The sequence below is a fragment of the Puntigrus tetrazona genome, chromosome 24, assembly GCF_018831695.1.
Source record: "Puntigrus tetrazona isolate hp1 chromosome 24, ASM1883169v1, whole genome shotgun sequence".
In the NCBI taxonomy this organism is placed as follows: Eukaryota; Metazoa; Chordata; class Actinopteri; order Cypriniformes; family Cyprinidae; genus Puntigrus; species Puntigrus tetrazona.
Genome location: NC_056722.1, coordinates 19,676,487 through 19,748,575, shown reverse-complemented (window position 1 = coordinate 19,748,575; position 72,089 = coordinate 19,676,487). Strand labels below are relative to the sequence as shown.

At 37.5% G+C, this 72,089-nt stretch overlaps 4 protein-coding genes and 1 long non-coding RNA gene across 12 annotated transcripts; 3 read left to right on the top strand and 2 right to left on the bottom strand.

The window, feature by feature from the left end:
- Nucleotides 1-2,914: 2,914 nt before the first annotated feature.
- On the bottom strand, nt 2,915-10,493 carry LOC122330258. 4 transcript variants are annotated; one of them, XR_006247992.1, is made up of 5 exons: nt 9,013-9,462; nt 8,638-8,673; nt 8,209-8,250; nt 5,164-5,347; nt 2,915-3,785 (listed from the first exon to the last, which is right to left on the bottom strand). It is a non-coding gene; the product is annotated as an uncharacterized LOC122330258 (long non-coding RNA). The 4 variants fall into 4 exon arrangements; XR_006247993.1 differs by lacking the exon at nt 2,915-3,785 and adding an exon at nt 6,719-6,826 and having other exon boundaries at nt 4,126-5,347; nt 9,013-10,493; XR_006247994.1 differs by lacking the exon at nt 2,915-3,785 and adding an exon at nt 6,741-6,826 and having other exon boundaries at nt 4,126-5,347; nt 9,013-9,592.
- Nucleotides 10,494-13,989: 3,496 nt separating this feature from the next.
- On the top strand, nt 13,990-27,081 carry ptchd1 (patched domain containing 1). Of its 3 annotated transcripts, none has more exons than XM_043227141.1 (4): nt 13,990-14,536; nt 15,302-15,776; nt 18,147-18,810; nt 22,562-27,081. In XM_043227141.1, exons 2-4 carry the CDS (start codon nt 15,429-15,431, stop codon nt 24,211-24,213), a joined length of 2,664 nt encoding a protein of 887 aa, XP_043083076.1. In that variant the 5' UTR covers nt 13,990-14,536; nt 15,302-15,428; the 3' UTR covers nt 24,214-27,081. The 3 variants fall into 3 exon arrangements, with proteins under 3 accessions (XP_043083076.1, XP_043083075.1, XP_043083073.1); XM_043227140.1 differs by having other exon boundaries at nt 15,299-15,776; XM_043227138.1 differs by lacking the exon at nt 13,990-14,536 and having other exon boundaries at nt 14,788-15,776.
- Nucleotides 27,082-30,360: 3,279 nt separating this feature from the next.
- Nucleotides 30,361-54,614, top strand: adgrg2a (adhesion G protein-coupled receptor G2a). The gene is given in 36 exon segments (XM_043226933.1): nt 30,361-30,540; nt 33,578-33,678; nt 37,055-37,642; nt 39,160-39,216; nt 40,293-40,337; nt 40,494-40,553; nt 40,772-41,233; nt 41,442-41,489; nt 41,604-41,671; nt 41,866-41,958; nt 42,055-42,092; nt 42,185-42,315; nt 42,517-42,634; nt 42,752-42,810; nt 42,910-42,954; nt 43,049-43,116; nt 43,245-43,288; nt 43,588-43,633; nt 43,723-43,757; nt 43,829-43,956; nt 44,061-44,175; nt 44,651-48,540; nt 48,543-49,010; nt 49,601-49,820; nt 49,908-50,064; nt 50,161-50,322; nt 50,599-50,721; nt 50,812-50,857; nt 50,936-51,042; nt 51,220-51,344; nt 51,833-52,104; nt 52,187-52,286; nt 52,819-53,102; nt 53,204-53,305; nt 53,404-53,535; nt 53,620-54,614. Coding segments are annotated over 35 exon segments (8,640 nt in total). The 5' UTR covers nt 30,361-30,540; nt 33,578; the 3' UTR covers nt 53,724-54,614.
- A 61-nt stretch (nt 54,615-54,675) lies between these two features.
- On the bottom strand, nt 54,676-63,319 carry LOC122330111 (gamma-aminobutyric acid receptor subunit rho-3). The gene is made up of 9 exons (XM_043226931.1): nt 62,368-63,319; nt 60,392-60,504; nt 59,000-59,067; nt 58,580-58,803; nt 58,420-58,502; nt 57,353-57,490; nt 57,079-57,231; nt 56,136-56,329; nt 54,676-55,045 (listed from the first exon to the last, which is right to left on the bottom strand). The coding sequence occupies exons 1-9, from the start codon at nt 62,505-62,507 to the stop codon at nt 54,746-54,748; spliced, it is 1,413 nt and encodes a 470-aa protein (XP_043082866.1). The 5' UTR covers nt 62,508-63,319; the 3' UTR covers nt 54,676-54,745.
- A 741-nt stretch (nt 63,320-64,060) lies between these two features.
- hhla2b.1 (HERV-H LTR-associating 2b, tandem duplicate 1) lies at nt 64,061-69,161 on the top strand. 3 transcript variants are annotated; one of them, XR_006247961.1, is made up of 8 exons: nt 64,061-64,175; nt 64,784-64,885; nt 65,483-65,791; nt 66,709-66,987; nt 67,190-67,510; nt 68,498-68,619; nt 68,723-68,782; nt 68,862-68,943. XR_006247961.1 is itself a non-coding variant. In XM_043226712.1 (8 exons), exons 2-8 carry the CDS (start codon nt 64,813-64,815, stop codon nt 68,933-68,935), a joined length of 1,224 nt encoding a protein of 407 aa, XP_043082647.1. In that variant the 5' UTR covers nt 64,061-64,175; nt 64,784-64,812; the 3' UTR covers nt 68,936-69,161. The 3 variants fall into 3 exon arrangements, 2 of the variants coding, with proteins under 2 accessions (XP_043082647.1, XP_043082648.1); XM_043226712.1 differs by having other exon boundaries at nt 68,512-68,619; nt 68,862-69,161; XM_043226713.1 differs by having other exon boundaries at nt 64,110-64,175; nt 64,787-64,885; nt 68,512-68,619; nt 68,862-69,161.
- The last annotated feature ends 2,928 nt before the right edge of the window (nt 69,162-72,089 follow it).

Genomic DNA, 72,089 nt, shown 5'->3' with positions numbered 1-72,089 from the left:
TATCTGATGAGAAATATTTCAGATTTCAAACGTTTAATTGCAAATGTGGCCACAAAAGAACTAAACATATCTCAGCTGGGATTTGCCTTTCTTTTGGAGGCTCCATCACGTATAGTGCGAGTATTAATATCAGGATCATCATAGTCTCAGTGGTTCACTGCAGCCGGTGGAAATATGTGAGAGTTGTGTTGGTGGTTGCTGTGGTGATTGTTGCTGTGGTGACCATGTCCGGTCCCCCACGAAGAGTTCGTGTTAGAAGGCCTTCCCATTAGCTGCTATAATGAGGCATTTTTCTCCTTTCAGTGGCCAAACACCCACCCTTCATAACACAACTGCTACACACACTACAAACACGGTGCTCACAGACACATTTGTTAAAGCATGAAACTGTTGATCATGTTGACAAGACTGATCAGTCACTGTGTTCCCAAAAAGTACAAAACACACACGCACAACAGTGAGCATTAAACTGGAACACCTCGTTCGATAGTTTGTTGTCGTTTCTAACTTTTAATGACTGGAAAGCATGACGGATTCTTTGCGGTTTGTTCGTGCGAATGAGTTTGACAGTTAAAGTGTCAGTGGTTCAGACTAATGCATTTAGATAATGCTTGACAATCTCTGATTTAGTCTCACAGAAGAACACTACATGCTGCAAAGATTGCTCATACATTGAGGTCTTAGATGATTCTCAGATCAAATCGCTTTAGAGAATCAAATGAGATTCCACATAACATACACAAAACAAATGCAAAAGACAGGACAAAATGAGAAATCGGTTCAACACTGCAGCTGGAATTGCTTGCCAGTTCAGCAATCAGCAGTATAAGGGTTTGTCTATGTACGTTTAAGAGACGTTGGACTGAAAGCCTACTCAATAGCAGAAGGAATCAAAAGGCTAGCCTCACCTTTGCTGAAGAGCCTGTTGTGTGAAGAGAGCAAAACCTGTTCAAAGTTCACTTTGTTTAATTTATTGGGTCTGATGGGAAACATTTAGTTTGGCTTCAAAATGAGGAAAGACTGAAGCCTATGAATATATGCAAGTCAGATGAAGGTGTAATGGTTTAGGGATATTTTCTGCAGCAGGAGCTGGACCTCTTTTTCACAGCTACATGGCAGAGTGAATGCAAATGTTTATCAGAACCTTCAGCAACATGCGGTCCACACAGTGAAACGAGTAAAGCAGTTACTTAAAGTTAAAAACTCTCCAGGCCAGGGTCCTGACCTAAACCTGACTGAAAATCTCTGGAAAATCCTTGGCGACAGAGTTAAGGCTAAGAAATCCACTACAGTCACTGAACTGTGGAAGAGAATGGAAGAAGAGTGGACCAAGATCACACCAGAGCAGTGAGAGAGACCACTGTTATCTTCTGCACTGAAGCACTGAATTCATTCAAAGCAAGGACCTGTACACTTATTAATTTCTGGCAGCTTTAACCCTCCAACATTGTAGTTGTATTTTGGGGGTTTTTGAATGATGAAGATGAACAATATTTGTTTAAAAAAAAAAAGATTAAAAAAAAAGAAAAGTTGTAATATTTGCTATTTTGAGCGATGAATATTTGTAAAATGTCAAGTAAAAAAAAAGAAAAAAGTAACAAAGTTTCTATAGATTGTGTTCTACTTTCAACTGTACGTATGTGCACACGCATATATTCTTGGTGTGTGTCTGTGCATATATATATTAAATAGCAAAAATTCAAGATACTTATATATTTAGAAAATGTATATGTAACTTATATGAAAGTAACAAATTCATTAGTCATAGTTTATTTTGTTTTATATATAGTTTCTCTCTCTGCTCAGTCAAATCTCAGTTGACTCATCGATGTCCAGAAGCAACACTTCTCTTTAAAACATTAAAGAGACATACTGACAGATGCCTTGAAAAAAAACAGTAATAAATCTTTACAGCAACTGTCCTTTTCAATCATAGGTGTTTAAGTTAAAATTTTAAACCTTCTCCGCTATCTTTAAGAAGCAGACTAAAATTGATCAAACTCGACGCCCATAACCAAGTTAAATTTTTGTTGTTGTTGTTGTATTTTTCTGTGCTACAGAGCATCGTCACCAGCAGAAAGCCTTGAGAAATTGATTATTGTGTGCTTTGAAGGCAGAGCTGAGTTATGAGGCAAGTAGAAGCTTCTATGGAAGCGTGTGAGTCACGCTCTTCCATAGAATCAAACACCTACACACAGACCCACAAAGACAGCCACTGGTGTGACGACGCACAGGAATTTCAAATGAAAAGCCTGGTGACCTCAGCCTTGGCAGTGTGTGCGGATGGTGTGAAATAACGTGGCAGGCGGTGGGCGACGGGGCCGAGCGTGTGCCCACTCACTTGAAAGAAGAGGCACAACAGAAGACCATTTCTTTTTCTTTCTTTCAGATGTAGCAGCATTGCGCTGTGCCAGACTCTCCAAACCCCAGTTATTTTCGTGCTGAGAAATACTGATGACTTATATTATCTGGATTATGTCAGTTTTATTGATTTATACACTTAACTGAGACATAAAAGCACATACTGCGTCTTACAAAATACTAATGCAACAGTATACTGATGCAATAAAGTAAACAATGTGAAGGAGAGCTGTTTAGATAATTGATTTAATAAATTAACTCACACAAAAAAAATACCATTTTGAATCTACTAATAAAAAAGTTTCTGTTTAACATTCTTTCGTAATTGAATGCAGAAATGACGAATTTTAGCATAAAATAGCATAGCTAATGGAAGTTGACTCTTACACAAATATTAAGATTAAAAGTTGCAATTTCTTTTTTATTTTATTTTATAATGTAGTATCTTATATTTTCATTGTATATAATATGCCGTATAGAACCTGTATTCCGGAAATGTTTTAAATGTGAATAAAATTAAAACTAAAAGACTTTCAACTCACATGAACCAATATTTTATTTACAAAGGAACAGAGAACATTGCACGTTTAAACCGAGAAATGTTGCACTTTTATCCACTAAATGAGCTCATTGCGCATCTGATGCCTGCTATAGGTCTCAAAAAAAGGTGGCGCAGCCAACAAAGGGCTGAAAAAGCAAGAAGTACTGAAAAGATTCAGCTGGGAGAACATCTAGCAACTAATTAAGTTGATTGACATCAGGTCTGTAACATCATTAGCTAACAAAAGTATGTCTTAGAGAGGCAGAGTCTCTCAGAAGTAAAGATGGACAGAGGCAATCTTCAATCGGTGAAAGCGTGTATAAAAAAGTAGTGGAATACTTTTGTCAATGTCAAATTGCAAAGCCTTTGCGAATAGCACTGCAAATCTCATCTACAGTGCATAACAAAATCAAAACATTCAGAGAAGCTCTGTGATTAAGGGACAAGGCCCGAAGAACTTTGTTGAATGCCCATGACCTACGGGCCCTCAGATGCCATTACGTCACTCATCGGCATGATTCTGTTATTGACATTACTAAATGGGCCCAGGAATGCTTCCAGAAACCACTGTTCATAACCACAATCCGTTGTGCGGTGCAAATCACGGACGCTGTGCCAGCATCTCTGATGATATGGGGGTGCTTGAGTGCACACGGTATGGGCAACTTGCTTGTTTTGGAAAGTAGTGTGAATGCTATATAAATGTATATAAAGGTTTTAGAGCAACTCATGCTCCCCTCCAGATGACAGCTATTTCAGAGAAGGCCTTGTTTACTTCAGCAGGACAATACAAATCCACATACTGCAACTATTACAAAAACATGGCTTTATTGTAGAAGAGTCCCTGTGCAGCATTGAACTGCCTGGAGTCCATATCTTTCACCTACAGAGATGTCAAAAGATGAAAAATATGTCAAAGACCACAAATTCTTCTACCACTGGAAACATCAAACACCAAAATCCAGAAACTGCGCAGATACCTTCAAACTGTTCTGAAAAGAATGCTACCACATGGTACACATGCCACCAAACCCGACGTTAGGAGGCATCGGATTTAAAATGAGCTCATTTTGTGCATAAAATTGTAAAATTTCTCAATTTACAAATTCTCAAATTTCATGGCATCTATGTTGTATTGTGAATAAACTATTGGCTCATGTAATTTGAAATTCTTTTGGCTTTCTTTTTATTCATATTTAAAATACGTCCCAACATTTCTGGAATTCTGGTTTTATCTTGCAGCTTATTTCTCGTAATCGTGCCTATATTTTACAGTATTACTATTCCTTGCAACTGCATTTTTTTTATTGCAACTTTATTTCACAAACTGTGACTTTATAAAACAGTGATCTCAAAATGTTTTAATAATGCAATCCCTCACAATGCAACTTTGTCACGTTGCTTTTTTTGCAATCGCTACTCTATTTCTTGTGGATTTCTAATAATTGAATTTTTATATCGTGCAGTTGTGACTTCATCTCTCAAATGCGAGTATTTATTATTTTATCTTTTACACAATTACTTTTCTTTGCAGTAGTGAAACGCACCAACTGATACAGAGATAATGATGCACCAATTACGAGTGCTCTGAAAAGCTTTTAAAGCAATTCTCACAAACCTGACACCCAAACCTTTCCAAGAGATGAACAAAAACATACAAAGTAGGACAGAGAAATTGTAATGTACAAGCACAGTATAGAGTGTCAGCGTGTATGTGTGTGTGTGTGTGTGTTAAGACTGGATGTGCTGAGTCATTGTGTAAGAATAGATCTTCCTCTCTCTCTCTGCGCTTCAGTTGTAGTTTTTCTCCATTAAAAAATTGACAGTTTGAAGTAATGGTGACTAATGCAGGAGCGACTACACATTATGTACAGAAGTATGATTCCAAGAGTTTATTCATTTTGTGCATGTGTGAAGGACGTAACTAAATAATTTACATATTTAACTTAAATCCAGTTAAAACAGTAAATGCTGGAATTAATCATTACTGACGCACAAACAGATTCTGGTTTAGGACGAGCACATTCATCGGTTAAGTATGAAAAGTTTCTAAATTTAGTCACCAGAAATACCACTGACTTAAATTTCTGTGGTTTTAGAAAACCTTAAACAGTGCATTAATCCTCTTACGGTGCTTTAATGTGTTTTCGGTTGTTACAAACTGCCGAAAAAGTAAGTCTATTCTGGTGTTGCACAGACTACTGAACATAAGGTTTCAAGCAACATAAGATTGAGTATTATGACATTTTTGAGTGAAATACCTCTTTGTATGTGCTTCTTGCTGGATCATGTAACAGTTATGTCTCCTCTCAGAAAAAGCCCTAGAGCTCTTCCATGCAGTCATCCATCTTTTCATCCATCCATCGTCTCGCTTTTCCTCTTTAATGCTCATGTTCATCGACTCACTCAGACAGTCCCTTTGGGTATGCGCTCCTCCAAACAAACCTGAATTAATCATAGGACAATAAGACAGTGAATTATTAGTCTGACTTAAAGGTTCTGGAAAGAAAGTGAATTACAGTGATGAATGACTTGTTTCGATTCATCTTATTGTAGCTCAACCTGAATGGCTGCACACACAGTGTCCGTCCCTGTGCAATAAACTAAGTGGTACATAATCTGCAATATCCCCACACAATCATGCACCGCTTGTTATCTTGCTTATTAACTAATTAGTCATTAATTGCTTTCTCTTAATGAACCCTGATTTCTGGCCCCTCCTGGGACAGTGGATTACCTTTTTATGCTCTGGGCTCATTCTTTTAGAAATGTGGCATGTTAAACAGAGGATATCAACGGTCTCGATGAGCTGGAGAGTTACTCGTTTCACTTGCGTAACATTTATAATGCCGCCACCAAATTAGCTTAAGGCAATTTGCACACAATGCTGAGTGGAAAGACGTCTTGCTAAGAAAGTAAATTGCTCAGAGTGGGATTTTTTTTTTTTTTTTTCATGGCAGTGTAAATTAAAGACAAGAAAATTTCCTAGAATGGTAAATTTGCCATGCGATTTTTCTTCGCGAACGAAAAATATCAAAACATTTCAAAGTTACATTGTGTATTGCACTTGCAACCCATATGCAAATTCTGTGATTTTTTTTTATATGCAATGAAATCCAAATATTGATAAGTGCAAATAATTGTGATTAATTTGCCTATAATAAAAATTAAATTAAAATCATTAAATAACATTGACAGACCTAAAACTGGTACCAAACTAGGAATAGTTAAAGGAATAGTTCACCCAAAAATAAAAATTTGAAAAAGATGTTTTCATTTACTCCCCCCCCTCAAGTAGTTCTAAACCTGTATGAACACAAAGGAGGATATTTGGAAAAAAAGTTTGTAACCAGGCTATTTTGGGTCAAAAAATATCCTCCTTTGTGTTCGGCAGAACAAAAGAATTCATACAGATTAATGAACTACTCCATGTATATGACTTTTACCACTTTTTTACAATTTACAGTCTAGTACTGTAATTACTAAATACAGTATTCTACTGTTATATCTATTTTTTACAGTAGAAAACTTATGTACAGTCATTTTTCCTACAGGCAATCCTTTAATTAGTGCTTTTCATTCTGTACTCTTAAACAGAATAATGTAAGAATATTAAATTAAAAATATTTTACTTTCATCTCTAATGGTGGTCACAACGGGAAGTAGAATACAACATTCTCTGAGTTTTACTATGTTTTATTTTTTATTTTTAGCAAACACAAGAAAATTTGGTCAGTGTGAACATATGAGCCGAAAAAAATCCTATTCATTAATTGTACATTAAAAGAGTGCAAGTTTTCGCAGAAGAATAGAAACCTGTGGGTTAACAGTGCTGTACTTTTTGTGTCCAGTCCAGTATTCTTTGAAGTTACTTTCTCTTTCTTGGCCTTTGAGCCACGTTCAGGGTTTATATTAAGAAAGTGTCTAAAAGGCAAAAACAAAAACTAATTTTGAAAAATCATATTTTACTGTTTTCATTTAAACTGCAATATGGGGGTGATCGCATAGATGATCAATTAGGACTAAATAACATGTGCATGGTGTGATGATGAATAATACAAAAAAATGTGTTATTTGAAAGCCAACCAAATATGCCATATTTCACAACATTTTACCATTATTTACTCATCATTATGCATTTATTTTTGGAAGTGGGGTTGCTAGATTTTTCTCTACATCTTTATTTTCTGCTTATCAGATAATTAACGATATTGTTTCTTTGTCACCCCCGTATCAGGTCAGATCACAGTTTCAATAGAAATGCAGTATCAATACACGCTGCGCACCACACAAAGAGTATCCTGTATCCAGTCCAAACCTTCGTTGCTTTCATACATTTATTTCACTGTAACACTTAAGCACACTTAATGTGCTTACACGACTACATTATATGAAACGCCATATATGCATTATGTATTTTTTAGCCCTACAATCAATTGTATAAATTATTTGTGAAGTTCTTTATAAATACTTTCAATGCAGGGTTAGTGAGACAATTCACTCTAACATAAACTATATTGTAAGTAATGGTTGACTACTCTGTCTACTTCAGCGCAAACCTTAATATTTATGCATATAATGATATTGTAGGAATTGTGTGCTTCTAATTTTATAGCAATAGTTTGGACAGGACCCTTTTCTATTCTAACATGACAATGTCTCTGTGGATAAGGCAAGGTTAAAAAAGAAATGACTGATTGAGCCAGTGTGGAAGAACTTGACTGGTCTGCAGAGAGCAATGAGTCAAAAACTCATCACCAAACACCAATGACTTGTACATATGGCTGCAGTTATTTTAGACGCTTCCTAAGCTGTTGCAGCAGAGATGATAATACACTAATTATGTTTCCATCTTTGTTGCCACAGTTTTCGAAGTGCCTTTTTCTATTCTAAAGAAAGGGGTGTCCCAATTCTTTTGTCCATATAGTGTATATGCAGGTCATTGGTGTTTGGTGATGAGTTTTTGGCTCAGGGTTTGTATTTAAAGTCATTATGACTTTTTGTTCTTTGCAGACAAGTCAAATTCCTCCACACTGTTGCTATAAAACTAGAGCCATACAATTCCCTAGAATATCATTATATCCATAAATATCAAGGTTTGCACTCATGGAAATTACTGAAGTAATCAGATCTGTTCATCAAAAGGGGGTGACCCAATCCTTTGGGCAATACAGTGTATATGAATGGAAAATATGATAATGTCTGAACAAACTGAAGGCTGCAAGCTGCCTCTTCTTGATACTGGAGGTTGAAATTGTAAAATGAGGCAAACATTGCTGCAAGAATAGAGACAAAGTTGGGCTGACCTTCTGTGCTCAACATCCACCGCTGGCTGCTTAGAGATTGACCTGGAAAAAAAAGTGAATGAATTAAAAGACTGAAAAATACAGAATTAAAAAACTGTGGGCTCCATGTGGTATTATTTAGTGGCCCATACATAGTTCTGCACAACTGTTAAAAAGAATTCTGATGTACTGTAATATATTTACATTTATAACGAGCAATTTCCTTATTAATGGAATAGTGCATATGCAATAGGCATACACTTTAAATATATGATTTAAATATATTTTCTGGAGCAATCAGGAACACCACATTTGAAAACAGTATTAGGAACATGACTGTGGATTTTCCATGTGCTGACAAAATGGTAACGCTGATTCAAAAGAACCATCACAGAACTGACAGCATAGCATTTTTTGTTAACAACTGGACAACTAATGGCAAGCACTTACGTTAACACTGGATCTTCCTTCATCAGATTAATTATGCTGAAACGAAAAAAACTAAAATCAAGAGCACGTCGGTGTTTGTGTAACGTTGCCTTCTGTACGTGCCACTGAAAGAGACTTCTCGTGAATCACTTTGTATTATGTGTTATTTATTTATTAAGCGTGAACCAACGTTTTAAGCAAAGTTTTAATTTATAAATTCGGTCATCACCTATTTTATAGCATTAAAAGATGTAGATAGTTTGGTTAAGTGGTTTTACAGGAATTGCTTGATGAATGTGTGAGAACAGATTTTTCCCCCCCTCAGGATTTCACATTAGCAAAAGATCCCAAAATTTAGGATAATCCCTGTATATGCGATTATAAACATTGACTTACCGTAAGAATACTCAAACGAATAATCATCCATCTTCTCGAACTCCGAAGAAAACTAGATTATTCAGACGGCCAACGAGTTTGCGCTCTTTTCAGCGTCCTCCATTTTCTGCTGCGTCATAGACAGCTACAGTTTAAAAAATAACGAAGCGCAGAAAATCTTGGCGATGAATAAAAGCACGGCTCACACAGAGGCCAGCTTTCTGTTGGTCAGTGCAACAGGTGCAACAGGTCAGTGCAACCAAGCGCTGCGAAAGAGATCGGCCTTACTCTCGCTTGCGTTAGATAGGCCTAGGTTACTTAAGATAACGATCCTGACATATTTCTATAACACGATTAATTTTTAGTTAAGTTAAATCCGCGGACAAATTAAGTTTTCTGACACCAACACTAGCGTCTGTTCACATTACATCACACGACATAAATTGACCGCGAAAGACAATCAATCCCACAATGCAATGCATTTACAGCATGATTCTGTATTACAAATAAAGCGGTTTGAAAACAGAAATCTGCTGTATATTTACAGACAATCTGCAAAATATACAGAATTTTTATTAAATAAAAATAAAATGCTTTATAAAAATACAGTATAATACTGTTAGAAAATGCCTTTAAATTTACAGTAAAGTTTTACAGCGCATCTATTTTTTTTAATATCTAAGCCTATCCTTATATAGACCTTAATTAAAAAAGAGAAGGACAGAAAAGATAAAGACACTATTTGGCTCACTGGTCCAGTGTTCCCAGTGCTACTTGCACAGATGTCTCAATCTCCCTCTAAATTACCGTTTTGCCTCCACTGAGCTCAATCTAACTGCCTGGCCAATGAAAGCATTGCCATTATTATAAACATCTTTTGCAGTGCTTTATCAAACTGTGCCTCTGCCGATGTTTTTACTTTAAACTGCAGAGCCAGAAAAACAAAACAAATATTAGAAATATCTATCATCTGCCTACTGTGTGTTATTAAGGGAGCTGAACAGTGAGGGACAGGAAAGAAAAATTTAGCATGAACAGAAAGAGAAGTGCTGAATGTACTATTACTGCGAGTGGGTACAGAGTGCTCTTATTATTCAGTTCAACATATGTGTTTTTAAGGCAGGGGCATACAAATTCATAAATATTTGTGTGTGAAAATGCTAGTTCTTGTAGCATGTAAAGTGCACAATATGTCTGTGTTACACTTAACTCCAATCATAACCCTACACTATATATATATACTGGAAAAATATATACCGAGTATATGGAGATGACCGGTTTACATGAACATGTCCGTATGTGTTTATGTGTTTATTCCTGAATTGACTCATTTGTAAATATGTTTAGCGTTTCCCGTGAGCATGTGGTGAGGATTACCATGTAATTCTTGTGCCCAGTTTGAGTCAGCAGGATGCAGGATTCATAATGTCAGAAAGGTATAATTTACTATTCACTGTGTACATCCTTTCCTGTCCTGTTGCTTTGCCGATTTTTTTTCTTCTGATGTTGGCTTCAGCTATCTTGACTTTGTCACCTTCAGACATATAGAGTGGTTTTATAGTCTACTGCCATCAAATATGAAGTGCCTACATTTGTGTTTGTTCTCTCGGGGATGAAATCGTCATAAGGACAGACAGATGGAGAGATGTAGGAGAGGAGGGATAGTTTATGAATTTCAGTCTTCCCCCTGCTTAAAAGGGAGCTGATGTGAATCAGCGAGTAGATGTATAACAGTACCACTGACAGATTTATTTGTCCTTGTCATTTAATTGGGAAGTTTTCAGTGACTAGTAAGGCAGCCAATCAAAGTGAAATGAACTAAGATAGCTTACTGCAGCTCCTGTTCTCACTAAGGTCTAGCAATGCTTGGTTTATGGGGGCAGAGATCATCACAATCAGAGCAAGAGCTAATACAATGAAAGCTGAAGTGAAAAAAGCTTGTGGGAGGCCTTTAATATTGTTTAAAAAAGACCACCGTATGTATGCAGTACTTTTCAATATGTTTTCACTATTGCTTCGTCTGTTATTACAAATTTGTTTGATATGTGCTGATTATTTATACGTTTCAATCTAAATCATTGCAGCATCCATCTGCGTTGGACAGGCTGTTAAACACACACAACTGCTAGCCATTCATACCATTGGGAGTCTAAAATACACCATGCCTATTCAAACAGAGAGTTCCGGTGAAGGGGGGTCAAAACAAGACAGGAAATAGCCCATTACTTGTAAATTATGATTTTTTTTTTTAATGTAACATCTTGATAACGTTATAGAGAACAGTACAAAAAAAACAAAGGCAGTTCATGTCCCCTTTAAAGATAAAAGATCTTTTGCTCAAAAATACAAATCCTATCATCAGGTGTTCCACACCTCTTATTTTCCTTCAGCTAAGCACCAATATTCCTCAAAATATATTGTATTCTGCAGAGGAAAGAAAACATGCAGGTTTGGAACAACATGAGAATATGAAATTCATTTTTAATATACTATCCTTTTAAAACTTTTCAGAGAATATTTCTCAATGTTTATTTATCTGTTATTTATGTGTGTGTGAGTGTGTGTGTCTGTTTTGTTTTATTCTGTTTTAAGCATAATTTTTTTTTTTGAGGTTTAGGCCTATATGCCTGAAACAAGAAACCTTCCCGTTACGGTATAAAAATGACCTTAAAACAGACTTAAAAACATTATCTAATATTATCTATCATCATTTTGAATCTAAAATATAAAACAATCCTAAGCATTTTTATAATTCTATTAGAAAACATGATGAAATTTAAAATGATTTGGAAAAAGTTTGAGGTAAAATAAGGATAGGGAAGGAAAATGACATCATTGACATTCAGCTCACATTTTCTCTCCTCCCTGCCTTTCTCTGCATCTTTCTCCTTCTCCCTCTCCCTGCCATCACTCTTACTCTCTTTCTCTCTTACTCTATCTCTTTTTCTCCTCTCCTCTCAATCCAGGTCTCCTCCTCTTTCCTCTCATATCAACTTTTCCCCAGACTCCACTGCACAGCAAGCAAACTGAGCCTTATTCAGTTCAGATTTTCTCTGAACGCAGTACAGCTCAAGTGAGATTCGAGCTCTGATCTTTGACTCTTTCCAGAAACTATTGTAAATGTACTGCAGGAGACCAAACAACCAGAGGCATACTCCCACCTCTCTGTGAAAGCTGAACCTTCTCTACCTTTTTACGGTAACAAACTTCAGTTCTTCTCCTGTCTCCCAAAATAACCTCAGCCTAGACTTTCCACTTTCTGTGTCGCATTTTCACATTTCTATATTTTCATTTATGAAATAGGCAGAATCATTTATCGGAAAGTAACTTTTGCATTCAGGTTACATATTTTGCATGCGCATTCCCTGAGAATCAAGCCTATTATTTGCTCCATGTATTGCCAGCACACTAAAACGCAGGAGCAATAATACAACATGAGTCCAAACATTTACTCAGGCAGGTATTACAGACACTAAACACAACCAGCACTTTCAGCTGTGAAGTCACAATGGTGCCCTAAAGCTGTAACCATGGAAACCAGTCTTTGTCGGTTTGCTGAAACGATATGGCAAAGCATGGGCTACAGGAGGCATCGGCAATGGTTACCATGGCAATAACCATATAAAACAGTGATGATCATTACAAGTCCTGCTTTTGTCTACAGATAAGGCCAAAGGTTACAGAGGCAGGTGGAAGAAACATAACATCCGTCTGAACAAGCTCACTGTGGATTTCGATAAACCATATGTAAAATATAGTTGTGCTAATTTGGATACGTGACATCAAATAACACTCAGAGAAAAGCAGAAGGCACTGGAGCAGTCCAGGTAGGGGAGCCGTGCTCAATCATGGGCTCAATTCTTGATTAGACATGCATGGGTAGATCCAGAGCTATGCCCCTGCACTCCAGCAGACTGTTACAGTGTTATTAAATGATCTGTCGGCCAGAGACCGTCTGTCTGAGGAATTCAAAGAGACCTGGGACAGTGTAACACTGGCCGTGATTAAGGATACTGAAGGATACAAACTGTGAGAACTGTGCAATTTCAGGCAGACGATGGGGAACTGTGCCAATAATACCAAAGGCACATCAAAAGGACACACAAAAATCAGTGTAAACTTTAAAACGGATATTGGCTTAAAGGAATAGCTCACCTAAAACTGAAAATTTTGCATTACACCCCTTACATACCAATGGGTCCTCTGCAGAGTCCAAACATATAACGAAGACATCACAATAATTCCTAAGTAATCTCCATGACTCCAGCCCATCTCGTTAAACGAAAAAACGTAGTAAATTAGTTTGTAGTAAATTAATCCTTAAGATGCTTTTAACTTCAAAGCTATGCACTGCAAAGGATCCATTGTTAAGCTAATGATGTAAGGCTAAATCAATCAAACTCTGCTCTGAAAAACAGTCATCTGCCTGATCAAATCTCATCTCAGATGGCCTGAGGATGAGTACATTTTGAGCAAATTTTCAGTTTGGTTGAATTGTTCTTTTAATGGTCCCCAAATTCATCTTCAAAAGTGATCCGGATGCTCCTCCAGAAAGACCAAAAGTGGTACCTCGTTGATCTCTGTCCGTGGTGCTGAATCAAGCCCGTGACTGGCTTTTGGTTCTGAGCACTTTTCCCTCAGAGGCAAATATCAGTTTGTAGGACTGATCTGTAGGACTTTCATTTTGTTTCCATGCCTAATTCTTCGTATTCATTTTGTTTTAACGGTGGTAATTTGTCTAACATAAAGTGCTCGTGCTCCGTGTGTATAATACACAATAATTGTACATGCAAATTAGCATAGTGATTGCAGACAGTTTCTATAACACGTCGGTTTTTAACATGCTGATACATTCCGTCACACAATCGTTGTCTCTTTGTGTTATTATCTCTTGCATGGTCTAACGTTAACAGACCAATCAGAAAAGCTTTCCTTTCGCCTTTCCACAACCCCATTCCCGTGATTAGGTGTAATGGGGGTGGGGGCACTACCGGCATTTACCGGCCGGCTCTTCGGGAAACTGGAACTTATGAATCAGCTCCGTAACTGAGCAATTAAGTGCCGCATCGCGTTCGTTTGTGAATATTTTGTTGTGGAGCTGCCTTGCGCAGTAAACGAACGCCTTAACTCGGTGCGGAAATGCACACAAGTGGCCGAGCTGGAGCTGCACGGAGCCCCCACGCATTCTGCACCGCGGGTCGGTGGTGGAGATTCGTGTTTTCAGATTGGTAACAACGGATAGCGGTCGTGCTGGGCGCGGTGCGGGACTAACATGGATCAATGACACGCACCTCATAGATAATGGAATATACAAAACTGTATTTGCGCATTTGAAACTGTTTGTAAGTGCACGACCAGGTCACTGTTAGAAATACACCGATGCGTGCTGGATTCATCCTTTCTAAGACGCCGTGGGGATATTCAGAGAGAAAAGTGGTTCGTTTCTATTACGAGAAACGAGCATATAATTCCTGGCACTCGGATCAACGACGCATTTATGGAAATTGGGTCTCTCAGATGGCATGAAACTGCAAAGACGTGACTGGTAATAATTCAGAATCATCTTCCTTTCCCTGACGAAAAAAACACACACAGTTTAAACCAGACAGTTTGCCACTTTACAGCTCGTCGTGCCGGTTTAGCGGTTTCTCTCTATAAATATACCTGTCACTCCCTTAAAAAGTGACCACAATTGCCCGGGGTGCGAATTATGGGGTGGGGAGGAGGGTGTCGATGCTGACTCCAAAATTAAGGCTTGAACCCCAAAGGAAGTCAAAACAAATGATTCGAGGGTTCTTAAAAGTATGTATTTTTACACAAGCGTATATTTCGAACGAAGTTTCAGTTAAAGTTAGATTACAAATTAGTCAGGATTGTGCTAAAATACACGCTCGTGGATGGAAATAGCGTTATTCCGAGAAGATAACCATAGCAACGCTTCGCTACTCGTGCGCTTTCGCTTCTCGGTGCGCGACGGTACGTCGATAGATCCTAATAGTTTCATTATTTATGACTTCATCATAGATTCGCATACCACAAAGCCTTTCAGCCTACTGTTTAAAACGTTAGCTAACTCTACAAGAGACACCAATACTGTTTGGTTTACGCGAATCGAAGCTCAACCGGCTGCGCCCCAACATCACTGACAACGCTCAAAGAAAAGTCGTCCCTTTTAAAGTCTCTGAATAATGTGATTTGCCACATGCAAACAACCGCCCAACGCCGCAGCGCTTCGAATGCATTTTCATCCTGTCTTGTTTCTTCAAAGTAAAGTAAATGCGGTACTAACAACATGTCTCTGACCCAGAAGGACCTGATGAGATTCAACGCAACGCTTCATCATTTCAGTGATCCAGCTGCGTGGGTTGAACACTGATGCTCCGGATCTCTGATGCTGATGCTGGTTCATCGCCCTTGCGCTGTTGCTGCATTCTAGGATGTTGCGACAAGTGTTGCACGAAGGGCTCAGGACGTCATTCCACAAACTGGGCCACTTTGTCGCCAATCACCCGGTGTTTTTCGCCTCCGCGCCCGTGCTGATCTCCATCCTGCTGGGCGCAAGCTTCAGCAGATACCGCATAGAGGAAAACGTGGAGTACCTGTTAGCCCCCAAACACAGCCTGGCGAAGATCGAGGGGAACTTGGTGGATAGTTTGTTCCCCGTAAACCGATCCAAACACACCCTCTACTCGGATTTGCAAACACCCGGGAGATATGGCCGGGTCATCGTGACTTCGCGCAGGGGAAGCGTGCTAGATCCTCACCACGTTAACTCGGTCCTAAAGGTGAGCGACCTTTTGCTTGAGTTTTTCAAACGTTTACAATGTTGCAAAAGTGTTGTCAGGACTCCATGAAAGAATATTTTGTAGCTACTCCAGCTTTTTAGTCTTTCGTGTTTTAGAGGTAAAATAATAATTTAGTATATGCGTTTATTCGGCTAAACAAACGTGTTTACGCAATGTCAGTATCTAATTCAGTTTTTATACTCAAGCCGTTCCTTGATTTTTCTTTCCGTTCATCAAAGTCAGGTCCAGGTTTAGCGTTTGTTTATTTTACAGATTTACGTGTGCCACATTATAAGCTTTTTAGATCATTTTCTTTGTTTGAAGTTGCTCCTATAGCTATAGAGGAAAAAGAAAATAAATCCAATACATTTAATGCGTGTATGCTATGAAAAATATTTATTTTTGTCAAAATTCTAGATCAATCAATATTTATGTAATGCATGTTAATTGAATGTTTTATCAGACAGTAGCCTGTAAGTGTGAAATTGATAGATAATTCTGTATGTTAACTAAATATCGTCTTGACGGTAGCCTCTTAAGTGAGATAATGATAGATAATTTTGCAATCCATAATCATGTATTTATTTATCTTGTTTATTTTTATTTTATTTATTTTGTCCCGGTACTCAGGTATCACTGGGATCTCTTACAACTGAACAAATGATATTAACTGGATTTCAGGGAAAGTTCTCTTCCCAACGTCTCTCCCCGGATTCTATATATGTGTGCATATATATATTAATATTAGAAAATTTTCACCCAGCGTGCTGGTCAGTGTTAGCTCGTGGCCTACTTTATCTTGCTGTAACACAGCTTCCCAATCCAACTCCAAAATTCACTCCCCCAGACACCACCAACATGAAATATAATACCGGCAACTTCTGCTTATACTGTACTTGCAAGAAATCTTAACTTCAGGCAAAAACTAAATCACTTCACCTCTTTTGGTGGAATGCAAATGAAATGGCTTCACATTTCATATTGACATTTTGCAAGCATAGACACTTTATTATTAAATGCAAAGTGCTCACTTCATGTGCGTTTAGACTCATCCTTTCTAACTGGAAACATTCATTTCAATTTTCCTAAGCTAACTGAACTAAGCCTGAGCTGTGAGCAGCAACCACATCTTAAGAACTTTTTAATATTCACAATGCATTGTATAATCCAGAAATAGAACAACAGGTCTTGGTATAACCTTGTTCACTGTACCGCAGACCACCTTTGGGAATGAGGTTAGCGCTCCTCTGCCGAGCCACGATTTGATAGAGCCGAATGCAGTGTGACAATTGCATATTCTGAGATCTGATCTGTTTCTGAAAGAAGAAAAAAAAAATCACGGTTCAAGGGACTTGAGGTGATTATATTCCGTGTAGCATAAATAGTTTTTTCTATGTCAATTGTTTCCAATGCATAAAGAGCAGAGAGCCCGTTTGGAGCGCCCGTCGAGGTCAGAGACTGTGGGCATGCAGATGTCATGCTTTAGTCTCCAACTGAGGGTTAATTATCAAGCTTGAGCAATTAGAGGTCTGATTGGTGTGTGTCTGACATTTCTTTGCTGCTCGAGGAGGCCGGAGGAGCATTGGAGGAGGCAGCCTCCCCCGGTGATCTGAGTCTGACACAGTCTAATCAGTCTGACATTAACAACGCAGAGAAACTGACCTCAGAGGACAATCAATCCTCCTCTCACATGGATTGCCTTGGAAGAAAGTCGAAAAGTTTTTCTTTGATGTTGTGTTTGTGTTTTTAAACAGGAAGTAAAACTGTTGGCAAACTATTCCTGCAGCGGCACGCTTTCTTTGTTGCCTGGCAACAAGATAGTTGCAGCTTAATGCAATGAAATGTTGACAATCATATTTTGAAGTTCTACTTCTACTTGAGTTTGAATTCATGAACGCTTGAATTTATTGGTTGCAAGAACATATAATACGCTACCATTCAAAAGTTTGAGGTCAGTGCATTTAACCCGTTCTTCTTTTAAAAGAGGAAATTCATGCTTTTATATAAAGTTTTATTAAATAGAACAAGACAAAGGGCAAAGATGTTTGAAAATGTTCTATTTTAGTTAAATGCTGTTCTTTTGAATGTTCTACTCCTGAAAAATTCCTGAAAAAAGTTTCAAGGTTTCCACAAAAATAATAAGCAGCATAACAGTTTTCAACACTGATAAAAACAAGCTTTCATGAGCACAAAATCAGCATATCAGAGTGGTTATTTAGCTTTGCCTCAAAAGTTCTCAAAATGAAAAAGTAGTTCTATTTTTAGTAATATGGTAGTGTATATCCTTTCACTGACTAAATCAAAATTTGAATTTACCTGTACATAATTAGTAAAATCTTTATTTTTTTGTTTCTGTTTTTCCACCCCAAGCTACACAACACAATCTCTCAGATCCAGGTTCCTATGCTGGGATTCAACTACACCTTTGCCCACCTCTGCCTGTTGGATGACAGCAAGAGCTGCATCGTGGATGACATCCTGCGGGTCCTGGAGGAGATGAGATCAGCGCGGGCATCCAACCGTTCAGTACCCCCTCTGCATTACCCTATCACCAAACTCAAGGATGGGCGGGAGGCCTACATTGGACACCAACTGGGTGGAGTCCTGGCAAGCGGAGGGAGAGACGGGGTGCGTTCTGCTCGAGCCCTTCAACTGACATACTACCTGCAAGCGGCCAGCCCGCTGAACGAAGTGGTGGCGGCCACCTGGGAGCTGCTGTTCTGCAAGGAGTTGGAGAACTTTGGAAAGGCTCATCCAGAGCTTAGCCTATACCCCTTCACTTCCTCTTCTCTTCAGAGGGACTTTCAAAGGACCAGTCGGGTATCAGAACGGCCGCTGCTCTTTAGCCTGGCTGTGTGCCTCTCGCTGGCCATGCTGTGCTGCTCAATGCGAGACTGTGTGCGTACAAAGCCTTGGCTGGGTCTTCTGGCTCTGGTGACCGTCAGCCTCGCTACACTCACCTCTGCAGGCATTTTTAACCTCACAGGAGGGAAATACAATTCAACATACCTGGGCATCCCGTTTGTCATGTTAGGTGAGATTTATTCATCTTTTCTGTCCTCCTATGATGTGCAATACTGTTCAAATGTTTGTTTGTTTGTTTTTTAATTAAACAAAAAAAAAAGATTTTGTGAACTATTCACATTTTTTTGCGTTTTTTCCAGCGATGCAGAAAAGCACATTTTTAGGAGCTAGCTGGAGTCTTCTGATCCTCAGTTTATATGGATTTGTACAAATGACCTAGACCAGTGTCAGTTTTGACAGCAAATTTTAATTTAGTTTTAGTCATATTTAGTAATTATTTTTAGTTTTAGTCTAAATATCATCTGATTTTAGTCGACTAAATCTACTGTAAGTTTAGTCAGTTAAAATCGAATGGGTTTAGTTACAGTGTAATGCATTTATTAAGCATTTTCATAAAATTTCTAAATTTATTATGTTGATTTAACTGTGACACACAACATGCCAACATGCTAAGAGTTTCAGTCAAGAGCAGTCAGTGATTTTACTTTTGTTTTTTGATTAATGTCAGTTATATTACAATAGCATCTAATTAAGGCTCTTTACGGATGCATTGTACTGATACATGTTCACTTTTACGTTAACTTAATATGAAATAGACTCTGTTTATCTGAATGGTTGACAAAACAGACAGTTTGACATCATTTTGTGCGTAATTCTCCTTTCACTCCCTGTAACTCGCACGCTGTGTGAGACGCGCTCTCTGAGTGTGCACATGCTTCAGTGTCTGCGCTCAGAAACCGGACTAAATTGAGTTCTCTCTTGCATCGTCAAATTTATCCATATGCATGCTCTTCTCTTACTCCCACGTACTGAAATTTGTTTTTAAGGTTATGTCGTGCAGCAGTTGTATGTTAGCTTATGTCCTGCAGGATATATCAAAAGTTTATGATATGTTGGAATGTAAGTTACGCATCTAACCTCCGAACCACGCAGCAGACTGTTTCTAAATTAATCTTATCCCAAATCGTCCCTCCCTAACATTTTCATCTTGTTTTTATTCGTTGACGAAAATGTCAATTTTGTCATTTAAAATTAGTTTTTTATTTATAAACAATACATACAAATTGGTTGACCGAAACATTTCTTTTTATTTTCAATGCAAAAAACAATTGTGGGGTTCGATATTTTTGTGGAAACAGTTTTTTAGGATTCTTTAATGAACAGAACGTCTAAAAGAGCAGCATTTATCTAAAACAATTTTTTTTTATTTGTCACTTTTGATCAATTCAATGCATCTTTGATGGAAAAACTGAATCCAAACTTTTGAATAGTATATGTATTATGCCAGTGATTCGTACTATTTTCTCTCTAATCACTAGCCTCTATTGCTGTTTGCATATTCGTTCTGTTCTTTTGATCTTCCATTAACATACTGTGACTGCTTGTATTTTAAAGGACTGTCAGGTTAAACGAGTACGCCTTTTTGACTGGCCGGAAAGCTCTGCACTGCACTTTTGTCAAGGTGTATCATTAAAAATGAAACACTCCACATCAAAGGAATTCCTGATAGAGCTCAACAGACAGCCTTTAGAGGATTTCCACCCCCTTCTTTTGTCTTCTGTCCGTGAGCCATTCTGGGTGAATCAACTGTGCTTGTGAAACAGATTCACACGAGCAGATTTCTTGCGACTAATTACCAACACGCACACATGCATCCTGACAGATCACATCCATCTCGCTCGCTCTCGTTGGCCATCTCTTACACACAGCAATTAGTGCCACGAGTGGGAGGAGGCTTCTGTTGAGAAAATAACAGGCTGGGGCGAAAGACAGAGAAATGAGAAAAAAAAAATGGAAAAGAAAAACGAGGGCTTGGGTAAAAAAGACAAGAAGGCTTGGACATGATGCTTTTACATTGACCCCTGTCCCACCCACTCCACAAAATTACTATAGCATTTCTATCTCAAGAAGACTGACATCTGTGTCCTTCTTACAATGCTTCTACAGTTCAATCCCAACCTTGGCAATTGTGCCACTCAGCGTCAGCAATCTCAGAATTCTCCCTACTGGTTTTCAATCGCAGCCCAAGTGACAGCATCTCCTTGCAGAGCTCTCCTACAGAGAACTTTCTTAGTGTAAAAAACAGAACTTGCCAGAGTCACCCAGTGTCACGGCATATCAATGTCATTCATTCGGGTTGAATGGGGTTCAGAGAAAAACAGCGATATAAGTACAACACAACAGATGTCTGACAAAACAATAGGCCTTATCTCTGTAGGCCACCGGCCTTTTATTTAAAACAAATTCCATTACAAGGACATTAGCTGTCAGCTGGGATCATCTGACAGTCCTCTGATGATAATGGAAAGATGGAAGGGAGAGATTTCATAGGCCATAATTGCTTAGATTAATGTCATGTTTATGAAGAGAAAAAGACTGCACTGCATCTTGGGAGATGTTCAGCCGATAAAGGACTTGCATGCTAATCAGTCTATGTGTGTTACATTAGTATTCTATTCTTTATTTGGTTGAGATGAATGAAAATAAAATACTCGATTTAATTAGTAAAATAGAAAACATTTATCGTTGAGGCAGAGAACGAAGACAAAAGTGTGAGAAAACAACATGAGAATAAAATTACAGTCTCCCTCTCACTTTGTTTGTCTTGCTCGCAGAGCTTGATTGTTTAGTTTAGCAACAATCTCCTATTACTACCCATTAGTTTAATTTGAGACCCTAAGCTTTGCTGAAAATCAGAACGCTTGAGTCCAATCGTGAAGCCCACAACCTCAGGCCAGTGCTGTCTGGTGACTCTGCTAGCTATTGTGCCGGGCACACATCCCAGGTCTGTGTGAGAGGCAGTACTGGCGATAGCAGACCGAGGGAACCTCCGTCATGAATGATGAGTCACTGATGCCGTGGCAACCCTGTAGGTGAGAGCCATCTGCTCACTCTGCCTGCATGAGCGGGCGAAGTATAAAGCTTGAGATGAAAAAAGACCAAGAGAATGTGAAAGCATGAGTTAAACGTGTAAATGTATGTTATAGGGTAAGAGTGTTAGCTTCATCATGATGATTTGGACCCCAGATCCCTTTATGTCAACTTCTAAAAGTAGGCTGACCCAGTTTGCCTAATGTCTTGGGCTTCTGTGCTTCTATAAAGTCCCAAGGCTACAGGGGCTGTCAGCCTTCCTCACATCCGTAAGGCTTTCTTCTTTCATCAGATCAATTTAACATGACATGTGGCTATCGTATGCGAGTGTGACTGAGATTTATTTAGCTACAAATTCATCAGCTGTGAAGATGGTGGAAAAGAGAGTGGGCTATAGTTAGATCTTGCTCTGTAAATAGAGCTGGTGATGGCCAGGAGGCTTCTTTGGCTTTGCTTTCAAGACTGAATCCTTTCTTTATTTTGATTGATTTTCCAGTAAATTGCACTGGTGAAGAGCTATAAATTAGGAATGGTGTTTTCTATAGGTTACAGTATGTATAGACTAAATTAAATTGGATTAGGATTAGATTTCATTGATGGATTTATAAATGTTGCAATGCATGCTAAACACTTATTTTTGACTTAGCTTTGTCAGAAAAAAGCAGTGCCAGAGCCATAGAAAGAGAGCATCTGTTTTTCCCTCACATTCATTGTTGCGATGCAGCTGCAGAGTGACTGTCTCGTCTCTGTTTTGTTCAATTATTTACGTCTCCTCTTTTCCCAGCAGCCATTTATGTCACTAGAAAGAGCCGCCTGCCAAAATCATTCCAAGCATTCCAATTCACATTTATAAATCACTGAAAGATATTTTCTCTGTTCATCTCTTCCAGGTCATGGCTTGTTTGGCACATTTGAGATGCTGTCGTCTTGGCGTCGGACCCGTGAGGACCAGCATGTGAAGGAGAGGGTTGCTGCTGTGTTCTCTGACTGTATGCTGCCCTTCACAGCAAGCACGGCATTGCACGTGGTCACCTTCGGCATCGGGGCCAGTCCATTCACAAACATTGAGGCCGTGCGTCTATTTTGTCGAAACGCCTGTATCTCAGTCCTCTTCAACTACCTCTACATCCTCACCTTCTACGGCTCCAACCTGGTGTTTGCCGGCTACCTGGAAAACAACTACCGTCACAGTCTTTTCTGCAGGCGTGTTCCAAAACCTGAATTGCTGCAGCAGAAACCGGCATGGTACCGTTTTCTCATGTACACTCATTACAACGAGGAGGCAACAGAAGCAGGACCACTGCGTGCTTACGAGAGTCACCTACTGGTAGCCTTTATGAAGCGGTACTACTGTGACTGGATCACCAACACCTATGTCAAACCATTTGTGGTTCTGTTCTACTTGGTTTATGTTTCCTTTGCCCTTATGGGCTACCTTCAGGTCAGTGAAGGGTCAGATCTTAGTAATGTGGTTGCCACTGAAACAAGCACTATAGCATACACCCGTGCACAGCAGCGGTATTTCAGCAGCTACAGCCCCGTGATTGGCTTCTACATCTATGAGTCCATTGAGTACTGGAACATGAGCGTGCAAGAGGACCTACTGGAATACACCAAAGGCTTTGAACGCATCTCCTGGTTCGAGAGTTACCTCAACTACCTTCACGGGCTGAACATCACCACTAGTCTGTCACGCAGCAACTTCACCGAGCGCTTGCGGTCTGGCTTTTTGCGCCTACCCAGATACGTGCATTTCTCAGACGATATCATCTTTGCCAAACGTGCAGATGGGGAATTTGATGTGGTAGCCTCGCGTATGTTTCTAGTGGCCAAGACAACAGAAAACAAAAGAGAGGAGATGTCTATCCTTCTGGACACACTAAGGAAGTTGTCGCTGACCTCCAGGGTGAAGTTCATCATCTTCAATCCATCCTTTGTGTATATGGACCGTTATGCTTCATCTGTTGGAGCACCCCTGAAAAACTCTTGCATCGCTGCTCTCTTTCTGCTTTTCTTTTCCACCTTCTTGGCAGCTGACCCACTGGTAAATGCCTGGTTGACTGTGACAGTAGCCTCTGTTGAGTTCGGGCTGGTGGGTTTCATGACCCTGTGGCGGGTAGAGTTGGACTGCGTGTCAGTGCTGTGTCTGATCTATGGCGTGAACTATGCTGTAGACTCCAGCGCTCCGCTGGTGTCTGCATTCGCCCTGGGCCGGGAATCCACCCGTACACGCTGGGTGAAACTGGCTCTAGAGCGACATGGAGTTCCTGCCCTTCAGAGCTACTTGTGTTATGGGGCTGCTCTGCTCCCTCTCGCGGCCGTGCCCTCAAATCTCACACGCACGCTCTTCAGGTGCCTGTTTCTCACCGCCATCATCACCGCCTTCCACTGTTTGGCCATTCTCCCCGTCCTGCTTACCTTCTTGCCTCCCTCCAAGAAAAAACGGAGGGAGAGAAAGAATGCTGCTGAAAACCGTGAGGAAATTGAGTGTGTGGAGATGGTGGACAGCACACGTGTGGTTGATCAGATTACCACTGTCTGACCACATGCCCAAAAGAGAGGTAGTCTGGAGGATGTAAAAGAGAGAAAACAACAAAACACCCCCAAGGGGTGGCAGAAGGAGACCTGAGATATGAGGGTTAGCCTTTGTGCAGCTGGGCTTCCAGTTCCCGTACTTGAAAGCATCTAGATGATCCTTTATGGGTGTTCTTTAGTATGAGGCCACATTTTAAACAAGGCTTTTGTTTTGATGGTAAAAGCAGATGAGTTGAGGTTGTGCCATTAACAATGGTTGTATGGTTGTCAGGGTAAAAGCCCTATGCAGGTTTTGCTGCAGCTCAATGAGAGCGAGGAAGGCCACACTGCTGCACAGTTGCAGATAATCACAGCGGGGGGCTCCTCCAGTCTGCAGTATTACAGCAGCAGTAGAGCAGAAACAGTAACAAGCAATTGCTTTGACAAGGCGTAGATAGAGACTTACAATGTTTCTGATGCCCCAAGAACCATACTAAGACTTTCATGGGGCACTAAGCTAAAGACCAAGCAGCCATATTCATACCTGCTGATAGCCATGACTTTAATGCACCCAATGTTGTCTTCTCAGAGGTTAGATTTTTTGATCAGGGCCATGCATATGCCTTTTGGTATATGGTGGTATCAAAAATGAGTAGTGTTTGAAAAGTGTTTTCACTGACCATGGTGAAAGTCACCTCCCCCACCATGACCAATGTCTCAGAGGCATTTATGGCTTCCATAAAGGAATGTATAAGAGAAAAAAAAATGGGCGGGTGAAAGAAAAGGACAGAAGGGGGTGGGGATGCATCTGAGATATACACAGAAGCAAGACTCTGCTGACAGGTTGGTATGCTGTGCAATGCTTCCATGGTAACTCTGGTCACAGTTTAGTTGCATAGTGTATGTATAATTTCCTACCCTCTAATTTCAATAAGAGCATTGGTTACCAATTAAGTCGTGCTGCAGAGGGGAGTATAATCTATGAAGGATTTATCCCTGCTGCTTCTTGCTTATTTTGTTTGCATCTAAAAATGCTGAAAATCACCTTGTCACAGACAATGCTCTTCATCAATATGCATGAGCCAGAGTCCTTTCGTTTTCACCCTCCTTTGCCCTCTGTGTATGAGAGGTTCAAGAAAATATATATACGGAGACCTGGAGCAGAAAGAGAGCATGAGAAAGGAGCATCTGGCCAATCAATCCCACTTATTTTTCAAATTTTCATCAGTCCCAAAAGCAATTGATATCAAATCAATCATGAGGTAAAATAGCATCCCCTAAAGCTCAGACTCTTACTGTTTTTGTGCAGGGATTAGTGCTTTAAGGCATCAGGGGCGGGGGTTGGGGCATAGGGTTTTTTCCAGTCCCCTATCTCAAGCGCACATGTGGATTGTGACATTGATATTTATGATGACTGTGGCATTATAGAAAGGTTATGTTGCAGCTTGTGAAATACTGCTGAATGAATAGCTACGGATAATCATATCCAAGGAGAAGAAAGAAAAAAAAGACAGACATGCATATGATTGGACACATTTGCACACACACTTAATGTGGCAGCTGTAAAATAGGCTATTTTTTGGATCATTCCCCCAGTACTTGACTGATGGTCCTCACCAACTCCAATCTCCTCCTAAGTAGCATTTCCTAATCACTGCACAGCGTACGAGCATTGGGATGAGATATACACATCAAGATATACACCTATGCGGCTAATTAAATCAACCCATATATATTTACAATTGCCAGAGCCTCTCACAGCTGATCTTACTCATCTCGATGAAGTAGCCAGTACTCAATACTCCTTCCAGGATAGTGCTCTGAAAGATTCTCTCAACAATTTAATTAAAGCGTTCTAACATCTCTGAGTGATCTCAGACCAGCAAACCCAACTGCAGCTTTTACTGATCTCAGCTGGTGCTGATCTCAGTGAGGCACTCAGACAGCTCTGTCTGATCTCGGAACAGTGCTGTAAATACAGTTTTCACTGATCTGAAAAACATCCTTTTTGTTCAGCACTTTTTTGAAAGGCCCTATACTGAATTTAAAAAATATATAGTTTTCTTGTATAAAAACCTAAATTTAATTATGTTTGCCAATAGAGTAGGAAAAATAATCCTGTTTTCAGAGAACATATCTTATAAATGCCTTAACATTTAATGCAATTTTGGTTACATTTTTCTTTTTTGGCAACAAGATTAAGGACAAATTAGGACAAAAATTAAGAAAAAATAATCTTGTGCAGTGTAATAGTATTAGTTATGTCTAATCCATTTCTATCTATCTATTTATCTATCTATCTTATTTCATATATTTTCATATTCATATATATTTCATTTGGTTGGAATCAGCGTAGTTTTATGTGGGTAAAATGGTCCAGTTATGTCTTTGTACTTGACTGTACGCGTGTACCCTTTAAGAGAAATCTCATGGACCTAAAACGAACTTCATTTTATAAATGAAGCTTAAAAGTTCATGTTTATTACAATCTCTTATTTGTCCTCCCTGTCTGTCGAAATTGCTGGATTTGAACACTCAATGCAAAGCCCTTCACATATCTCTGCTTTCATAGAGATTCACTCAGGCTTACATCCTTTCGTTTGTACAACACCTCCACTATTTTATTCAGTCCAAATATGATTGCTGTGAAGCAGTATTGGCACAAGGCCCTTTGAAGATGTCAAAGCCAGTGGGAAGAATGAAGGGAAAAAAGTATATATTATACACCCACACTGGTTTGCACACACGCACACACACACACACACACACACACACACACACACAAATTTAGCTTAGAATTCATGCATTCTACCTGACTGATATGCCTCTGGAGATGATTGTTGTTTTTTATCTGTTTCTATGAATTTCAGAAGAATAAAAATAAAAAGAGGGTGAAACGAAAAGTGTTGCATCATTTATTCGTGTTATTACAGATACTTATTAAATTAAGCATTAACAGTAAATAAGAAAAAATTATTACGACTTTTTTCAGTTTTGAAGCATGCTGCCATCTAGTGGGCAGTGCCATTACATGACAGTGTTGTAGACATTGTTAATTGGTGGAAAAAGTGCATGAAATTAAGCATGAAGTACAATGCCATATATGAGCTTTAATAGTGTTACAGTATAACCAAAGGAACCAACACACAGGGAGAGCAAGTATGGAAACATAATTGGGAACGACTCCCACAGTGTGACATTACCAACAGCCTCTACACATCGAGAGCGCTCAAATTCTCAGAGGACTTCTTTAGCGTAGAGAGCTGTGAAAATTGCTAGGCTGTCATTACCATTAGTAAAGGGTTCATTAATATAGCAACAAGAGCCATATGAGCAATGGTGTATGCGCCCAAAAGCACAAGAATAGGGGAGTTTTCCCTTCTTTGAAACAGACATTACACAATGAGTATTGAATTTCACATGACATATTTCCTCCTGTCTAATGCCACTGGCAGTCACGCATATGCTGTGGCATTCCCAAACTCAGACCTGGTCGGCTGTGGGTGGGATCTGAGCAGCACCACGAAGACTGATCATGAGCAGAGATTACAGAAGAAGGGTGTAACTTCTCACTAAAGTAACCTAATACTGTTTTGTCCAGGTCAGCTTTTTGCTATACAATTCAGAAGAATTGCAACCACTGCTTTAATCAGATAAGAGAAACAGCCACCATATATTATAATAAGCTGGTTTTCCGTATAAAAAAGAAATGGTTACATGCAAATGAACTCAACTACAGAAAGGTTCAATAGACAAGAGGTGAAAAAAAAGAAGTGCATCAATACTCATTTTGATTCAGCATTTTTTCAGGTGTGATCCGTAACCATAGAAACTCGGTCTACTAAAAAGCTCATTTCCATCAGGAGGAAGTCATAAAAGACATTATTTAAAACTCACATTTATTTTTTAAAAATGATACTTCTCCTACTTACAGCTGGGTCCAAATTTAAACCTGAAAAAAAATGTGGCTTTTGAAAATATAAAATATAAATATTAACACAAGTAAATATATGTATTGTTATCTTTAACTAAAATGGTTAAAATTGTTTTCAGTAATTAAATTAATGTGAAATAAACTGAAAAAAATAAGTGTACAAAAAATTTCCTAACCCCAATACAAAAAAAGATGAAAAACAAACAATAATAATAATAAATAATAAAAACAACAAAAACAAACTAGACAGTTTAAACTTATAACATATAGTACTAATTTTACTTCACAACCTGACAAAAAGAAAGAGGAAAAGGGGATAAAGGGGCCCCAGGGATCCACACCCTGCATAATAGAAAAGATGATCTGCTGTAAGTGTAAGGGCCATTTTCACAGGTGTCTTTGTTTGTGTGTGTGTGTGTGTGTGTGTGTGTGAGAGAGAGAGAGAGAGCTACTACAGAGAGGCTAACAGGAGAGTTGAGGGGGAGAGAGAAGTTAAACCGGTCTGTGCTCCTCTGAACATCATTTTTCTGTCACTTTCACCCACCAAGCCATAAACACAATGTTTCCTTCATGTTCAAGTTCCTTTTTCTAACAACCCATATCACACACTACCAACATATACATTTGTAATTTTAAAGGACTAGTTCATCCAAAATTAAAGCTGTGTCATTATTTATTCATCCTCATGTTGTTAAAAAAAACTGTTTAACTTGATTCCATGGAATACAAAAATGCTGCTCTTTTCCATAAAATTAAATAAATGGTGACCAATGGCTGTAAAGCTTCAAAAATATCTAAAAGCGTTATGAATGGGATAGCAGGACTCACATTTCAAGTTTTCTGAAGCCATACAATAAATGTAAATATAGAACAGACAAAAACACATTGGACTCACTAGCCACATTTACATGAAACAAAATCATCTGCTATTATTGATACTTGAATCGGACTGAAAAGCCTTCTTGAAAGCACAGAAATCGATCCAGTGGAGCTCAGTCTGAATGAACCAGTCAGTCGAGGAGGTTAAATATTTATTAATAATTGCTAGAAGCTCTTCTAACATTTATGTCAGCTTTCTTTTTGAATATGTCATCAAGGCAAAATGACAATTAAAATATAAAACATAAAACTAACTGAACCTATAAAATAATATATGTTATAAAAATAAACTGAACCTTTGAATGGCTTCGATCCATTCAACTGGCGAATGTTATTGCATGTTATCATACCCACTGTGTCTCATAGCCTAATTTTATGACAACAAATTGTATTTTCTTAAAATAAAGCTGGCTTCAGAGGACTACAAATGTCAAACAGATAACTTCTTCTGCAAATGCCATTGTAGTCAACTTCTTTTTTGCCATATTTAGAGCTGTACGGCTCCTAGTCAACATTCGCTTTCATTGTATGTAAAAGAGCAGCGGGAACATTCTGCATAACATCCCCTTTTCTGTATGTCTCCAAAAGAATATCATTAAGATGAGAAAACAATGACAAAGTTTCTTTTTTTGGATGAACTCTTACTCGAACACAAACATTCTCCTGCTTAAAAAAAATACCTGTCTGCCTTTACATCTGACGCATTTCACATACTATTCAAAGGCACCTGCTAAGTCATGGAACATTTGAGCTGCCTTTGTGACGTTAGCACCGCTCTCAATAAGCAATCATGAAAACAGACAGGGTGTCTGACCCCTGAGAAAGAGCAAGAAGAACCCTGAAGGGCCGACACAAGGCATGCACAGATGGGCATGCTTTACCTCCACTGACAGGCTGCCGAGGGTCCAGGAAATGTCTGAGTCCACATCCTGGTCCCTGCTGTGCCTGAAAGAACCAGTTGCCACCAGATCACTTTTCATTAAGTAACCATGGTAAAAGACAGTAAGAAGACAGTGCTTTTCGAGCACTTATCTCTTTATCTCATTATTTCATTCATACCCTGTAATTAATACCGTCAGAGGATTTAAAAAACAACCCCTTTAGGATAACAATTGAAGCCTTAATAATGAAAAACGCAAACTCAGCAATAATATCAGGCTTCAGGGTACAGAAGGAGATCGATAAAATCATAACTAAATTGTCTATGACAAAGGAAAGCGTCAGTAATGCTGACTGAAAAGTCACCAAGTGCAGAATAGAGGAAGGCGTGTCATCCTCTTATTGGAAACACGAAGTTCTCACAATAATGGGAGTGTCACAACATTTTTTTTTTTTTTTTCAAACCCAAGAACTGTCTTTTAAACTTTTTCCTGTTTTGAAACCGCGTTGCTTTCTTATTTTTCGTTACCTGACAGAAACGCAAGCGCGCGTCGACGGACCCCAGGATTTTACCTCACGTGGAGACGTCCGGATGGAGTCAAGAGCGGCGAAAGAGCCGCGAGTTTAGGATGTCTTCAGGCGCATCCCGCGCGACGACACCAGGTGAGCGGAAGACTTCGTGAACAAATCCAGACAAGCCAGACATGTATTTGTAGAAGACATTAGAAATGCCGCTTAAATGGTTTAAGCACAAAAACAAATCGTGAAGTCAGGGGGAAACTAGAAAGCTGAAAGGAGATGTCAATCACGTGGTGATAGATTGATTGACAGGTTCGGCAATGTGTTCCACATAAAATAAGCAACATCTAAATATGAATGAACATTTTGCTATTTTATATGTATGTTTTTTTTTGCAGCCTCCGTCGGCTCGTATTAACTGGGAGAATACAAGTAATCGATCCAAAGTTGTAAACGGTGACAAAACTGCATGATACCAAAGTTGCATGATCTATGATATACAGTTTCCCTTATACATTCATAGTTTTACCTGAATTAAAGCTAATTAGTAAAATTAAAGGGTTTTTTTGTGCTTAGACAGACCAAAATGTATTTTTGAAAGACAGATAAATCAATGTTTGTGGTTTCTTGGTATGAGACAGGTGTGAGACAGGTTTTTTAAAACAAAGAGTCTGTATGGAATTTGATGGCGTAATTATGCCCAAGAATGCCTGAAATAACAAAAAAAATATAATAAAATAAAAAAATAATTTACCTATCAACTGACTGTGATGAAAGAAATAGATGGCTGGAGATTATCAGCACATTTAAATGTCGTCCAACCTGCTTGCATTCCACAAACGACAATAACACACTGTATTAATTTGACTTCTTTGGCCAACAGGATTCGTGATATGATTTTTATGACTTTTTTGAGTCTAGATTTCACTCATTAATTCAACATGAAGATAACACGTGAAGGAAGTGTATTGTGTGTGTGTGTGTGTGTGTGTGTGTGTGTGTTTTAACACTTGTTTGCATTCCTTTCCCTAGAATTCTTGAAAACAAGTTACAGCATTGATAAACCTATAACATATTCATTTTAGTGTCTATGCAAAAAAGCACACAAAAACGGAATAAAACATTTTCATGACAATAAGGAATATGAGTTTCCAAGAAAGCTAAAAATATTTAGACTGAAGCATTAACAGACAAAATTCTACACAAATATATTTAACACAGAAACGTCCATGGCTTCCACAGGCCTAAGAGTCACTGTTTTACAACAACCTGATATTTCCAGACTTTCCATGACTGTGGGGCATCTGCTAAGTTAGTGCCTTTGGTCATCACAAATCATCATAACACCTCTGAATCCTGATACTCGTGAACACCAGTGAATGGAATTAAATATACATTACAACATTCCTCACCACATATTTCTGTAAAAAAAAATCGAAACAAACAGATAACCATTAAGTTTTCCCATAGATATCAGTTCAGTTCTCAGATAAATTTATAGTATAAATAATCTAAAAGAAGAAGAATGTAGATGATTGATAGATAGATAGATAGATAGATAGATAGATAGATAGATAGATAGATATTATACTATTTAGCTTGTACTTCTCTTTGTTGTTCTGTTTCATTGTTCCTATGCAAATTACCTCACCTGTGGCCCTTTTATACAACCTGAGATTTTAATTGGAGTGTGAACAATAGAGCTGATTATTGTTTTCATGTTGAGAAATGCGTTATAATTGAGCTCAGGTTGTGATGTTGTTATCACAATTAAAGAATGCAAGTGTTTGCTAAATGAGCACACGGTACAACCTCTTAACCGCTGTCTTTTTGTACTGATTACTGTATACAGTAGAATGTAATCACAAAATCTTCAACAAATTGTCAAAACTGATTTATACAGTATGTTAGCAAAACCCAAAAACTATTTGTTTAGCTGGCGTGAGCCATAACTGCATTGTTTTGTGGGCAAGAATTATGTTTCACCGTCGGAAAAAAAATACTTATCGGCCACTCAAAATAGCCATGTATTAAAAAATAAATGCATTTTCATTCCATGGCTGTGTGCAGCAACGAACCAAAGCGCTAATGCATAACCAGATACATTAAACCTTGTCTATAGATATCTATAGATACATTAATCAAGTACATTATACAAAGAGAAAGAAAAGGTAGAGAGCAAGAGAGAGATTGTGTGTGGCTGACTGAATGAATAAACAGCCAGACAGATTTGATGAAAGAGACTGCAGTAAGTCGACTGCCACTTTACATTAGACAGAATTACAGCCTATCCCACAGTAAGTCCAGACAGTAAACCAGGAGCATTTCATCAGAGTTTTATTCAAACATCCCCACGCAGCCATTCAATCACTCTCAGTGCCAAAGACATCTCAGTCTGTCTTATTACTGTAAACCAGCCGCAGATATTTAACATTTCCTGTCCTTTCCATCTTTAAATCAAGTCGGGCTTTTATCCGCTTTCCAGAGTCGCCGTGGACTTTTGCAGCAAAAAAGTCTAAGGTTTGCTCATAGACTAATGACACCATTTTGAACAATGCCTGAGGCCAACTCTAATGACCAGAATCAATATCCGCTTGCAGCTAACGTTTAAAAAATATACAAATGTTCAATTCCTTGTTGTTACCAAAAGCACAATGGGCATTGTTTATTTGATTTGTTCATATTATAAGTCTCTCCGTTCGTGCTATCCAAGAGATCTAGTCAACTTTTGTGGCTTACCACGGGAATTTGTTTGTTTGGTGGGATTCATTATTCACACAATGACAATTAAAAAAGCAAACATAATGGTACTGGAAAAGCAATGTCCATAATATATGCAAATGCATATATGCAATCTTATTTTATTAATCAGGCATTGATTGAATTGTGAAAAGTGGGTGTTAGAGAGGAGGGATTGAAGAAAAGATTCATGATGTCAGCTGAAACAGGAAATGGTTTTAGTTACTATGTAAATTGTTGATATAAGACTCCACTGACAGGTATAAAGTCATAAATGTGCATTGTGAATGTAAACAGGGTCAATTTTAATTTCATGTTAAGTGACAAACTGAAAGAGCTTTATAGAAGTAATGAACTTTTCTCAGTTACACCCTGTTATTGTATGAAAACACTATTTCCTTTCTTTCTTTGAACAAAAGAATTCCTTTGTTTGTCTTTGAAGGATGCTTTACAAGCACAGCAAGCACCTGAGTGGACGATACAAGAAGTCCGCACAACACTTTGTCTGGCTCTTCTGTCTTTGGGTTCACCTCTGGCCTCAAGGTAGGAACAGTACTCTACTATTTTAACAAACTTTATTTGTTGAAAAACACAAGGACCTGCGAGACGCAAGTCTAAACTTGTACTTGTCATTTATGGGAGAGCAAAACTGAAACAGATGACATGAAAAATGATTATTTATCTGTGTGCACTGTTTCTCTTTCAATTTATATCTGTGGAAAGCACAGAGCAGAGAGACCCTGAAAATGAACAATAGTTTGGCTGAGACTCAAATCCAGAAAGGACAGCTTTTGCTTAATTGCTTGCCAGCACTGCCATACAAGTCTATAAAACTCCTTCAAGTAGTAAAACGATTAATAAGAATGAAAGGAGGCTGTAAATTGCAAACAGGAAGGCCTGGCTCTGTGCAGTAGACCAACGCGCAACATTTTTAGGGGGAGCATTTTTTAATGGCATTATGAAATCTCATCACGTTTTAGATTGAATTTAATAATAAATACTAGTAATGCCGGGAGAATTCACACACCCTGAGGGCATCTAGCCGGAGGAGAGCGAGAGACAAAATGGATGAGATAATGTGGAGGAGTCCAGTGGCCCGCAGCGTGATTGTCCTAGCCTTAATGAATTAATTAGTAATGATCACAGTGAAGATAAAGGGATTCAGAGCAGTTCATTTCTCATTCCCCAAGAGAAACCACCATCACGACACTTACAGAGCGGAGAGGGAAAGTGCCTAACTTTCAAATGATGCACTATACAGTGTATACTATATATTTGAGAGGTCTGTTGTCAGTAATATGTGACCCTGGGCCACAAAACCACTCATTGTTTAAACATCATCTAAAAGCCCATGAACAAATAAGCTGTCCATTGATATATGGTTTGTTAGGATAGGACAATATCTGAAAAAAAATTGCCATTGAAGTTCTTAACACTGCATAATACTAATCAAAATTTAAGTTTTGATATATTCACAGTAACAAATATTCAAAATATCTTCATGGACCATGATCTTTACTTAATGTCCTAAAGATTTTTGGTATAAAAAGTTCAACCCATATAATGCATTTTTGGCTATTGCTATAAATATACCTAAGCCACTTAAGACTTTTTTTTTTTTTGTGGTCAGGGGTCACATAATTTTCAGCTTTTTTCAGCAAAGACTCATTAAGCTGATCAACAGTAAAGATTCAATCCAATTCAATTTTTTTGTGCAGTGCTTTTCTTGATATAAATAATTACAAAGCAGCTTTACAGGAAATTAATTTTCTACAATATATTTAGTAGTAGCTCATCAGTAGTAGCTCTTCATGTCAAATTGATGTGCATATGACAGAAATGTCTGGTAAAAATCTGTTAATGACTTAATCAAACACTAAACATTATTAACAGCAATGATTATATGTTGAAATCAAACTTAGTGCAAAATTCAGTACTTCTTTAAAGACATATGTGGAAGTTTAAGCGAGATATGAGCTTGCACTTGTGTGGAAGTCAGAATTGTGAGATTAAAAAGTTGTCTTTATTTTTAAGTTATTTTTTAAGTATTAGCATAAACCAAAAAAAAATGAATTGTGGGATGTAAAGTTTGAATTTAAGGGAAAAAAATTGCAATTATGAGATATGAACTCCAAATTATTAGATAAAAAGTCAGCAATTTCCTTTTTTAATTTTAATTCCCTTTTCTCCATGGTGAAAACTGCTTCCACTGAAAAAAACTTAAAACTTAAAACTGAAAACTTTAAATTAAAGGTATATTTTACAATATTTTTACTATACTTTTAGTCAAATAAATGCACCCTTAAAGAACAAAAAAGACTAACCAACCTCAGCTTTTGAATGATAATGTATTCTGCAATTCAGTGTTTTCATTTTCATTTTTTTTTTCACATAGAATGTGCTTGATTTTCTATTACATATTTTCTTTCAGTTACGTTCTCTGCTCTTGCTGCTATGCAATCAAATATTTTTTGCTTGAACAAGTGCATCATAGGGGTACCCCCAGTATACTGCGCTTCACCGCATGAACACTCTAAACACAATGCTTTAACTATAAAATGGAGTAGAATAGTGCAGAAGCACACTAAATGGAAAGAACCTCCCCATTTACACTGGAACCCTTAGAAGATAAGAGAGAATTTGAGATTGGCATTTGAGAGAACATGAGAATAAAAAAACAAATAGCAGTAGTGTTTTAAAGAACAGACAGTGCAGACACCATGCTGCATTTTACACAAATGAAAACAAGGCTGTGAGGGATTGATTCAGTTCTCTGTAGATGAAAGAGCATTAATAAACTAAATGTCTCATAAAGTCTCCAGCAGACTTAGATGTGGCCTAGAACATATATCATTATTGAATACGGTGTCTACTTAGAACGAGTAACTGCTGGTTCAGAATTATTTAGACATAGCTTGGTGCACGTCACAACTCCAGAAGTATTCATGGTATGTTAGACTAGCACACACACATAATATAAGTCAACATTTGGCTGTCAAGTTGTTCCTTTCAGGTTAAATCTGGGCCAGCCTGTTTTATCTGGTTGTGTGCTTGTCAAAACATCAAACAGAAGCCTTATGAAACTGACAGGCCTCACGGGGAGGTGGTAAACTGGACAGGTCAGAGGGGATTAGAGTTAAAAGTTAATGTGAAGGTGTGCGAGTTTAGTGAAAATTTAACAGAGCAGAATCATTTTCGGTGTTTTGAAAAGACCAAAGGGTGCAGTGTCCTTAAACTCACAGCCAGAGTTGTTAATAGGTTATTATCTAGTAAATGTCAGTGGCTTTACAGACAGTCATTGCTTTTGACAGAAGACTTTCTTCTGGGTGATGCTAACCTTTAAAAAATATGAATATGAACTTGATAAAATCTGCATGCATACCCCTGTACTTTCTTAATATACTTCAGGTCTTATTGTGAATGAATTATAGTTCAGGTTCAGGTGTGGTGGCTAAATTTCTGAAAAAGTATGTGGTAGTGATGTATGATGCCCCTTCGTAATCATGCAGCTTTTTTTTTGTTAGTCAACAAGGTGAATCTATGTGACCAAATCGCTCTGAAATCTGTGCGGGGAAATCATTCACCTTCAAGCAAAATTCCAGATTGCATGCATTCATATTGAAAAGACTCGATTTTGCCCACAAAATTGGTGAACTATAAATATCACTGCACCTTTATTTCAAATCAGTTTTTCTTTATTGAAATAAAGAAATGATACATGCCTTTGGTATGGCTTTAAAATTTCTTTAAGAAATAAGAGCGCTAGAAATGAAAGAAATAATGTGAGGACATTTCTCTTTAATTTATTAATATTTACTTAATATTTACTTAATATATTAAAACTGGACTGATGTCATTAAAAGTTCTCACATAAGGAGAAAAACTGTGAAAAATCTTATATCTTTCTCTCTCTCCCCAGTGGATGGCTTATTTATGTCTGATGCTAAGGCTGTCCTGCAAGGGTGTGATGACCACTGGACCTTACAGGAGAAAGAGCGTATGTCTGTGCTCTATCAAACCACAGTGTGCGTGGACATAAGGGTTCTTTCCCCAGGCGAGTGGACAGCATTTAGCTATGTCTCGGCCCCTGCACCCCGCTATGAACTCGCCCTGCAGGGGGACTCAAACAACCTGTACGCCTGGATGTTGGGTGTCCGCCACCAGTTCCCAGTTCAGCTGACCGCTCATCGCTGGTACCACATATGTCTACGGTGGGACGCCCCTCGCAAAAGCTTCAGTCTGACGATAGGTAACAACTCAGAAGTATACCAGAGGACCGCCATTGCCCGAGCAATCCCTCCTTCTGGACGTCTTCTACTGGGTTGCCAACCAAATGAAGCCTCTCCTGGGGCGAAACTGGCCACCGTGGAGCTCTACCTGTTCCGCATATGGGATGATGTTGGAGAGCACAGTGCCTGCGAGAACGGGACGGTGATTGGCTGGGACTCACAACTTTGGGCCGTCACACGAGCCCAGGCTAGAGTCCAAGATTACACATTGCAATGTGGTGCGTACAAAGATTCACAAAAGGGTAGCCTGTTTAACCGGTTGACGAGAGAGGAGGGCTGAAAATAGCAGTGATAATTTGCCTAATGACTGTGTATAAGCCAGTGTCAGATCAACTCGGCAAACCATAAACAGCCTGAAGCCCTTTGTCTCTCTGAACTAAAAGTATGCAGAGTACTTTTTTGTAACTTCTTCAAAGCTATTTAAAGCGTAGAATGTTGCTGACTGAACCAACCAAAGAGACGTCTTGCTTGCAAAGACTAGCATGTGGATTGGTCAGGACATTTTGTGTGTAGTGTCTGCATATACAGTACATGCATGATGAAGATGATGCATGTTTTAATATTGCATGATTTCACTTATTTGACTTTTCAGAAAAATTCACTTTCATGCATGTAATATTTATAGATAAAAAAATGATCCTGTTGGAAAATCCAGCTTTAGCTGGTAGCTGTATTTTGGAATATTGTTGCTGTTTTCATGCTAGTCTAAGGTGGCCATTATATCTAGACTAGTCCCCATATTCCAAAAATTTGTTTGACCACATTAAGCTAGTATTACCAGCTGGTAACAAGTTTGTTGCTGGTCCACAATGGCCACCTCCTTGTACCCGTAGCTAATGATCAGCTAATGAACAAGTTGGACTACCTAATGACTATAGCTATGGCCACTTAATTACCAGCTTGGATCACAAAATGACTACCTAGAACCAGCTAATGACGAACCAGCACCAAGTAATTAACAGCTTGAACCAGTTAATGGCCTATTCAGACCACCTAATGACTAGCTAGGACAGGCTATTTTGAGCCAGCCAGAAGTCAGTTATCATGTTGCAGAATACAGTTACTGGCTTGATATGGATTTTCCATCAGGGGAGTCAATAGCCTTGTCTGTTCCCTGCATCAGAAGGTAATAATCATCTGACTGTCTTTTGGGAAAATTTGTTCACCATCCAGTAAAATTCCAGATGTTGTTGATCCCTTTTTAAAATTTTGCACCTTTATTCCAGAGATGTCTTTGTAAGTTTTGAAAGTAATAACCTGCCCTACCTCCGAACTCTTATTTTGCACTTCTCCTATTTAAATTAAAACAATTTTGTTGTAAATCAGAACTGAATCTTATTGACATTACTTTTTTTCTCATTCCATAATTATTTAACAGTGATAGGCCCGCTGAATCATTGGAATGAAAAAATCATACATGGTTACATTTAAAAAGAGGCATCTGATATATATTACAGCTCAAATCTAGCTTCTCCTTTCCCGACCTGAATAAGTTCACTATGTAAGACATGCTTTTTCTCCTCCACAGGAAATTATGAAATCAATTTCAAATATCCTACAGGATATTTGAAACATTTCAAAACGCATCCAGACGCCAAAGCTGAATTGGATGTCTTGATTGAAATGATCAGATCAGATGTTGTTGATGCAGGGTACAAGAAAGGCAGTAGTAACTACGCTCTTGTCTTTCCATCATTTGTGCATGCCAATACTATTTCTATATTTCATCTTTTAGGTCTAGGGCATCTGCGTATGAAACGCGATGTAAAAGAAACTTCAGAAGCCCCATCGAGTAAGTGCAGTGCAAGTGTGAATTCACTTCACTGAGTACTATTGTAGTTTGGTGGTGGGTAACTATCTGGGGGAGTGCCCCAAAGTATAAGCTATTCAGAATTTAAATTTATTTGTTTTCTAAATCTGAATAGAAGTGGCAGCTTTAAAATTGAACCGATACTGTATACAGTAAAAATTTTATAATCCATTTAAATAAATATTCCCTATAAAAAGGAGTCAGAGAGTCAGCTAATTTGCGTTAGGGGTTTTCAAACTGTTCCTAGGGCTTTCCAGCAAGGCACATTTTTTGAAGTTTGCTGGTAATGGAGAAATCTAATAATTCATCTCTTTTAAATAAGAACAAAATATGCAGGGATTCTCCAGATCAAGCAATGATTTGAAACCCCATGATTTACATAACTGTCAGAACAAACCATTTCACTAAGAATACAAAGACAGAACACGCTAATTTCCAAGGAACACAAAAGAAGATATTTTACAGAATCTCCAAGTTGCTTTTTTTTATAACCAATTACAACAATGTTCAAAGATTTGAGAGCTATGGCATGAATTTCAGCAAATGAACTTCAGATCTACAGTCTAAAGAGGGCACAAAAGAGCAGAAATATCTGAATCCTGAGTAAAGTTTGATATTAGAAGGCATCATTTACATCATTGACTATCCTTTATTTAGGATAGTTTCCAGGAATCAATACTTCTCATGTATGACAGGGCTTATCTTTAACGTCAAATGTCATTTCCACTCCTCTGCAAATGTAGCTCTTCCTTTTGTCCTCGATCTCACGGCATGCGGCACTGAATCCAGGCATGTTGCATGACGCAAACAGATGTTTTGAATAGCGGATGGGTTAGGCAATCTTGTTGTTTGACGCTAAATTGAACAGGGTTACAGAGAAACTGATTTAGTTGAGTAGAAATTAGGAGTATCTGTATATCAATTTCTTACTCAAGAAAGATGAAAAGGTGTAACCTCCATAAACATTTTTTTTACTGTAATGAATTATTGTGAGAAGCCTGAACGGTTTTTGATTTTAAGGTTTAAAGGTTGAAGTTTAATGTTTTATACGCTTACAGCATCCCAAGATTCAGCCAGCACCCGAGAGTTTGCCTCGACTTCTAGTAAGTGTTCCATCACTACTTCACCACAGATCACTAGATACAGATATATAAATAAAGTTACAGCATTGTACTCCTTGACTATTTGCATTTTACATTTTTTTATGGAATGTATTTGGTGCTGTTGAATGAAACTTTGTCTCTTCCTCCCTCTCTAAGGTCCACTCCAATTGATGTTGACTTCAATAATTACTGGTTTACAGAAATCCACCACCCAAGGTAAGTAACAGAATAGTATATAAAAGTACTGTATTAAAAGTAATATAATATAACATTATAAAGTTACAAATCACCTTCAGCCAATTACCCATTTACTTTGTGCAGTACTGGTGTTGAATGTGTCAGCATAAATGACTAATTGACTTTGAGCAGTAATGCTTTAAAGGATTCTTTAAATCTAGAAACTCTTTAAATCTGATTCCTTTTCCTGTCCATAGGACAGAACCTTCAGTCTTCGAATCAGGTCTTAAATACAGTCTCTGCTTCAACCACACAAGCCAGAACCACATCGAATCCTGCAGGACTCACTACAACAACTTCTAAACCTTTAGTGACTCTCAGCGCATCAACACAAAATCCCACCACATCAAACACTATTACACTCGCTATTCAGGCTGGTTCATCTGTCAATAACACAACTACTGTGTCAAATACTAGGGAATTCAACACGTCAGCTGCAACTCCAGCCTCACCTATGTCTTACATAACCACACAAACTACACAGAGCACGTCGACATCTGCCCAGACACTTTCAAGCATTCACACTAGCCGTCCGGTCAGTACTTCCCAAACAACAGTCAATCAAACGACAGTAAACTCTTCCGCTGCACCAACTGCGACTCAAGTAACCAATCAGACAGCAGTTCTACGAACAACGACGTCCAATGTATTATTCACAGGTACGGCTATTATCACTGCGTTCTGATTATGTCTTTTTTCTGCTTTTTTGGAAAAAGACAGATGGCTTCTATTTCGGTGATAATTACAGGATATTAAATTAAATTCCTTACCTTCATTCTCTCATTCTGCCACATATTACATAATTTATACATTATAAAATTAATCCTAATGGTTCAATGCTTTGATGTGTCTTTTCATTTGTTTCAGAGCCATTCGCAGTACAGTGTAACTTTTCCCAGTCCTGCTCTAATGAATGTAAGAAAGAAAACATTTTTAGACAAAGCCTATTTTATTCTTAGAAGACATCATTTAGATTAAAAGTGGTGATTCCAGGGGATGTGTAATAATATCTCTCTTCTTACGTCACAGCATCATACTACTGGATGGTTGTGGAAGTGAAAGGCTCTAATATGACGGAGGGAGACGTTCAAATTTGGGTAAGAAATTGGGTAAAAGTTGCTTTAATAATAATAATAATAATTATTATTATTATTATTATTATTATTATTATTATATACTATGTTAGTTTTGTATGAAATGATTATGTTATAAACTAGAGAGTACTTTCCAAATTAAAACTTTTTCATTTTGAAATTTTGAAATTCATAATGCTTCCCCCCTCTATATTTAGTTTTCAGATCTTTTTCATAAAAGCACCTGCTCTGCTGGAGTTTTAACAACAGAAATCAATACTACAACTTGTCAGACTGACATAGTCTTTGTGGTAGGTATCATTTGTTTTCAAAAAACAGGTCAGGGCTAAACTTTGATGTTGCCCAACACTGCATCATTATAAAATGTTTCTTTTTCAATTATATAGACTGCTGAGGTTAGATGTGAAGCCAAGCAGAACATCCAGTAAGTCAAACTTAACAGTCTAAGCTACATAGAGGTATGATCTCATTGAAATTCAGTATCAAGTAATGCTGCTACTGCCCCCATTCTTATAGGAAGACGAACTGCACTGTGCTGCTACAGCTGAGCCAACCTGTGAATACGTGCATCCTCAGGAGGCTGGTGCAAAACGGGACCATAAACCCATCGATGCAGATCCAGCTTCTAGGAGATATAGAAACAGTGGGTGAGTGAGACAAGCACAATTCTGTCAGAATTGACTCACCTGTTTGGTATTCCAAACATGAAGTGAATGCAAACTAGGTCTGTTAGGCTTCAGAATGACAAAAAGCACCTTAAAAGCAACATAAAATTGTTCCATTTGATCATGTTACAGAATAGACAGCATTTTGTTTTTGAAGTCTCACTGAATGACATTTCTTTACAGGCAAAGGACTATGCCCAGAGCTCAATATTACACCCCCTGGAGGCGGTTTTGTGCACTGCACATCTTTAATGTCTTATGATGACGTCTGCAAGACAGAGGGACCTGTCAATGTCACATGGTAGAATATGTTACTGACTTGCCACACTCTTAAATTAGTTCTGCCATTTTTAGTGTTTACAGCAATTAATAATGCAATTGTATTATTGATTTCATTGTTCACTCTTTCTTGCATTAGTTCTTATGAAGAGAATGGTTTCATTCCTAAAGACTTGGTTGCAAATCAGTCCTGCAACGGTGAGTGTTATTTCTATTTAGACTTACTATTAGATAATTTTCTGACTAATATCAGTCAGACTAATATCACATTCAAAAATTTAATTTTGTTTTGTTTAGTTGAGAACCAACAATATTGTGAGTGTTACGTGTCTACCAACAACGGTAAGTAGAATATTATCGTTCTATGAAAGAGTAGGTACAAAAATATGTCATGGACCAATCAGTCTCCAAGTTCCCTCTCCCACCTCTCTTTTAGAGACATATTATGCAGTACGTCTAAATATTACAAGTCCAGATGTGAATTTTACCTACGTTCAAAACATGGTGAGTTTTTAGCGAACAGTTAAAAAGTGTTTTACTAAAATATTGTTGTCTAAATTTGCAAGTTACCTTACCTCAATGAATGACAAATATGTTTATTGTCTTATTAGTTTTGTTGTTCCATTCAATAGGTTGTACAGTTGAGCAATCCTTGCAACGAAGATGGAACGCAAGGGTATGTCTGCAATTCCTGTCAAAAATAACATACTGTATATACAAAATTTTGGAGTCAGTAATATTTTTAAAGTGAAATTTATTCTATTATTCAGCAAGTACAAATTAGAAAAAAAATTGCAGTAACGATGTTTGTGATATGTTTAAAACCTTTCTATTGCAAATAAATGCTATTTTATTCACAACAGAATAATAATAATGATAAAAAAGACTAAATATTGTCTGTGTGTGTATATATATTTCAGTATTTAATAATAATATTGAATATTTTTTATGGTCGATTGTGTTTCATGTTCTTAGGTCTCTGTGCAATTCTTTTGTTACTGAAGTATACCAGTTGTACCAGGTAAACATCCATTTGTTTTCCATCTAATTTTGTGGGTAAAATCTTGTTTTCTTTATTTGCTCTAAAAGTCGGTCATTTATGCTTTGCAGGGAATGCACTTGGAATGTTTTGGTGAAGGAACGAGGCAAGTTGTACTGCTTTGATTGTGTGTTTGTTTGCATCTACAGACAGCTTAACCTCTCTGTTATTCCCCAGACTCTACACATGTATGTTAACTCTGCAGCTGTCAAAACAGCTGGATGTGTGTACTGTTAGTACTGCTATTGGCATTCTTTGGAAGGACAGTACCAACATTAGTTTTGATGGACCCCTCAGTCGAATTGGTGAGTGTTGAACTGTATGTACTGGTATTCCCCAATTATAGCAAAGCGTATCTAAGTGGTGTCATTTTAAAAATGCATTTTTCCCCAATCTCTCTACTATACAGCCATATGTCGTTTGCCCACTGATTCAGAAACCATTCCTTTAAACTCAACATTCACTTGGATGTCTGTAAATGTCAGTTCCAGCCACATTGATGACATCAAAGAAAATCTGAAATGGTAAATCTTGTATTCAGTTAATATGTCAAACTGTGCATACTTTACATTTGTGTAAAATTTCAATTATTCAAATTACAGTTAATATATTTCCATGTCTCTATGTTTACACAAAAAAAAATCAACATTTCTGTATTCAAACCAAAAATGTACACTCAAACCACATTTCATCCTGAATTATTAATGGTTAAACATCAGTCCTAGAGAACAATTTTGAAAAGCAAATCAGTAAAACTGTTGGTACTGTGAACGTAACCATTTAATGGGATTCTGCCAAGTAGGGCATGTGTCCTGACAAACATCCGTGTCCTTGTTAACCAATCGGATGTCATTTTCAGGCATAGAACTAGATTTATACTTTGGACAACATTCTTATCAGCCTATCATTTCCTCATTTAGCAGTATATAATGGTTAGGTTTGTTTGTTTGACAGGAATGTTGTTTCAAAAACATTCCAATCTTGCTCTTTGTTTTCCAGTGCACAGGGTCAGACGTTCGCTATTATTTTAAATGAGAGCTGTGAAGTCTCACCTCCTGAGTCCTACACAACTCAAGGTGTCCCTTCTAGAACAAGTTCTGAGAGCAGTGCTACATTCCGAAAAATCACTTCTCCATCAGTACCTACAGATTGGTCACTGACCAACCAAACCAACACTTCAGTCACACCATCAGTCACAAACACTTCTAGTACACCACTCAAAACAGCAAGTTTAATATTCAACACATCCATCAACAGTACAGGCAATCAAACAAACACCTTGTCAAATTATACAGCAAGTCTGCCACTCAATTCAACACTTGTTACAGAACCACAAGCAAGTACACCACGCTATATAACAACCTCGCTGGTCAGTACAACACATAAAACATGGAGTGTAACACCTCAACTGAGCAATACAGCAGTTACAACACACTATACAACAACCTCACCTATCAGTACAACAGGTACATCAAACAATATACCAGCATCATTGTTTAGTACAACAAATATGACACACAATATAACAACCCAACCAATCGGTACAATGGGTGCAACACACAATATAACAACTTCACCTGTTAATACAACAGTTACATCAGTCAATATACCAGCATCATCGGTCAGCACAACAAATACGACAGACAATATAACAACCCAACCAATCAGCACAATGGGTGCAACACACAATATTACAACTTCACCTGTTAATACAACAAGTACATCAAACAATATACCAGCGTCATTGTTCAGTACAACAAATATGACAGACAATATAACAACCCAACCAATCGGTACAATGAGTGCAACACACAATATAACAACTTCACCTGTTAATACAACAGAAACATCAAACAATATACCAGCATCATCGGTCAGTACAATAAATATTACACACAATATAACAACCCAACCAATCAGCACAATGGGTGCAACACACAATATAACAACTTCACCTGTTAATACAACAGAAACATCAAACAATATACCAGCATCATCAGTCAGTACAATAAATATGACACACAATATAACAACCCAACCAGTCAGCACAACAGCTACACCATATAGTAAAATAACCTCATCAGTCAGTACAACAAATGCGACAAACTATATAACAACCCCAACATTCCACGCAAGTCCAACATATAATGTCACAACTCCAACAGCCAGGTCAACAAATACGCAACAAAATATAACCCTAGAAGTTGGTGCAACAAGTACACCATACAATAAAACAACCTCACAAGTCAAAACAACACTCAATAAAACAACCTCAGTTGTCAGTACAACACTCAGTGAAACAACCTCACTAGTCAGTACAAAAGATACAACACACAATATAACACCCGTCAGCACAACAGCTGCTTCAAACATTATAACATCCTCACCTGTCAGTACGAGAGCTACAACACTCAATATTACAACTTCACCTGTCCCTACAACAGGTATGCCACACAATTTAGCAACCATACCAATTAGTACAACAAGTACATCAAACAATATAACATCACAGGTCAGTACAGCAAATATGACATCCAATATAATAACCCCACCAGTCAGCACAACAGGTACACCATATAAAACAACAACCACAAAGGTCAGTACAACAAATACAATACACAATATAACAACCTCACCTGTCAGCACAACAGGTACAATAAACAATATAACATCACCAGTCAGTACAGCAACCTCAACAGTCAACAATACAGATACAACACTCAATTTAACAACCTCACTGATACATACAACAGATACAACACTTAATGAAGCAAGCCCACTGGTCAGTAAAGCAGGTACACTACACGATACAACAACCACAGTTGTCAGTGTAACAGATGCAACACACAATGTAACAGCCTCACAAGTAAATACAACAGAAGCCACATTAGACATTACTCCAACAGTCAGTACAAGTGATACACCATTTAATATAACAACCTCACCAGTCAGCACAACACATGCAACACTCAGCGAAGTAAGCCCACTGGACAGTAAAGCAGGTACACCACAAAATACAACAACCACAGTGGTCAGCATAACAGATGCAACACACAATGTAACAGCCTCACCAGTCAATACAACAGAAGCCACATTAGACATTACTCCAACAGTCAGTACAAGAGATACACCGTTCAATATAACAACCTCACCAGTCAGCACAAAAGATACAACACTTAGCCAAGCAAGTCCACTGGACAGTAAAGTAGGTACACCACACAATACAACAACCACAGTGGTCAACATTACAGATGCAGCACACAATGTAACAGCCTCACCAGTCAATACAACAGAAGCCACATTAGACATTACTCCACCAGTCAGTACAAGTGATACACCATTTAATATATCAACCTCACCAGTCAGCACAACACATGCAACACTCAGCGAAGCAAGCCCACTGGTCAGTAAAGCAGGTACACCACAAAATACAACAACCAGAGTGGTCAGCACAACAGATACAACACTCAATGGCACAACAAAAACGACACCTAAAATAACAACTGCACCACTTAACACAACAGGCGCACCCAGTATAATAACTTCATTGGTCAATACAACAGATATAGAACTCAATGTAACAACCCCAGCAGTCAATATAACAGCTACAGTACAAAATTTGACACATTTACCAGTCAGTACAACAGCCACACCACTCAACCTAACTGTCACAAGAATAATTTCAACAACCCCTATAGTCAGTACAACAGCCAAATCAATTGACACATCTGCTACAACAGTCACAACACATAATAAAACTACAATAACTCTCAATACACCACTTAATACAACAGGTAAGCCACTCTTTACAACATCCATACCACCTTCTAAAGTGGTAACAGAAACACTACCCAATACAACAGCACAGATACATGAAACTTTTACTACAACAGTTAGACCATTAAATGCAACAGCCACACCTCACTTTACTACTGCCGTGCCACTCATCTCAACTACACTACATCATACAACAGTCACGCCATTCAATACAACAGTGACAGATCTAAACTCAACTTTTACATCTGAAACTGTGAAAAATGTGACACAGTCTAACACAAGTAGTTCACAAATCTCTGGTGCCGAGACCACCAACGTTACGACCTTTCTGCCAAATACAACACTGCTTAACCTGACAGCACCATTACATCTAAATGCAACAACACCCCAATTAAACATTACCCAACACACCAACACATTCACAGCACATTTGAACACTACTGGGCAAGACAACGCAACAATTTTTAACACTACATTTCTCACTCACAATGTAACAACTCTCACAGACAACAGGACAGATGTGACAGAGGTTAATGGAACCCTTAAAAGTACTACAAACCACAAAAACACAACATATTTAAATGTGAGCTCTTCTGTCTTAAATACCACAACACAATACCCACATGATACACAATATAACACAACCACTCCATTTGAAAATGCAACAGACTCAAATAATACAAGCTTAGCCCACACTACTGAATCACCAAGTAATGTAAATGAATCAAACACAACTCAGCCTCTTAACAGTACATCTGAATTCAATACAACAACCATTCTTTATTACACAACACAACCTCTGAATGATTCTACAGTGGGGGAGACCACATATGCTGCAACTGATACTACTATAGATACACCAGAATTCAATACTACAATGTATTCATTTAACTTCACAGCTATTAATACGACCGATGTTGCTTATTCCAACACAACAGACTTCCTGTTCAATACAACGCAGTCAAATACAACGGCCATTACAATCAACATAACCTGGTTTAACACAACAGATGTGCCACTGAATGAAACCAATTTCAATGAGACTGATGGCAGACATAGCATCAACTCAACAGAGACCCTAATAGCACATTGGAATTTAGTACAACTGTAAGCCCTACAGTTAATACAACAGAGTTTGATATCACAAATACAACACTGATACATACTACAACCTTTCCACCAACTGAAAATATTACCAGTGGGCTAACTGACTCCACTTTAGAGCCTGTAACAACAGATAGTTACCTTAACACAACACAGTCAAATGACACACAAGAAAATGTCTTTACTGAAAATATAATCCCTAACACAACTACAACAACCAATCCAATTAACATAACAAATAACATACCAACAAATACTACCGTTTTTAGTATTGTCACAAATAGCAGTACAGCTCCCACAAATGCTCCATCAGCGATACATCCAAGCTCTCCTCAGAACAGCTCTGCTTCCGCAACAGATGCTCCAATTATTGCTCAAACTCCAATGACTAGCACAGTCAACACAACAACAGTCACTACGAGGCCTGCCGTTCCAGCTGTGCCAATAATACCAGCCACTACAATTGCAACTACTACAGGTTTGACTCTAGTTTCTTGACTCAAATTCCAAATATAAATGCTTTTCTAGATACATGCATCAACAACAGTAAAATAGCTGATTCAGAAATAAACATTTACGTGAGCTTATGTTGTTACAAGCCTTTTTGTACAAGTATTTATAAATATTTTACTTAGTGCAAATATCCCATTTTATTGGCAGAGATTATTTACACAAACTCCGGGTAGGGTTAGGGTAGGTATAAGAAGGGCTTTATTGACCCAATAAGGTGGCATCCATTTAATCATTTGAATTCAAATTCAAATTTAAACTCAGTAAGTTATTATTGCATACTGTTTTATAATGTGCTACTATTCTGAGGTGCAAATAATTGGCACTATTTCCAATGAATAGTATCAGAAAATCCTACTATTTTAACATAAATAGCCTCTATCGCTATTTACACCTAGCACAAATAGCCATTGCCTTAATTTTATCTATAGGAATGGCTTTCTCAAGCTTTAAATGGGATGTTTGATGTCATTTGTATCCAATGCAGTGAAGTTATAAAAAATGTTTTGGTGCCCGTGTGTATCTACAACAGCTCATTTATTTCTGTTCATTTTTCAGAAGCAACAACTAAAAGCCCAGATGCAGTGGCTAACGAGCTTTTGAACCAAACACAGAATTTGGCATCTTTAAACTCAACTGAAGTCAATAAGCTGATCAACCTGTTAGAAAGTCTCATCTCTGCACCCAATATTAGTCTGGATCTAGGTCGGACTGTGTTGTCTGTCATCAACAACTTTCTAAACAGCTCTTCAGATACTGTGGCTGCCTCCTCAAATCGGTGAGTCACACGTGCATTGCAAATATTCAATGTCTGACACTGTCAAACTTGAAAAAATGTATTCACATCTTGTATTGTGCTTTGCAGGTTAATAAAAGCTGTGGATAATGTGGGTATGAAACTTGTGATTCAGGACCAGACTGAAAACATCGTATTTAATTCACTCGCTTTGACTGTGACCAAAGTTGATGGGACCAACTTTGGGAAAACATCATTTACAATTGCAGATCCCTTAAACCCACAGGTAATCACAACCGAAGTCCAAAGCAATTCTGAATTCATTTTGGATGCTTTTAGATGTCACACTTTAAATTTGGTATTTATATTTCTGGTAATACAGGTCACCAAAGGGCTTCAAAGACAAGTCAGGGCAGTGGATAGTTCCTCCCCCCTGGCCAAAATAACACTACCTGCGTCTCTGACAGAAAACCTTTCTCCAGAAGAAAAGAAGATGGCCTCTAGAGTCCAGTTCACCTTCTTTCAGAAAAGCACATTTTTTCAGGTAAAACCAGGTTGATTGGAGTTTCATAGAACAACGTATGATAAAGAACACACTGTCACACAACATTATTTGTACATAACATTTTCAGAAAACCAATTGCCCTCCAATTAAATAAAAAAAGTACATAAAAATGAAAATTCCATAATTATTCACTTTCATGTCATGCTGTCTTTTCCAATTACCATGTATTTAAGCTTCAAATAGGATACAGAAGACATTTTCAGCAGATTTGAATCTCCACATCAGCTGATTCTTTGATTTTGCATCTATCTACAGGACAAAACCCTGAGTCCAGATAAGCTGAACAGCCACATTCTGGGCTCTAGTGTGGCTAACCTGTCAATCAAAAACCTGAGGGAGAATGTTACATTTACTCTGAAGAATAAACAGCCCATTGCGGTGTGTGTGCTTGCCTGTTTGCAGGACATCGTATCTCAATGCCAGCTGAAACCTGTCTGATCTATCTCTTCTTTAACTCCTTTCCCACAGGGGAACTATGTGGCTTCCTGTGTTTTCTGGGACTTTGACCAAAACGGTAAGATTACACACCTCCAGGAATTCAAAGATGTGATACATCTTATTTCTTCATGTGCGTCTTTTAATCTTTTTCTAGGAGGTTTAGGTGGCTGGAATCGCAACGGCTGCTCTGTCAATAATAGCAGCAATGAGAACGAAACTGTCTGCAACTGCAATCACCTGACAAGCTTTGCTGTACTACTGGTATGTATGTCAGTGTGTTGGGTTTTTTTTGCGCTATGTATATTTCAAATGTTTGAGGTCAATAAGAAATCAGTCTATGTTAACCCAGGCTGCCTTTTTTTGATGCATTACACATTTCTGGGATTGTTCTAGTTTATGTCTTCATTAATCATTTTTCAACTTTGTGTGTCTTCAAAGGACATAAGCCGACAAGGCATAGTTGAAAAGATGCAGGCAATTATCCTTACCTTCATCACTTATATCGGATGTGGGGTATCCGCCATCTTCCTCTCGGTTACTCTGATCACATACATCGCGTTTGAGTGAGTAATATCCTCCCATTATAAGCCTTAAAGTCTGCATGAATCTGAAGTTTGTGAAGTTTGTGAATTTACTTCTGTAATGTGAAGTGAAGGAGAAACACAATATTGAATGAGAAAAATGGAAGGAGTGGCTTCTTTTTTCTACTGTGAATTGATTGGATGTAATAAACCAGGTGTTTCATTCAGAAATTAACACTGACGGTTGGAGGGGCGTGGTTAAGGATGTCATGCTCATGCCCAAGCCGTCAAACTGACATTAGAGAGATTTGGATTAAAGATCATGAAGGCAAACAATTGTTTTTTTTCTGTGGATGAATTGTTCACCACAAAAATAGCAATGTGAGCTAACAAAATAAATATAGTCGATTTTGATTTCAAGCAGACTTTAAAATTAAATGAATCATGATTGACTCCTCAGAAATCTCTTATAAAACTGGAATTGATTCCCAAATAGCATTTATTTACCAATTTCTTCTGTTTCATTTCAGCAAACTCCGTCGTGACATCCCTTCAAAGATCTTGATCCATTTGTGTTTCGGCCTGCTTTTGCTGAACCTGGTGTTCTTGTTGGATGCTTGGCTTGCGCTCTACAAAGATGCTGTAGGCCTGTGCATTTCCACAGCCTTCTTCCTGCACTATTTCCTGTTGGTCTCCTTCACGTGGATGGGACTGGAGGCTCTGCATATGTACCTGGCCATTGTCAAAGTCTTCAACAACTTCATGTCCAGATACATGCTAAAATTTTCCCTGGCAGGCTGGGGTGAGTTCAGCTGCTGAACTAGCTGTGTGGTTTGTGGCTGTAGATGATTGCTGATTTAATATCGCAATGTGCGTTATTGCAGGAATCCCTTTGGTTGTCGTCATTATTGTGATTGCGATAAACAAGGATAACTATGGCCTCATAAGCTATGGGAACTTTTCTGACGGAACTACAGATGAATTGTAAGTATTCACCTCATAATTTAAAGGGGTCATAAACTAGCCTTTTCATATTCATCTGTGGAGGTAGTATCAAGCTGCACTATTACATCATAAAGTGGCACATTCCACAATCTGTCATTTTGGCTAATTGCATTCGCTACTACCCAACAAACTTACCATCTTTGAAAACCCCTAGATGGGAAGCTGGATATGTGTGATGCTAGCGCTCAGAAGCATCCGTTTTCAAATATACCAGTATGTTAATATTGTTTTGAAGTCATAACATGATATTCTTCAAGTAAGAGGTGCGAAAGTTCAACTTTAATAATCAAAACTGGTTGGTATATTCTCGCTAAAAAGTGCACGTTTATCCCATGAGACCAGGTAGAAATTTTAGGTAATGAAAAATGTAGGATGTTTTTCTAGCACAGTCAAGATTGAGGGGAATTTTGGTTTCTCAGTTTATGATCCCTTTAAAGGCATCAGTCTTGTGGCATTATTATTAAAGGCATTATGTCATCGCTCCTAATGTTTCTATATTTCTCTCATCTAGTTGTTGGCTGAAAAATAACGTAGCGTTCTATGTGGCTGTTGTGGCGTACTTCTGCCTTATATTTGTGTTGAACCTGGCCATGTTTGTGGTGGTGATGATCCATCTGAGACGAATCAAGCGCAGAAACCCTCACAATAATCAGTATCGCAGTGGCTTGCATGATCTTCGTAGCATCGCAGGACTTACTTTCCTGCTCGGGCTTACATGGGGCTTTGCCTTCTTCGCCTGGGGACCCGTCAATTTAGCCTTTATGTACCTGTTTGCCATCTTTAATTCCCTACAGGGTGAGAAAACAAATTTCATGCATTTTTTTAATGCAAGAACTCGGTGTAATAATTCAACTACCTTGATCGCTTGATTTATTCTTGTTCTCATTCTCTCTCAGGCTTTTTTATTTTTGTTTTCCACTGTGCTCTGAAGGAAAATGTTCGTAAACAGTGGAGAATGTACCTCTGTTGTGGCAGTTTACGATTGGCTGAAAATTCAGGTACAGTCACATTGCTAATCTGAACTGAAGACTAGCTGCGTGTTAACTTTATTGATATTTTATGGGCGCTCTCAATCTCTCCGATGTTTTATCTACAGAGTGGAGTCGGACAGCCACACAGAGCAACCACACTAAAAAGACTTCGATCATGACGGCAGATTCAGGGTCCCACAGTGCACCGCGAAGCTCAGTGAGCAGCGATGACTCCCAAGAGCCTTCCCAAGGCATCGGTCAGTTCAGAGGGAAAGAAAAAATGTACAAGTGCATTTTATTCAAGCCAAGCATGTTCTTAACTCTCTAATTTGACATTACAGGCTCACCGGTGGATGACAGTGTGATCATGTCAGGGGAAGCGAATGATGACGTGATCTTCAATGAGATGAACAGTCAAATCCGTTCACGACTCAGATCTGAATAATTTTTAGAAGAGAATTATAAAAGCAGACACTAAAATAGGTGAAGAAACAGATGATTCAATATTCTGTTTCTGTCAGGCCTGAAAAAAATGTATTACCAAGATGAGAATCTAATGACTCAGCTCAAAATGTCTTTTGTCATCAGTTTGTCGTAATGAATATTACATGCAGTAAAGCTTTCAGGATTTTGGTTTATAGCCAGACATTTTGTTATTTGTTATTGAACTGGACGGCTCACAGCTAAGTAATAAATAGCAAGAGCATGTACGTATGGGAGTCAATGAGTAAAAATGTCTCTATGTATATCACTAGAGGATTGAGGTATATTACTTTTGGGGTTTTAAACTCCTATATATTTTCAGCAAACAGTATTAAACAGCTCTTCTGCAAAAAAAGTAAACAAAGCTCAGATGATGCAAGGGCAGATGATGCATTTTTATAACTGATGAAGGACTACATTTAAAACGAAGGGGAAAAATTGGTCTTAAAAACCATATATATCTGCCAGACGTGTTGTAGGAAGACTGAGATATGCTTCCCATATAGTTTTTTATTAGTTTTTCCACATTTTATAGTAACTCTCAGTTTTGTAGTTTTCACATAAGGAGAAAATATGCAATTAATGTGCTATGTATCAAAAAATGTGTTACATGTAATCAGATTTGCTTTCTGTGTACTGTGTAAAACAGTATTTGTCTGAAATTGTTTTCGAGTAGTATAAGGGTTTTGTTTATCCAAAAAGAAAAAAAAAAAAAAAAAAAAAAATCATAAAAAGTATGATTTTTCATGTTTTGATATGTATTTTTGAACAAGTATGTAGTGTTATGAATTTATAATAATTTCATATTTGTACATTATAGGCAGAGTTAGGAATCTGAGATTCTAACATAATAAATAATTTATTATACCTTTTGTCTGTGATACAGTTTCTGTGTGAGAGTCTGGATTCTATCATCCGATTACATTCAAGCAATCAAGTGTATGAGAGTTTATAAACTCAGAGCAGGCCAGTTTTCTCTCTGGCTTAGGAGTAGATGCTCCAGTAGATGATATTGAAGAGAAAGTACGCCAAAGGAAAGAATATTCTGGAATAGGAGTCGATCTTGTAACTGTTATTCATGATATGGTTGACGCTTTGGCGAATAGAACGACGCCGACGGAGGCGTGTGCCCAGGACCGGAGGAAGCTCGGGTGTTGTGGAGTTCCTGGAGGACATACATGGCTCTGTGTTTAGGTCAGACAATGGAAATGTGCTGAGCTCTATGTCCTGGTCATGGAAACAGCCATCGAATGCCATGGCTTGAGATGCATCGTATCCTGAGAGCTGCAAGAGACAAACACAATTCAATTTTTCATGAAGAATGTGGAAAGTACAACGTACTGGACATTCAAGAAATAGTACACAAAAAAGATTGCTCTAAAAATTTCTATGGTACAGTAAAATTTGATGCTACTGAGGTCCAGAAAGGCCGTATTGTATTTGAGATCAGCAATGGAGATATTATCAAATTCAAGATTAATAATCGCTGGAATTTTGTTTCATTTACAGACAGCTTTAATATAGATTAAGAATTATATAGCACATTCATTTTTGTTTTTAGAACAGTGTTGACAATAATATATCTGGTTCAAAAATTGTCTTAAACGATTAGTTGACTTTTAAATAAAACTTTATTTACTCACCCCATTTACTTCTCCCTACATCAAGCGTGCCCTTTTCAGCGTTATAACGTATTACGTGCATCACATCTTAAAACAAGCAAGAACATTTGTATTTATATATATATATATATATATATATATATATATATATATATATATATATATATATATATATATATATATATATATCTTCTTCTCCTGCTCTTTCCTATCCTTTTCTTGTTTAAAAAAAAAAAAAAAAAAAAAAAAAAAAAAAAAAAAAACCCTTGTGTCTGCATTAGGAAAGACAAGACCCCACTCAGAGCTCTTATGCACTACTGCCCTTTTGCTGATTTTAATTTGCTTCTATATGCCTACCTCATTTGTACGTCGCTTTGGATAAAAGCGTCAGCTAAATGACTAAATGTAAATATATATATATAGTGTTAACGCTAGATAACTATATCCTGGAATGTTTTTTTAAAAACCTTAATTTCTTTTCGACTAAAGAAATACATTATCTTGGATAACATGGGGGGTGAGTAAATGACCTGCAAAATTTAATTTGAAAGTAAACTAATCCTTTAAGTCCATTTTAAAGCATTCATTGGCCAATTGCAATATTTAATCAACAGGGGGCGACATTTCAGCATTTTACAGTTTTGTTCATGGAAAGTAGAGAGAATGCATCATTACACTGTGAATACTGAAGATTTTTATCAAGCTTAGAGTGAAATAAATAAGAATCCTAGGATGTTTAAGAGATCTTTGACCTTCAATTGCTCGAGTTTCTTCATTTCTTCCTTAGTAGTGAAGTAGTTGACGGCTGCATACTCGATGACGGACAGAAACACAAACAGGAAGCTGGTCCACAAATAGATGTCCACCGCTTTCACGTATGATACCTGAGGCATGGACGCTGACACTCCCGTAATTATGGTGGACATAGTCAACACCGTAGTGATGCCTGGATAGAACACACATGCAGAGACACACGTCTGCTTTATTCTAATGCAGTCACACTGGTGACTATCATCGCTCAGCTACCAGAAATCCAGTTCAGAGGTTGAAACCATTGAAGCTATTTAAGTAAAAATTCACATAAGGTCAAAATATTCCCTCACAGATTTTGCAATAGGGTTTTTTGGCAACGTTGACCAACAGAAAGCTGCTTGAAAGTGACTTCTGAGTGAGCTACAGTTTTGGCACTAGACATTTTTTGCCCAAGAAACTTTGCTAACGTCACCACATTTTTAGATTGATTTACAAAGTTACAAAATGCAGTGCTATCTAGATCAACATCCTTGTTGTTTGCTCCCAATCAATCAGATGTCAGGACTAGGCCAGGGCTACCTGCTAGTATAAAAGAAAAAAAAAGGAAAATCTTTGACATCATCTCTAACAATCATAGCTATTCAGAATACATTATGCAGGATTTTGTACCAATGAGATTTCATAATGGGTGGAGCTACCCAGTATAAAGCTGCATAATTTAGCATGTACTGTTTTTTTGTGCAAAATATGGTTGCAATCACATATAGTTTGTTTCCCCAAGGCTTTTTACAAAGTCTGTAATTGTATGATGCCTAGTGTTTCGTAAATCTGTTAAGATTTCCACAATACACCGGGGTACAGTCCAACAATATTAAAATAAAACTTCGAAAAGATGGTTTTCACAGTGCAGTTTTTGCATCTGCGTGAACAGATGTTACCCACCAAGTGAGACACGGGCCGGTACTGCCCTCCTGTCGATCCAAAAAGACACCCAGGACAGAACAACCATCAGCATTGTAGGAAAATATGTTTGCAGCATAAAGAAGAATATGTGTCTTCTGAGGATGAAGTTGATGTAGAGCCTGTTGTACCAGCCTGACAGAAACATGTGTGAAGTTAAGAATTAATGGCATACTGGTATATTACCAAACAGGACAAAGAGATAGGATTTTTCAAAGCATGAATATACATAAAGAGGGAGACAAGCATGCTGTACCTGTGCTGCTGTACAATGCCAGACCATGTGAGGGGTGAAACTCTTCAATGAAGAACTGAGAGAGAGCAATCTCATCTGTCCTCAAAGAGTCATTGCCATTTTTCCAGTACAACATGAGGTCGTTCTCAGCATATGCATCTGAATGGGATACAGGAGCAAAGGCAAAGATAAAGAAAACCAGCAAAACAATTTCCTGTTCAAGCCATGTTTATATACATGGATCATTTGAAGTGTGCTATTATGGCACCATATTGTTAATGTTATGTATTCAAACAGCTTTTGTGGCATAATTCAAAATCCGTCTGATTCAAAATGGGCGGTTAATTAAATTGCTCCACATACTCAATGGGTTTAATAGTAGCCTGGATAAATGTAACTAATTTAGATGTTTTTCTAAAACACTAGCATTTGCTCTAGTAAGCGACAGTGTAGATGTCATTAACTAAAACCAAAAAAAACCAAAAAAAAAAAAAAAACATAAAAATGGGAAAAGCAGATAAAATTACAAAAAATAAAATGTAAAAGATGAAAAGCAAAAAAGTTAAAGCTTATTCGATATATTCATAAATATAATAATAGAACATAAATAACACTAAAATCATGCTAATATCCTTTCAATGGTTTCATTGATTAATCTTGAAGAATGTGAAGAAATGGCTTTACTGCTATTATGTGCATCCTCTTCTAAATTTGTAGTAAATAAACATCTTGTTATTTAAAATATATATAATTAAACGTGAAAGATTACTGGGTTTAAATGCTTTACATGAGAGAATTTTTAAAAATCCTTTCACAGAAAAGGTCGGGAAGTGTTTCATGCCAACATATGCAATGTTTAATTATTGGTGCTATAATTGCGCAACAGTGCATATTCTAAGATTTATATCATTACTTCATGCACGTCCATTGTAAGCACCTTTCCATTACTATTCATTTACTAAATGGTGTCTAAAATGTTCAAGATCCTTTAATAAAATGACCCACAATTGCCAAACAAAAGAAACAATGTAGGTGGGACTCAATAAAAATTACACAAGAACTGAAGATGTTTCTAGGTGGACACGCACAGCTCTCCAATTCCAGGGAACAGTTTTGGGTGTCCAACGGGAATCTACTGAAGTCCATTGAGCACAGAGAAGTAACTGTAATCCTGCAATAAAGAGAATATTCCATTATTACCAAATGGAATATGAAGGGAATGAATCATCATTGGTTGCAGTCATCTACCTGACGCTATAAAGGATGTTGCCGTCTGGGTATACTCTCAGCATTATGTTCTCCATGGTAGTATCATGGATGAAAGAGCGCTTGGAATGGACAAAAAAGACATCAGGCTTCCAGATCTTCTTTACGAGCCGGCCATCGAACGTGCGGCTCAGATTGTTACTGGAGGGAAAAGCCAAACGTTCATCCTTCCAATAATGCCTCAGGTACAGGGTCATTGTGAAGTCCTGCAAGAGACCTTTAAATTTTACTGACCTTATAGATAAACATGAAAACTTATTAAGGGCAACAGTGAAGGGCAGTTACTGGCATTTTGATGCAAAAAAAATGGTTTTGACATATATCGGAAGACCTTTTGCTGAGATTTACTTTGTAGGAAGCCAAAGGCCTGCTTTTATATATAAAGAGAATGTGCACTTTTACCATGTTAACTTCAGAGATGCTGTCTATACTCTCCACCTGAACATCAATGCCCACAGGGATGGCAGATCCTGCAGGACAGAGGATACATTACATATGCATGCATGATAACAGTAATGGCTTTGATACAAACTTAGAGAAACTGCCTCCGTTGCTTCTACAGAGAGAGCATATGGAGCTCAAAATGTTACTGTAATCCTATTTGTCCCATCATTAAATTACAGAAATGGACGGCATTGAACTTCTCAATCTCCTTCAATCGTCATGTAAAAGAAAGCCTAATCACCGATAATCTACTGCTTTATCTAAATCTCATCTATCCCTTCGTCCTCCTGCTTCTACTTTTACCGTGAAAGCACTGGCAGATTAAAGCCCTGCTGGTTAAAAGAAAAATATACAATGATTTATGCTTGCATTAAAAAATAACCTGGCTCTTTCAAGCTTTAATGGCATATTTAAGCAAAAATAGCCGTTTTTTTTTTTACAAAATAAAGTTCATCCATCTATCATAAAAAAGTACTCTACACTCTAGAGAATATCTAGCGCAACAGCACAGAGAGATTTGAGAGTGCACAGGACATATATATGAGAGTGCATTCGGTTTTGTGCCAGAGCAAAGGAAATCTGCACACCAGTAGAGAGTTTTGTGCTTGTGCATTTTATTAATCTGCTTTCATGCTACAAAAATGTGCTCTTAACATTTGTCATTAAAATAACAGCATAATGTTACACTTACATTACTTGCCCAGAACATCACTCTCGTGAGCGCATACAACAGTAAGCAAAAGCTAAAACTTATGGCTTATAAAGTTGCTTCACTCCTGAAGGACTTTATTAACCCATCAAAGCCCGAGTGGCGCATTTTTTATCAAGGATGGATGCATTTTTTTAAATCTCATTTAAACCTCCATTCACTGCTTTAATAAAGCTTGGAAAGTTTGTAACTCTGTATTTGTCCAAAAGACGAAAGTCATATAAACCTAGGATGGATTGAGTAAATGGGGTAAAACTGTCCCTTTCAAGTATTCAAACATGTGTGAAAATAGTCCATGAGTGGTATCTTGCACTTTCCCATCTGTTTTACCAGGTCTGGGGTGTAATCCAGATTATTTTCCACCAAAGCACATCTGCGTCCTCAACATCTATTGTCTAATTTGTGTTTGGCACAATCTGGGTCACGTTTGAATTCAGGACCAAACTCGCAGTGTCAAAGTCACCTCTGGCTGCTTTCCCCCCCGAGCAGAGAGATGGCAACATCCACCTCTCTCTGCCCTCTGACACAGTGAAATGGTGCAGTCCATTTCTAATCAGGTTTATTAAAAAGAACACTCTAATTGTAATGTTCAGGATCGAGATGAAATTGATAATTGGAGCAAATAAGCAGTGATTCCTGACCTCCGAATCCAGGCCTCATAGCAAAGTCGTGGTCTTCAATTCTCAGCAGCTGCTCAGTTTTGATCAGGAGGGACTTAGTGCTGTCCTTTCTCTTTAATTTATAATCAATCCGTCTGAAAATGAGAAAAAGGGTCAGGTGAAATACAATTAATCCACTACTTATGACTTTTCAACAGGATGGAATAGCAGGAATGTTGTCCAGGGTCAGACCCTTGGCATCACGGAGCACTAAAACGTGTTTTTATGATTCGCCGACCTGTTCGCATGTCAGAACGTTAACCTAAACATCTGCCTCAGTGCTCCAGCATCTGTAATACGAAAATAATTACTCAGCCATTAGAGGAATGATGTACAAAAACAGCTTGTCGCACAACAGCGATTGTGTGTGCCAGATTGTAAAAATGAGCCACAGTTTGGAGCAGTTCCAGATGCCTCCGGAGCAAATCATTCTCAGAGTCCTGAGAGATAAGACATGAAATATGCCAAAACGCAGCAATAACTAGTGAAGGTCAGTGGTAGACATACAATGTTTCACCTAACATAGCTTTTCCGTCTGCGTGCTTTAATTGAAACCCAAATATACTGTCAATCATGCTGTGCTCATTACACGGCAAAGTTAATTGCACACTGAAGTGCAATTACAAAATTAAACCTCAAACTGAATACAGAACCACACCACCCCTAATGACTGTGATGGACTCATTACGCAATCATGCTAACAAAAACACAACTGAGAACTAATGACACAATGCATGCTGCTGTACACTGCTGTGGTTATCTGAAAAATGGAAGTAAAATAAATGACATAAAATGTTAAAAAATAAATGTGTTTTTGCCTCATTAATGTCTTTGTAAAACAAAGTTCACCATGATAAAGCTTTTATAAATATATGAGACATTATGCATTAGCAAATTACCTGGAAAACCTGGCTGACACTGTGAAAAGGCTTTTTAGGAAGCTGCAGGCGTGACTTTAATGCCAAACAGCGGTTTGGCTGCTTTCCATCCTCTATGAAAGCTAAAATCACCAGGATGGTTTTAATTACAGAATGAAAGAATATTCTCACTCCTGAGGTGGTGTGCGACACATTACCTTGTGGTATTAAACAACCACCAACAATGGATTTAAAAACTCACTTCATTCCTCATGTAGACAGATATAACATATAATTACAAGATAATTCACATTTGCATTACTTGAAACAAAATGAACTATAATACCATATAGGGTGTAATACACTATATAAATATAAGAACTTTATTGCAGTTAATTGCCAAGATAAATTAATTATAAATTATTTAAAAAAAATAAGAAAAATTACCCAAACTCTAAAAAGAAAAATCTAAATATTAACAATATTACTAAAATACAGATTGTCACAATATAGGCAATGTATCTAACTTGTAATATCCAATATAGCACACCTGAGTGCTTAGTCATAAATCCCCCAATAAAACACTATTTTTCAGTCCGGCCTCATGCTATAAACACAGAACACAGAAAAAATGATTCTGGTGTCCTCCAGTCTAATTAAACCCCCTATTTACTCTTTCCTAATTACTGCCCATCTGTTTACACAATGAAACATGCTGGCAAATGACAGACTAGCAACATATTTATGCAAAACTGATCAAATATTTAAACCATATTACATAATTGTAGGCATATTACAACTAACAATTTGCTAGAGATGAAACCGTTTTATTTTTCAAATAACCTAACACTATCATTCAAAAGTATATATATATATATATATAAATATATATATATATATATATATATATATATATATATATTATATTTGTGGAAACCATGACACATTTTTGTCTGAAGCCTTTTGATGAATAGAAAGTTCATAACAACAACATTTATTAGAAACAGAAATCTATTCGTAACATCATAAATGCCTTTACTGTCACTTTTTTTTACTTTTTTTTTTTGTTAAAAAATAATTCAAAAGCAATGCATTACTCACCCTCTGAATCTGTTTTTGCCATGCTCAGCCAAGTAAACATCCTTGTTTTTCTTCCGGTTAGGATAAGGGTTGTTGAGCAAGGTGACGGGCCAGAGACAAGCAAGGCACAGCAGCCTGAGATTCAGCAGGACCAGCTTCATGACCGGATACGATGACAGTAGACTCGTTTCTCTTCGTCTGTAGCTGGAGTCCAGAAATCTTTCACAGAGCCAAGAAGGGACGGTTCCTGGGTCCTGGCCATCCCAAGCAAAGCTCAGCTGAGAGGGTACTGGGAAACGTTATGGCTTGTTCACACGTCTTCCAGTACGATCATAAACCCAAAATCTAGTTTGTTTGACCGCGTATCACAGCATGCCTTCAGTGTCCATTATCGTCAGCATATCTGGCCGCTGTCGACGGTGGTGCTTTGTCACCCAAACATAAATCAATATGAATTTATTCTTACAGTAATAAAAGAATGACATTAATTCCTCTCAAATCCTCTTATCTGTAGCTGGTGGATCTTCCCTTAACCTACACAGTGGGATGGGACCATCTCTAATCGGGATTTCCACATGCCAGGAGTTATAGCTTCATGTCATTACTGTTAAAGGTAAACTTTTCATACCTGTCCACTCATGTTCATACAGTTCATTCGCTGATGCTGAAGTGAAAAACATGCAAAGCGGACAAATAAGAGACAAGAAGATGAACCTAAACATGAAAGTGACATGTTGCATTGACGTATAGAGATGTAATCCTGTCTTTGTCCTCTTGTTCAACTTCTTTCAAGAAAACAGCATCGGTATCACAGATGTAGTCCGGATAGATTAGACATCTGCAAATAAATATTTCAGCAGATGAGCATTTGAAGGTGGTAGTGCCGGTTAAAACCATTGCATCTGTGTTTTGTAGAACGCCGCTCTGGCATCACCTGATGATCTGCTCCAGTTTCAGGCAGATTCCATCATTAGTTATTATTATAAAAAGCTGAGAGACTAACCAATCAAATCACATTAACGCAATCAATTACATTACAGAAGCGTAGAGAGAGGGGGAGGGGAAGGAGAGCAAGATCATAGGATGGACAGATAGAAAGAGGAAAAAAATTCATAAACCAATCGTGGAGTCCCTGTGTCCAGTAATCCCAGTGCATCGCCTAATCTGGTGGATTACGGCCTGATCAGCGGCAGAGACAAGCTACATCACCACAGATAGTGTATCTGCATTGAGTTTGACTGGTTAGCTTACCACATCACAAGAGGAACTTGGCAACATATCAAAAAAAAAAAAAGAGATCATTTCCTGTAATAAATGAAAGGATGATTAACCTTGGCCCCTTGCCTCATGGTGCCAAGCAAAAAAAAATTTTACCAATACCAACCATGTATTATATATATATATATATATATATATATATATATATATATATATATATATATATATATATCATATAATTTCATAGGAATCTCATACGTTTACTTACAACCATAAATATTAAAATACTGTTTTTTTACTTTCTATTAATCAATGAAAAGTCATGCATCACTGCTTCCACAAAAATATAAAACAAGCAAATTAGAATGATTTTTGAAAGGTCATGTGACCCTGAAAACTGGAGTAATGGCTAAAATATAATACTCATAGAATGACTACTGTATTTTTCTTTAAGTCACAAAGTGTTCAGAAACTCCACCCATTCATGTATCAGCAGAAAGTGGCAGCCCTATGCTGATACTATGGGAGTGTGTATTTTAAAATAAACTAGATAGTCTAGTCAAGCTCAGCGCCAGAGACAAGACTTTCCTCCACAATCAAAACACACGCACGTGAGTCTGCCTTTTACATCATATTAACCACAACACAGAGCCTCGGACAGTACCAGTAACATTACTTTTCTAATTAACTACTAACAACAAAGAAACCAGAGAGACATATTATTATCATCATCTACTACATGCTTTTGAGATTTGTTTTAATCTAAAGTGTCAAATTAGCAATTTTCATTTAATTGCTTCTTGTGCATATGTCTATACGAAGTAGTGTAAGTTGTTTTATTATATTTAATGTTGTGCCTACAAAGGTTCTGTTATCAAAAGTGATCTTGATCCGAAAGATTCCACTTACAAAGAGAAAACGTGATCAACAGACTTCACACAAAACAAAAACGAGACAACGCTCAAGCTTAAAATGATGTAAAATCTTAAAATTGATTAATATATGCACTTTCAATATCCAATAGAATATAATTTGTCTTGATTCACTTGCTCACACAAACAGAATCTGTTGCTCTCTAGTTTAAACATTAGTTTGAAGCCTCTGGGAAATGTATTTGTAAAGTATCACTTAGTATACATCTGATATTCTACCTGAAAGCAATATTTATCCACTTAATAATGACTGATGTTAAGAAATACAGTAACTGTTTTCTCTACAGTAGTTCAAGCTTTCAAAAAGAAGAGAGCGATGACGGCAGTGCATTCTTGGATTGGTCTAATGTTATTGTGGATTACTGCTGAAACAAATGGGAAAACTCCAGGTACTTCACATTAAACATTTACTTCTGTAGGCCAGCAGTGTTCAGGTTCTCTAGAAGACTTATGATTCCCATGATCTAAACTGAAAAATGAATTGTCTCAGACACACCACGAGATCATGGTTTTTCATCTGTCTGACTTTTATTAACATTTAAATGACTTCTTTTTAAGAAAAGAGTAATTGCAGAAATTCTCGCAGCCTTTTTAGTAAAATCAGACGACGCACTCAAAACAGACGCATCTGACAGCCAAAACATTGGTCTGATTAATTGCTTGATGTTTATCATCAACAGGGAAACCAGCATTTCAGCTCTGTTTTTGACCTACGACCTAAATAGTTTCAGGTCAAATTGAAGATCTCAAGATGGACTCCAGAAACAAGAACATATCGTGCCCTTCCATGAATGACACTTACTATTACCGTGTCTCAGACACAATTTAACCCTTTAAAGCGATTGAAGATTAGACACAACAAAAGTATTTAACACCTTGGCGTCCTTCTAAAATAGTTTTTCACTTCAGATGCGGGAGAGATATCACTTTCTTATACACTGATTTGTGTTTAAAATCTAACATTCTCCTTTTTACCACACCTCTAGATGTTCAGTTAACCTGCACGTTCTCAGAAGATTGCGTCCTACCCTGTGTCTTTGAAGCAGTCGGAGATGAGGCGATACACTGGTACAGACAAGATGTCCTGATCCAGAGTTGTATACATGGAAGCGGCCGGTTAGATGAGGCGGATCAACACTACAACAGCAGGACATCATTATTCACTGAAATGATTGCGTATGGTAACGCATCTCTTCATATCCGGAAGTGCGGTCCACAGGACAGAGGGAAGTACAAGTGCCTTGTTACCAGCAGTCGAGAAACCACCGAGCACTTCATCACAGTCAAGGTGGAAGGTGGGCCACGTTCAAGAGTTCCGTAAATTAAATCAAGCAGCAATTATTAAATTATTTTGCTTCATATAGGGTTAGTGACCATGTGAGAATATCATAATCATCATAATAATATCTTTCCATTGATAGAGAACAAAATACACTGCAAACAAAATGCTTCTCTTACTTAGATTTTTTTGTCTTGATATCTTAAATCAAGAAGGATTTTCTAGACAAGTAAAAAAATATGTTGTCTTGTTTTCAGGAAAAAAACCCTAAAAAAAATCAAAATTAAGTCAGTTTTTGCTTAGAACAAGCAAAATAATAATATTTTAAACAGAAAACAATTATTTAGCTTACCCCGTTGATATTGGAAATCCTTCTTGATTTAAGATTTGTTCGATATCTGGCCTGGAAACAATACAAAAAAATATATAATATTAAGTTTAAAAAGCATTTTTGCAGTGTAGGGGCAAAAATTTTATTTTTAATTAATTTTGAGCAGCAATTACCAAGCTGCAGATAAATAAAATTAATTTAACTGGATATTACATCCTCGGTGACAATTTTAGAAAAATGTATAGTTGCTTATAGTACGGTTGCTTATAATCTGCCAGAGAATCCTTGTCATGTCATGTCATAAAATAAATTAAAAATATTATTTTTATTATTATTAATAATGTGGGACAAATTAAAAAAATTAACAGTCATGCAAACTGCACATGGCCAGGAAAGTAATAAATGCATGAATATATTATATATGTTATATCCCTAAACAACACAAAGCATAAGGATTGCGCTTCTAAAGCTTTTAAAACAAAAGTAAATACAAATAAAAATGAACCAGTATTATTTATACATAATGTATCATCTATGCCATGGTGACCATGACTTGAAAATGAGAATGACACCAAAAACAACAAATAACTGTGCCATTCCAGCCCCTATTCAGTCAGTGAGCCTGGAGACAACGCGCCTCAGTGGTTTTGAGGAAGTCATATGCTTCAGCCGAGACGTCTATCCTGCTCCCCGTGTAAACCTGTTCACAGAGCCGGCCGGTCTACCCGATTCCCTCCAACCCTTCACACGCAAAACGGCTGACAAACAAGGCCTGTACTCAGTGAAGAGCAAGCTCAAGAAGCTGAAAGATCTGACCTACATCTGCCTCATCCAATCATTCTACAGGTCTCAGACATGGAAGGCGTCACTGCAGGAGAAAGGTTTGATCTCATCGAGCCAACTCATCTCTGTACTCGTTTCATTGCATTTCATCATCATTATTATTACATGACATTGCATCACTAAATATTTTTGTGACCAACTAAACAATTACATGCAGATAACTGAATATCGTGTACCACAGTGTTTCCAACCTTTCAAATGGCACCAAGATGCTATTTTAACCAATTTTCGACTAAACAGAGATATTCAGCGTGGAAGGAAAGGACTTCATCATCCCTTGTGCGGCCCCATGGAAGCTGCAGAACTTCACACTCACATGGTCCTTCACCAAAGAACACAAGTCCTCGACCATCTACACCTATGACAGCCTCACACAGCGGAGCTCCAGCTTATGGAAGGAGAAGGTGCGACTGGTGACCCCCAGGGGTCGAGACGGAGACGGCTCACTGCAGCTACGCAACCCGCTGAGTCCAGAGCACACTGGAACCTACACCTGCATCCTCTCTGCTCACCAGGCCAAACATGAGGTCCATACAAGAGTCAGCATCACACTAAAATCTGGTAAACCACCATCATTGACTTGCGCGACATTTCTGACTTTGAAAATGAAGTTAAAATCACATATTATTTTAAGTTCTGGCTCTGAAATCCAAAAGCCCTTTATGCAATTAGTAACCATCTTACGTTTGGTTAATTGGAGTCTAATTTGTACCAGAGTACTATAGCAACTGTATGGCCTAATAAAGAATCATAATATTTGGCAAATGATTATTTAATGAAAAATTTATTTTTAATATGAATACATTTTATTGCTTTTATGAAGACTGGAATAGTTTCATAAAAGGGACATTACTGTTCTACTGCACCATTTAAGATATGTTACTTAAAAAATATCTTACAAGAGTATATCAGCCTTCATAAATACATAAATATATCCACTGGTTAAGCAGTAGGCACTTTATTAAATATAACTTGATTATTTTCACAATGACAAATAAAATTAACAGGATAGAACTCAACATGAAGGCAATAAAAAGCTTAACTTTGTCATTGCTCAATGAATGATTTAATGAAAGTTTATGTTATGTTTTCTCATTTAACTTTTAAATGTATTATTGAACTATTTCTAATTTTGAATCAAATATGAGCACACAGAATGCTTTTAATAATTTTAAACATTTTTTTACTTAGCTGTTGATTTCCCTCCAAAATAATGTCACTTCCTGAATGATGATGTCATTTAGGAAGTTGATTTTATTAGTACGTTGAAAATAAAATGGAAAGTGATATCAATTGATTGATGTTGAAGACACAGGAAAACCCTGTGAAATAGCTATCAGTTAAAGCTATAATAAAAATTAATACAATTTAAAAATGTAAAGTCTATTCAACAGTCTCTGGATCTTTGTTGGGCAATTGCGTCAGTTAACTAAAGAGCAAGATATAAAAAATTCATTCAGTTCTCTCAAAGGCAAAATAAATCAACCAGCATTTTATTTATCAACTAACAAGCTTGTTTTCATTGTATTTCAATGACCGCACAAATAGTTTCTTACGCGCAGAAAAACAACAGTCCGAGAGCTCCCCCCAGCGGCGGATTCCTGCAGCGGTCATCACAGGCCTCGCAGTCGCTGCAGTCGCTGCAATCATAGGAATGATAAAATATAGAGGTACGGATTACCACAATTGCACGTATATATATATATATGAATAAATATTTGGAATATATATAGTGAACATATTTGTACCACAATTGTGCCTTCTTCAAACCAGCTGGCTGTACAAAATCAAGTAAAGGCCATGCAGAGATTACAGAGATGCAACCAATCAGAGGTTAGTGTGTGGTAACAAATCACATATTAAATACTCCTCATTTCACTGCATTACATTCACAGATCTCTATCCTTTACAGTGACTGTTATAAGCAGCAGAGCTGCATCTGAAGACACCTGCTTAACAGAAGAAAACGAAAACAAACCAACATGAGGGGGGAGGGGCATATTTGGGACTTTTTTTAAATTATTGATGGCAAGACAAAAGGGGAAACAAGAAGTATTTATTCATATCCAATGTTTAATCACTATTAACTTTTAGTAACTTTTAACTCATTTTACTTGTATTTACTTGTAAAGTTATATTCACTTAAATAATGTTTTGAATTGCATGCATATGATATGTTGAACTCCAGCATAAAACTAAATTACTAATTTAATTTTTAACGTCTATCTCTGTGAGAGCATCTACTAAATGCATTACATGTAAATGTAACTTCCCTTAAATATGTGAATGGTTACATTTAAGCTTTCATACGCTCAAACAATTTTCTTCATAGAAAATTGAAGTCCGGAAATGTTGCCTCTTTGTTGCCATCTATGTTTGAAAATCTGTAATCGCAGTTCGTTGAAGAATCCCATGCGTGGGATGAATCTAATGTGTTGAGGTGAAGGCGCGGCTGTCAGTTACTGCACCCGGAGGAATCCTGTACTTAGGAACCACAGATTCTAGAATGCTTCTTGGAATATATGACCCTAAAAACAATTTTCATCGTACGTTGTTATCTGAAGTGAGTAACGAATCTGCCACACTTCGTTCTGACCAACTGAGGAAACAAAGCATTGCACTACCTATGGCTCATATCACATTAAACCCTGCTAATTATTGTTATTGCTGACCGAATCCAGCTCAATAAGTGCTAAGTGCTATGTGTTTAATTTTACAAGCTCTGTCTTAGAGGCTTTATTTTCAATCACAAATGGCAAGTAAAAGTAAATAACGGCCCTTTCAAGCTAAAATAATGACATGTTTATTTATAATCATGATTGTGTTATATGTGGTATATGTTAAAGAATCTGTGTTTCCAAATAATTAGGGCTTGTTTTTTTTATGTAATTCACTGCCTTTTTAAACTACAGCTTGTATAGTTTCCTATAAATCAGAAGAAATGACCAAACACTGAATGTAAGCCTAAACTTCACAAAAACTATAAACCGGTTTTTCGCATTTAATTGGTTAATCACAATGTTGTTCCAGGGTCAACAAAGATGCTTTGTGCCGACGTAACCATTACGTCTCTGAGCTAGCTGGAGGCAAAACAAAGGGGAAACTGCATGGAGCCAGTCTCCTGGGATCTCTTTATTGAAACATAAACTACTCAAATGTGCCATAGCCTACCGTACATTTTGTTCTGACTGTTCATAAGCTTTCCGACCGTCAAATGAGACACTCGAGAGATTTCTGCATGGATGTTTTATTACATAATTTAAAACTAAAAAATATTTATCTGCTTTGTGATTATCGGATAAAACAAATCTTTAAAATAGTCATGTATTAGTTATATCATTGTACAGCCCTTTTTCATTTAAAAATATGTTTGATGGAAAGTTTACTGTATAAAAAACTGAAAAAATTGAAAATGAAAATGAAGATCACTTGCAGCCCATGTATCATTATATATATATATATTTGTACTTTTGTTCATTTAGCTACACACCATGAGTTCACTTCTCATTTTGTAAACACTATGGATTAATGTCAGTGCACATTATTTCATTCATTCACGTATGTTTCTAATGCACTGGCTCATTATATTTACAGTATAGTAATAATATCAATGTAAATCTTATTTGCATTTGAAGTAATATCCTGTAAACAGGTCGTAATATCAATTATAAATTCAGTTATTATATATATTTGGCTTTTCATACACAAGTAAATGGTTGCAGATTTGCTGGAGGGGCATTTTGCAAAAGCGGTTTCAACATATTTTTCAGTGGTCTCATGGAAATTTGTCATTTTATTTCACATAAAAGGATTAACAGCACATAACAGCACAGCCTTTAATTGGCTGTCTCAAATTACCTCAACTCTGGTGTGGTTAAACTTTGGGTTTGTAATCTTAGTGGGAGGGTCCTAAGTAAGACCAGTGGGACAACTTGTTAATGTCCAGAGACCTCTAGAGAAACAGAACAGTAGAAAGTATTCAAAGAGAAAGTAGTTGTTCGACAGACTACACATTACAATCAAATAATTTGAAACTATGTGACTATGAAGCTGTTTTTCTTGCTGTGGATTCTGCCTGTAACTTTAGGAGGTAAGAAATCAAAATACCGACTGCCATATATTTACATGTCTGATATGTTTAAAAAATGTCTTAAATGATCTGCTCAGCCTCTAAAAAACGAACTGTATTATGCAGTCACATTAGCATCTTTGTGTCTTTTGAAAGAAATTACAATCAAGAGTTTAATTTTTAATTGTTACTAACTTTAAAATTGTTTAACTTTATATTACATTAATGCATTAAGATTCAAGGGTATGTACATTTTTGAATGGGGTCATTTTTATAAATTCAGTTGTTCTTTTGGCTAGTGGAGTATTTGTAAACATCTGTTACAGTACAAAATAAAGCATAACATGCAATTTTCATGATTCCTCTTATTTTATATATATATATATATATATATATATATATATATATATATATATATATATATATATATATATATATGTGTGTGTATGTGTGTATATATATATATATATATATATATATATATATATATATATATATATGTGTGTGTATATATATATACACATTGATCCTACACCAAGAACAGTATGAGTCAGTAAAAGTTGGACTATTTAAACCATTCAGCTGTAGGTAAACACATATCAGTAAAGCCTTAACTCAAATTTGTCTTTTCATATACAAGTAAATTAGTTTTTGTTTAAATTTGTCGCAAGCAGATTTAATGGAATCACATGTTCTAACATTATGAATGATGGTTGAATATGTCCAATTATTATTAACATGGCACTGTTTGTGTGCTGTTTTTACAGACACTGATGTCACCTGTATCTATTCTGAGGAATGTATGTTACCTTGCACGTCCCCCTACTTTGATATCATCCACTGGTACAAGGATAAAAAAGCAGTGCATTCATTTTTCCTCGATCAAGACCAGCTGGGCCATCAGCACAAGGACTACAAGGGGAGAACGTCACTGTTGTCAGAATCTGAAATTAAAAATGGAAACGTATCACTCTTGATAAGAAACATCAGGGTCCGAGATGAAGGCAGATACAGGTGCTACACCGTAAGTGAAAAAGCAAATTATGAAAAGTATGTGGTTGTGTACGTGGA

Excerpts from the sequence above, each read along its gene's own strand:
- hhla2b.1 (XM_043226712.1), top strand. The coding sequence starts at position 64,813 with ATGACGGCAGTGCATTCTTGGATTGGTCTAATGTTATTGTGGATTACT. Across the intron at positions 66,988-67,189 it reads GGCGTCACTGCAGGAGAAAG|AGATATTCAGCGTGGAAGGA; the intron begins GTTTGATCTCAT and ends TCGACTAAACAG. Across the intron at positions 68,620-68,722 it reads AGGAATGATAAAATATAGAG|CTGGCTGTACAAAATCAAGT; the intron begins GTACGGATTACC and ends TCTTCAAACCAG.
- ptchd1 (XM_043227141.1), top strand. The coding sequence starts at position 15,429 with ATGTTGCGACAAGTGTTGCACGAAGGGCTCAGGACGTCATTCCACAAA. Across the intron at positions 15,777-18,146 it reads ACGTTAACTCGGTCCTAAAG|CTACACAACACAATCTCTCA; the intron begins GTGAGCGACCTT and ends TTCCACCCCAAG. Across the intron at positions 18,811-22,561 it reads CATCCCGTTTGTCATGTTAG|GTCATGGCTTGTTTGGCACA; the intron begins GTGAGATTTATT and ends CATCTCTTCCAG.
- LOC122330111 (XM_043226931.1), bottom strand. The coding sequence starts at position 62,507 with ATGAAGCTGGTCCTGCTGAATCTCAGGCTGCTGTGCCTTGCTTGTCTC. Across the intron at positions 58,804-58,999 it reads GCATCTCTGAAGTTAACATG|GACTTCACAATGACCCTGTA; the intron begins GTAAAAGTGCAC and ends GGTCTCTTGCAG. Across the intron at positions 55,046-56,135 it reads AGAAACTCGAGCAATTGAAG|CTCTCAGGATACGATGCATC; the intron begins GTCAAAGATCTC and ends TGTCTCTTGCAG.